At 39.1% G+C, this 54,680-nt stretch overlaps 4 protein-coding genes across 7 annotated transcripts in view; all 4 read left to right on the plus strand.

Annotated features, from left to right (window-relative positions):
- LOC131966691 (zinc finger protein 157-like) overlaps positions 1–4,454 on the plus strand; it is a 7,596-nt gene extending 3,142 nt beyond the window's left edge. Inside the window, exon 2 of one of the 2 annotated variants that reach the window (XM_059328595.1) lies at positions 3,024–4,454. In XM_059328595.1, coding sequence (XP_059184578.1) covers positions 3,024–3,814 — 791 coding nt within the window. In that variant the 3' untranslated portion in view covers positions 3,815–4,454. Of the gene's footprint in view, positions 1–208; positions 1,807–3,023 lie in introns of those variants that run through there. The other variant, XM_059328594.1, reaches the window with a different exon arrangement.
- A 5,613-nt stretch (positions 4,455–10,067) lies between these two features.
- synpra (synaptoporin a) lies at positions 10,068–35,517 on the plus strand. 3 transcript variants are annotated; one of them, XM_059328598.1, is made up of 6 exons: positions 10,068–10,190; positions 10,313–10,378; positions 31,369–31,493; positions 32,430–32,628; positions 32,808–32,999; positions 34,122–35,517. In XM_059328598.1, exons 1-6 carry the CDS (start codon positions 10,173–10,175, stop codon positions 34,371–34,373), a joined length of 852 nt encoding a protein of 283 aa, XP_059184581.1. In that variant the 5' UTR covers positions 10,068–10,172; the 3' UTR covers positions 34,374–35,517. The 3 variants fall into 3 exon arrangements, with proteins under 3 accessions (XP_059184581.1, XP_059184583.1, XP_059184582.1); XM_059328600.1 differs by lacking the exons at positions 10,068–10,190; positions 10,313–10,378 and adding an exon at positions 11,215–11,286; XM_059328599.1 differs by lacking the exons at positions 10,068–10,190; positions 10,313–10,378 and adding an exon at positions 29,430–29,555.
- A 1,793-nt stretch (positions 35,518–37,310) lies between these two features.
- On the plus strand, positions 37,311–41,414 carry LOC131962571 (histone-lysine N-methyltransferase PRDM9-like). The gene is made up of 3 exons (XM_059327518.1): positions 37,311–37,494; positions 37,793–38,170; positions 39,634–41,414. The coding sequence occupies exons 1-3, from the start codon at positions 37,311–37,313 to the stop codon at positions 40,392–40,394; spliced, it is 1,323 nt and encodes a 440-aa protein (XP_059183501.1). The 3' UTR covers positions 40,395–41,414.
- Positions 41,415–43,153: 1,739 nt separating this feature from the next.
- Positions 43,154–51,151, plus strand: LOC131966420 (interferon-induced GTP-binding protein Mx-like). The gene is made up of 12 exons (XM_059328574.1): positions 43,154–43,490; positions 45,049–45,186; positions 45,306–45,460; positions 47,657–47,795; positions 47,881–48,079; positions 48,174–48,252; positions 48,337–48,459; positions 48,551–48,692; positions 48,812–48,970; positions 49,075–49,151; positions 49,232–49,486; positions 50,623–51,151. Exons 1-12 carry the CDS (start codon positions 43,304–43,306, stop codon positions 50,893–50,895), a joined length of 1,926 nt encoding a protein of 641 aa, XP_059184557.1. The 5' UTR covers positions 43,154–43,303; the 3' UTR covers positions 50,896–51,151.
- The last annotated feature ends 3,529 nt before the right edge of the window (positions 51,152–54,680 follow it).

A 54,680-nucleotide genomic window follows, 5' to 3' on the forward strand; every position in this document is an offset into this window, starting at 1 on the left:
GAGCACTACCTCCCTGCTCATCATTTTTATGATATTTTCTGCTCGCTGTTTTTATAATAACTTTCTTAACTATTTCTCTGCTGCTGTTAGGACGAGCGTCACTGCTGGGGATTATTCAAGTTTCCCCACCTCTAGTTCATGTGTGCTCAGAGAAGTGATTTTTTTTTTCTAGCTGCTACCAAAAACATTTTCCTATCCACTGTTACAGATTCAAGGCAGATCGATTTGCCCACAGCCACACAGGAGGTTTGTGCTCAGGAGCAGCAGATACAAAAGGAATGTATTCCCAGTGAGGCCAAGGAGGAGCCAGGCATCTTGCCCATTAAAGAGGAACTGACTGACCTCTGGATCGAGTCTGTGGAGACACCTGTATGTCCGGCATACAGCAGCGTTACACACTCACTAACTCAAATTGTCACAGTTGGACAGCAAGAAGAACACGAGATGCCAGACAACCTTACTCAAGTTGTGACAGTTGGAGAGCATGGCGAATATGAAGCGCAAGACAGCCTGACTCGAGTTGTAAGAGTCGGGGAGCACATGGATTATGAGATACCTTTACAAGAGGACCACCCGTCACCATCATTTGAAGCATCTGCAGAATATACAGTGAAGCAAAATGTGTTTTTTTGCAACATTTGCTCTCAGTGTTTTCTGACAAGAGTCGAGTTAAAATTGCACCTTGCAGCTCACGCAGCAGGAAGTTTACCAAATCCCACCAACAATGCATTCACCTGCTCCGTCTGTGGTAAGATCACAGACACCCGGAGCCATATGATCTGCCACATGAGAACACACACCGGCGAGAAACCGTTCGCCTGTCCCATTTGTGGTAACAGATACAAGCTGAAAGGTCATATAAAAGAACACATGAGGACTCACACTGGAGAAAGGCCTTACACCTGCTACATCTGTGGGAAAAGCTTCAACAGATCTTCGACCATGAGTAAACACGCCAGGATCAAGCACAGGGAGAACATGCCGTTTAAGTGCATCCAGTGCAACCATCGCTTTCCTCTACTCGTTGTTCTCAAGCAGCACATGAGGATGGTCCACGACATCACCTTCTCTGTATGAAAACGTTGGAGAAACACTGATGCTGACGACTGTTTACAGTTCAGAAGTTACACTGAGTCTGATAGCATGTCTGATGGCGGTGGCTTCTTTGTAGGTTCACCATTTATGCTTGTATGTTTGTTGAAATTGCAGCTGACATGTTTCTCTTAGCACTTTCAATCCATTGCACTAATACAACTGCTCATGCTGTTCAGACGCTCCTGAGGATTTCATGTAATTGTAATCTGCTTTGAATCTAACGTAACACGTTCAGTAGATATTTACTGACACATTCAATGTACTCAGCAAATCGTTTTTTGAAAGCACATAAAGGAACACCTTCAGATAAAATGAATCTCAAGGGCTTTTGTATTTAACAAAATTAGCTTTACGCACTTTATTTAAACTTTGATTTTGACAGTTGTACTTCCTTAAAGTATCTATTTAATTTATGTGACTTTGTTGTTATTGGCTTCTAATATGTTGCCTGTAATGTGTTGTTTTTGAAAAGTGCAATAACAATAAAATGATAGAACTGCTCTAGTCTTTCATTCTATGTTTGTGAGCATTATATGTGGAGGTAGAAATCATGACTTTAGAAGAAGAAAAGCAAAACCATGCTGTCACTGCATTTTTTAAGATCCATACCAATATTTATACTTGAGATCCCACAAATTGAGTTATTAAAGAGCCGGGTTTTGCTGACCTCTGATAGAGACTATAAAAAAGTGGGATGTAGTCTCTGTGTCGGAAAATATTCAGTTAACGCAACCCCTGGTTGCGTTAACTGAATATTTTCCGACATGAAAAGATTTAATTTAATTTGCTTTGAAAGTATTTAAAAGCACAGTAATTGTTATGGCGCTGATGAACCAGGTGAAAAAAGAGATTGGTGTGGTGGACGATAAAGGACAAGCTTGTTTCACCTTTTTCTGTTTATTATTTTTAGGCATTGTGGTATTGACATTAAAAAAAAAGGATCACACGGTCACTATCTGTTTCTTTATATTCATTATTTTAAAGTGAAAATAAGATGCTATTAAATATGTCTTGATGGATAACAATAATAGATTATGACGGAATGTTTATTAATCTTTCCGTCAAAATGAAAGACAATGGAAAGTCTAACGCAACCTCTGCTCTGACGTCATTAAAATTAACCCTGTTTATAGTTTTAGTTATAGTCATGAATAAGGAAACTTGCTATAAAGACCAAAACAGGTTTTTTAACCAAGCTGCAAACATGCTTATTTCTCCTGTAAAGTTGGGCATTTTAACATGGGCTTCGTCTATGGCAATTAACTTGCTTTTGCAGCCAGCCTACAGCATTGGCTTTATTTTTCAGCCCCGGGAGGATGGTGCTTGAACTCTGGCAGTTTAACTTCTCACCTTAATGCAGTGATGTAGAAGTGTACTCCAGGCTGTGTTAGTTCACTGTGATCATCACAGATGTGTGTAGCTAAAGTTGCAACTTCTGACCAATCAGGGATGCTGATTCTCATCAAACGATGTATGGGTAAAAATTTGCTTTCAACCTCAAAAGATCTTATGCCTCTGGGACTTTGGAAAGAAAACTATTTTTTATTTTAACCTTTATATATAACATGTATAATGTGCAAGTTCGTAGGTGTTTAGAAGGCGAGATACCTTTATGTATCCAGATAGAGTACACACATCCTTTTCACTCATAAACATGTAATAGTATTGATGTTATTGATGTGTTTTTGGTATAACACACATACACAACAAAAAGTTTCCAAGTTTGAGGCTCTTCTGATTTGCGTAGACCAGTTTTCCACTCTTGACTGGTTTGTCCCTTCAGGAAGTTGATGTGGCTCTGAGGCGGCTGATCAAAACTATCTCAAAGGTAAAATTCCTGATGGGTGGATTTATGTGAGCACTATTTTGGCGCTGACGACCTTGACACATGCTACAAATGTAATGCATTTTTGTTTCCATCCTTGCAGATGCCAAACAGACAACTACACCTACATCCGTGCAGGAGGAGGAGATTCCCTCGAAACAGCCGGAGTGGAGCCCCGATGAGTGCCAGGAAGAGCCGGGACCCTCCGACGTTAAAGAGGAGCAGGAGGAGCGGAAGGAGGAACTTTGGATCAACGGGATTGACGAGCAACCTTCGGCAGAGGACAGTGACGACGGGGACGCCTTGACGAAAGAACTCATCAAAACAGTGCAGCAGTTAGAAGATTGTAGAGCAGCGGAGGAGAGCAGAGAGCAAATGCAAACTCCTGCAGAGGATCCGAATACTTCTGAGGAGAAGACGAGTACCACCTTATACCGCTGCCACATATGCAACTACATATTCACCAAAAAAACTGTGCTTACGTGGCACCTCAAGACTCACGAAAGCAAGTCACCTGACGGCAAGGGGAACTTTGACTGTCACATATGTGGGAAACACATACCCTGTCAGAGCAATCTGCAGAACCACATGAGAGTGCACACTGGAGAGAGACCCTACAGCTGTCATTTCTGTGGCAAGTGTTTTAAACTGAAAGGACACATGACAGAACATATAAGAACTCACACAGGAGAGAAGCCTTTCAGCTGTCACATCTGTGATAAATCCTTCAACAGGGGTTCAACTCTGAGGAAACATGTTCTAGCAAAACACAAGGAGGAGAGGCCATACAAATGCGGGGATTGTGACGAGTTATTTACTGAAAGGCTGCTGATGAAGAGGCACATGCGAAAAGTTCACGGAGTCAAAGTGTCCACGAGTCAAAGTCCTACCTAAAACTTCAGAGCAGCAATTTTCATGCATGTTGCATAGAGTCTAAAATCTGAGTAGAGAGTAGGACTAGGTTTATAGGTATAGTAACGCCAGTGAGTTTCGGTACCAATACAGCACCTTTTGGTAACACTTATAATTACCATCATTATTAAATAGTAAATTGATAACTAAACTTAAGTTAATTGTTTTTTACTGTTAAATAACAATACAATTATTGCTGATTAATAATGATTCATAGTAATGCTATAATGTATGGTGTTTAGTTTATTTTTGCACACTTTATAGCATTTTATGATATTATGATTACCAAACTATTTATAAAACCATATATGAAAATTATTATGTGGCTTTTATGAATTTCCAACTGATGATGATAATGACTAATAGTTAAGAAATGGTTAAAAAGAAAAAAATGCAAAGCATCAATGAACAATTTTGAGATAGATGTTATGAGTGTACAAATAATCACTCTGTTGTTTACAAAATAATTATAAACTATTGACAAAGTACTTAATATGTAAATAATGCTTTTAGATGATTTACAGGAGTAATAGCAGTTGTATTTGTAATACATTTTTAAAAAAGTTGTTATAATCATCAGTTGACAATTTATAATGGCCATTCAAATACTGTTTATAGACAGTTTACAAATAATTTGTTTTGTATTATTTGTATATTTTGTATTTTGTATTATAATATATATTATATATATATATATATATATATTTACTAATGATTAGTAAACATTATTAATTGTCATTTGTTTGTTTATGGTAAAATTACTATATTAAGTCTAATCAACTATCAATATTCTATGTTTTAATGATGGCTTTTATAAAGTGTTACGGTACCAAACTTTTTTTTTCAAAAATGTTGCTTTGAGTATTAGAATTACAGTATACTATATAATCTTTTTTTTTTTTTTTTTACAAATGAAGCCAAACTTTTCTAATGTTAAACATAAGAACTTTGCTTAGATACAATAATATTTACAATTGCCAAAATTAGTATTTAAAGGGAATAGTTTCACATTGTGGTAGAGTTCGATTATAAGATTGATCTCACTCTCATGACAGGAGCTGGGGCCAGGAGCGTAGTTTAGCTTAGCATAAAGACTGAGAGCAAGGAGGAAACAGCTGGACTAAATAATATATATTAGTACAATATATTGAACAGTTAGCTTTAGAAGTGCTGATAGATATCATATTGAATTTTGAAGAGAGCCAGGCTAGCTTTTTATTCTTTACGCTAAGCAAGGCTAACAGTTACCTGGCTCTAGCTCCACATTTACAATGCACAGATAATGAAATTGATTGTTGTCGTGTCAAACTATTCCTTTAAATGAGGAATTTTCTGACTAAGGAACAAGAAAAACAACACTCTGAATATAATTGGTTCCAGCCTACAACAGCTTTTATAGTCAGTACTGTAGACACAATAATTTATCAGAACAGCAAAATGTATTGAGGTGATGCCCATATATTGTACAATACCAGCCGTTGTGTTTACATGCGTGTTTGTTCACATAACAATGTTGCTAACATTTAAGCCAACAGAATGCCATGAAAACAGCACATATACGACTTTGGTTTAGTGCCTAAGCTGAATTAACAAACAAAAAAAAGACTATGCTTAAAAACTTTTGTTGTCATTGCTGGTCACATTACTTTTGTCCTCATATTCTCTTTTTGTTTCAAAAACGTTCAAAGTTCATTGCTCTTTGAGAGGGGTGTACTTGCATTATAATGTCATCATATTATCATTCTATCAGTGACATTAAATTGTCTTAAAATGACAAAAATATTGTTTTTCCCAAATATTTCTAGGACAATATACCATCCAACAAAATGTGGTTATCATGACAGGTTACAGTTTGGTCAGTAGTAAAAAGGTGTTCAGGTTCAGTTATCACTCCTTGTGGAGACGCAGTAGATAAAAAACCAATACAAAGTTGCATACAAATCGACAGACAATGGAATACTGTCCATACTCATGTTACAGAATACTGAGGATTTGTCAGACTCCTTCTCTGAAATTGTGGAGCACTTACTGAACTCCAGATGTGCTGGATGTTAAGGTTAATTTTGCATCATAAAAAAACAGTAAATAAAAATGTTAAAACAGATGTTCACGCAGCCTCTATCAACCCTTTAAATTCAATCTGCTTTAAGCATCTGAACACATCTCATTAATGCACCATAATAACATAAACACTGGTGTTACATTGTCAGTTAGTGAGGCCTATGTTGTACTGTTGTTTATATATTTATATTTGTTGTACATAGTTGTATTTTTTTTTTCTTTTGCCAAAGTTCAGTATTAATATGAACCTGTTGTGAGCCATCTGTGTAAACATGGAAATATAAAAAGCTAAAAAACAACAACAACACACATTCAGGTGTTAAAATGGATGGCAAGAATGCATCACTGTCATTATTTTTTTTCTGTATCACATACTGTATGTGTGTGATGTAGCAGTACAGGAGTAAACACAGTTTTTATGGATTAAGTCTAGACTTGACTGGTGTGGAAAATTAGGTCCAAACTTACTGAAGAGTGTCTTCTCAGCTGCAACAGCTGGAGAGATGATTTTTAGGCAATAGGGACAAAAGATGGAGAAAGAACAAGAGCTGTGGGGCATACCAATGTGATGACTGAGACCACAGGCCCTGTCTTACACCTGGTGCAATTGCTATTTTCAGACCAAGGCAGTTTTTGTTTAAACCCCCAGCACCTTCGTTGTGTAAGCAGCAAATGTACTACTGTTGGTGCACTGCTAAATGGGGGCAGCAGAAAGGGATTGTGCTATTGACCAACAAAAACTTGGTCAAAAGTCAATGGTGCAGTATTTTCCTGCTCTTTATAGGGCACAGGGTGTTTATACCCTTCTTGTTACACACTGACGCGACAGGGATTGTTATATCCATGGGCATCTGGGTCTGGTCATAAAAAATAGTATTCTAATTAATAACAGATAGCTTTTGGAGGTGATACAACACATCATTAATAAGGATATATTAATCCAAATGTGAAGATAGCAGTGCAGAGCTGCTGTCCTTTTGCTCTGCAGAAGCAGGAGAGAAGCTGTGTGGATATATGCAAGATGCAAATATAACTTAATTAATTATTTGAGAAGCTCAAGGTTTAGTTCTTTTCCCCTGTCAAGTTTATAACTACAGTTCTCTTAATTATTTTGAAACCCCTTATACATCAATACAATACATCATTTAAAATGCAACATAGCCTACCAGGACTGGTAGAGTGAAATGTGTGCAGCTTTCTAAATCGTTGAAAATAATTAAGTTCTGTGGATAATTTATGCATACTTGCGGATTCAGATGTCAGAGCCGATCAGCACATTATTATTACACACAGAGAGAAGAGCAGCAGCACTTATTTAACTGTGCAGCAGCACAGTTAAATAAGTTTTGCTCATATGCAGTCAAATGGAGTTGTATATGGCACAGACTGGGAGGCAGAGGGTGCACTCTCTTTTACAATTTGCAGAATCTACCATGTAAATAGCAATGTGCAAGGTGCAGGCATTTAAATTGAATAGGATGGCAATCTGATTGGATTAATTCGTATTGTGCACAAAACACATCTATAAATAATTAAGAGGTTAAATACAATCTATTCATCCCTTGTGCCTTACTGTGCACCCAGATTATGCATGGTTTAACAAAGTGAGCAAAAGTGAGTTGGACCCACCCATAATGCACTTGCCACATGCACTTTAGACCGGGCACTATAGATCGTCTAAATGGGGCCAAAAGAGTTTAACCAAATAAGATTCACTCATTATTCCTACCAGACTTTATGAAGCCATTGCTGCAAACACAAAATGTTGCTTTTAATTTGCTCCTCACAGTGACACATGCAGGCCGTCCAATCACACAACATAGAAATAAATTAGACAGGACAGCTATGAGCCTGCAGAGGGCGTCATATCAGCTGCTAATGCTTGAGTTAATTCAATCATACTGAAACTAAGATAAATCAACATTACAGCAAGGACTGAATGTGTTTTTCTTACAATATACTTCTAAGTTTAAAATGAGAAAAAGTTCTCACTGTGAGAGAGATGTGAATGCGTCAATGGCAGCCATCATTTGGCCAACAAGTTCCACTGTTTACATAATTTGGTTACAATTACTGTTACCAAAGGTCAACTATTAAGTGCTATGTTCAAAACACATGAGAATAGTATAAATTCTATGGAGGTATTGCTTCTCTGTACTGACAACAACACTCAACTCCGCATTACATCTCAAAGGTCAATAGTGTTATACTATGAGAAAGCTCAACACAATTCATTCATTTCAAATGAAGTCAAACCTCAGGAGCAAGTCTCCACCAAAAACTAATATTTTTCTCATGGTTCAAAACACACAATGTCTTATTTCTTCAGTTGACAGTGATTAACATTATCTAATTATTAACACAAGATGAGACATTTTCTAGACTCTCTGCAGAACTATTTGAACTTAATTTAAACTGCTGTTTCCTCAGTGTTTGCATCACGGAGCGTGTGTGTGTGTGTGTGTGTGTGTGAGCAAGAGAGAGAGAGAGACAGAGACAGTGGAAGGAGAAAATGAAAGAGTAAAGGCGAAGGAACGATGGGAGAGATGTTGTAAAATTAGCCACGCTGTCAGAGCAGTTTGCACTTGGTTTTAAAGGAATTGTCAACAGTGTAGCAGGCTCAGAGAAGCCCTCCTCACTCTCTATCATCTTGAGTGCAGTGAGATTCAGGCTGTGTGTGTTTGTGTGTGTGTGTGTCTCTCTCTCTCTGTCTCTGCCTGGGTAAACTCATTAGATGACAAAGTGCCCCATCTCTTCCAGTAGTCCAGGAGAAAAGCAACATTCATACAGTCAAGGATCATCACACACAGTCACCTGTATGTGTGTACGTGTGAGCATGCATGAATAGAGTCTGGCTCGTTCCTGGCTGTCACAGATTGCATAATACAAGTCTCCACCATGGTTTCTACAAAGTGAGTCACATTTCCAGTGAGGTCACGGTGTAACTGGTTTGGTTGGACTGCTGTTTTTGAGCCATTAATCTAAAGTTTTGGAGGTAGTAAGTGGACCTGTCAGCTCAGTAAATAAACTTCTATTCATTTTCGTGTCAGGGATTTCTTTAATATGAATTAAGCCATTTATATGTTTGCACACAGCTAGAAGCAAGAAACAGGCAGCCTATTAAAAATAAGCCTATTAACACTTCTAAAATGTACTATTTACATATATAATCTTACTTGTTTTAATTTCTACACAAGCAGAAATGTAAAAACATTAACGTGTGGTTCACAAACTTTTTCTTACTGTGGTTTCGCAGAAGTGGTTGTTAAGAAATAGTTAGCAAAAGCAAAAAACTCCTAAACTCAGATATTGCTGTTTCTACATTTGCATATGGACTAAAGAAATATCACAAAACATGTTATAGACTGAGTGTTAGAGGTTTTGGTAGCTCTATTTCTTTGACAGAGCCTGGCAAGCTGTTTCCTCTGTTCTTCCACTAGCCTATATGCTAATCAAAGCTAGTCACTTGGCTCCAGTACAGAACCACACAGAGATAACAGTGGTATTTTATCATCAAAAAGCAAACACCCTACAGTAAACAGTATGCATATTAGTATGAACATTGTTTTGGCCTGCAGATTTATAAATATTTGGGCCTTTTCAGAAAGAGAAGGTGTTCTGCATGCATCATTTTTTTTTTCATTTGGGCAGAAAAGTTTGATGAAGCTTTTCAGGATCATATATGTACTATTATATAATACATATATGTAGGTACATTCAACGTGCTCTATAAAAATGTATTTTCATAATACATTGCTGCCCTCTAGCTGCAGCTATAGTAGCCTACAAGTAATTATAGCAATTAATAATGAAAAATATTGCATTTAAATGAGTTCTGATTAAATTTGAGCTCCTTTTGGCTTCAACACAAATAAATATTTCAAAATGATTTTTTTTAAATATTTGGACCTGGAGACCATCGCCTTTTAGATTATATGGCATCTAATTAAAAATGAAAGATGTATATGATCAGTGAATGTGCATTGGAAATCAAAAAGTCAATATACGACCCAGATTGATAAAATAATAAATCAGTAATCTCCAATGATAAAAAACGAAGGTGTCGCTCCTGTTTTGAGAAGACCAATCCTCGCTTGTCTCCATGGCAAAAAAAAACAACAACGAAAAAGGACTCGGGTGTCTCCGGTCATATTCGGAATCAGAGCCGAGAGCCACTGGCTGTTACGCGCGACAGACGCATCAATCGGGTCCTGACTTGCGGTTTGAGATTGTTTACATCCAATCAAACAAGTAAGAAAGAAAGTCTCCTGCTGCTGCGATGGACACCGCTGATCAGGTGAGTTAATCAGCGAAATACGAGAATATTTTCACTCAGATGTGTGTGATTACCTGCTGAACTGGCCAATGTGTGTTGTTAATTGGTGACAGAATGCTTTTATCTTCTGTGTCCTTTTGCAGCTCGCATCTGCGGGGACGTTTCAAGTGCTAAAATTACCTCTGGGATTTATCCGTGTTTTGGAATGGGTGAGTTTGAACTTTGATGTCTATTTTTTTTTTCTTTTTTGCATTGTAATAACTTAATCGTACAGCGTAAATACATCAGTGAATTACATAATGTAGGATGTGATGAGTGTCCGTGTGTGATGTTATTCCTAAACATCTGCTTCTGACTTGGTACATTCCTGCATCTCTCTGGTGCAACTTCAACTTTATCACATCTGTTGGCTTTTTGGTGCCTGCAAAATGGTGTTTTGTGTGACTTCCACACGGTGAGGGAACCTTACCCGCAATCATCTCGGCTATGATCCGTTTCACCGTGACTAAATGGCTCAAGTTTATGTAAGGATTTATAGCTCCGTGAGAACTACAAGCCAGGGGAAACCGCTATGTCGCTTTTCAATTATGCGTATTTTGGATGCCTTGTGCCAACCCTGCGCGTTTTGCGCCATTCCACAAAAAATGCCCCATTTTACTCCAAGTGAAATGATATAACAGGAATCAACAATGAGAACGGGGTGTCCTAGCTCTGACTGAATCAAAGCTTTACTACCTCTTTCTGTCTGGATGCCGTTTGTGGTGCTCGTGTTTATTGTACAGTGCAGAGAAGCCTAAAGGCAAAAAGAGATAAGTGATTTCCTTTGATGTGAGTTTAGAGAAATTACTGTAGCCACGGGGGTATTCAGCTAGTGCACAGATATGTGTGTGTGTGTGTGTGTGTGTGTGTGTGTGTGTGTGTGTGTGCCTGTCTTTCCCACTTTTATAAATGCCATCAAATGTGCAGAGGATCCTCAAGCAGCAGAGCACGTTCATATAAATGAAAAAAAAAAGAAAAAGAAAAGAATTTTGTGCAAAGGGGGGTGATCCTTGCTCGCACTCACTTCCATCAGACACGTGACATTTTAGCTGAGATGAGGCAGATGTCTATCAGTGAGGTGAGTTCCCCAGTGCATCCCTTTCGGCTGTTTGCGTGTGACCAGATACGCTGTGATATTTGTGGGCCAGAGCCAAAGAACAAGCAGATGATCCAAAGCACCATCTGTGTGATTAAGATAACACTCTGTCATAGCTCCCTCTGTGTGTCTTATTGTTGCTCTATGTGTGTGTGTGTGTGTGTGTGTGTGTGTGAGGTGGAGGGCAGAATGTGTAACTCTGTGAACATGACTGCACACAGTGTGCACACAAATGTAGTTATATGCGTTCCTATGCAAGCTACAATTAATTTGACATTTCACCCTTCTGCATTCGCACAAACACAAACCTGAGGAGACCATTATGAAAGTGACCTTTTACTTGCAGCCCCTCACCCGCAACTAAAGAAAGTTTTTCCAACTTCTCTGCTGGCCAGTGGGCTTATAAAAATGCAAACAATTCAAATTATGACCCAGGTATTCTGATTTATTCTGCAGCAGCAGCAGCAGCGGTGGTGTAGCTGTGTTGTGAAGCTGTTTCTCTAATACCAGAGAGAAAAGGGATCTCCATGAAGCCTCAGTTGGTCTCACAACACTTTTTCAGCCTCCATCTGTAGTGAAAATGACGTAACTGGACCATTTGCCCTCATTTGGCCTATGATTACTCTCTGACTGCAGCCTAAGGAGACTCTGACAGGTAGAGATGTAGCATCTGGAGTGGGTTTTCAGAGTACACTGGAGAATAAATGAATGAGAATTTGTGTTATAAATAGAATATTGATACTGAATTATTCTGCAAAACCCCTCATTATAGCTTTTTACATTGCACAACAACTAAAGTTGTGTTTAGATGCAGTTTAACTATGATTATGGTATGGTAGGGTAAGGCAACTATAAAACAAACTCTATTCATCGGGCCTCGTCATTGCGGGAATCGATATACAGTGAGAGATCCCGAGTGAAAGGGGGAGACAGAGGGGAAGAAGACCTGCAGGAAAGCGCTCTGAGCTGGATTCAGACCTGGTGTAGCAGCCCACATTAACCTCCTGCATAAATATACCCAGGATTAAAGTACGCTATCCCAGAATATACCCCAGATATTAAATTTTGATTGTATTTCTCATGCTGAGCAGCATTTCAACAATCGTATAAACTACACAATTTTATTTGCTTAAATGTCGTTGTAAATTAAACAAGTCCAGATTATAATGAAGCATGAGCTAACAAAACCTATATCAAAACACTGGTTACAGCATTTTAGTGCTGTTTCTCCAATTTCTAAATTTGTAATTGCATTTTATCTCTTACTTAATTGTAAATCCAGTATGTTATTCTCCCGAGTTACCTTATTTATGAAAAGCACAATAAGATATATTCTGGACAGGAGAGATATAGTCTGGTCTAGCCCAAAATATATAAATTATGATGGAAAAAAACTGTGGTCACTGAAATACAGAATCATTTATAAAAAACACAAGGGGGTTATAACCTGGACTAGAGAGGTATAGTCTGGGCTAGCCCAGAATATACCTTTTGATACCATTATCAAAAGGCCTGCAGTGAATTTCTTCTCACATTATGATCCTACTAAAAACACGTCTGTCAGTTTGGTTTGTTTATAAGCCATTGACATTTACTTTGCTAATGATAGTGAACCCATGACTGTATGGCTGACTGGTCATGTGGACAAACAGAACGTTGTTTAAAGGTTACGTTAACTTGAGTCAAGATAGTTAGAGCAGACTAGAAGGTTTCCTGCATCTTCAGTCAGTGCTGGGTCTGCACACAGACAAGGCAAATATATAATCAGCCATGTCTGGAGGACTTTCTAGAGGATGGTTTTACGGCTCTGTGTGTATGGGTGTGTGTGGTTGTTCATGCAGGCTCTTGGCCTGTTTGGCACATTGTCAGTGGCTGGCATATTCGGCTCCAAACAGCTGTAAGGTCCCCTCCTCTCCACCATGGACCAACTCATGCAGAAGCTGTCCTTTGAGATGTGCCCAAACTCTTCACTGCATGTGTGAGCGTGTGTGTGTGTGTGTGTGTGTGTGTGTGTGTGTGTGTGTGTGTGAGAAAGAGAGAGATGGAAGCAGAAAGAGAGCAAAATTGTACAGTTGATTGAGCACATGATGCAAATGATATACATGGCTTTTTATGCACTGGTGCATCATCATGGCTGTTGTATCATCTCACACAGGGCGATTTTACAAGTACTGTATCAACTCTGTGGCTTCCTGTACTACAACAAAACTCAGGCTGATGAGTCACACAGAATGAGTCCATCATGACTATGATTAATGAGTAAGGGTCCTTCCCTCATCCAAAACCCGGGACTCACCCACTGTCCCATGATGTCATCCTCACTACTTTACTGTATGCCATTTTAGTTTGCCTCCTGGTGGTCAGAGCGTGAGTGTGTGTTAGTGTGTGTGCAGGATAAAGCCACAATAGATTAGTTGTCACAAGGGTTTTTTATTGCTTTGTCCTGGCCATGGTATTCAATTATCTGTAAAAATCTAGAAAATGTCCAGAAAGCATCTTTAATGCCACCACTAAGTCCCGCCCCCTTAGTTCATGTTTCTATGCCAGTCGGTTTTTCCTTTCTTACTCAGCATATAAACAGTTTACACCAGCAGATTAATACGCCCCAATCTGAATATAAGAGAAACGAGGCAAGGTTAAAACCTCATATATGGCTGACTGTGTTTGGTCAGTGGGATTTTGCGATTTTGTGGGTGTTACAGGAATAGTTAATAGTAGTGTGTTGTGAATGTTTTAGATATTAGTAGTTGAAAATGCTTTAGTCCCAGTAATACTAACAAGTAATAATTATATAATAAACCTGAGAGGAACAACATCACTTTTGCACCACTCGGTGCTTGGGCCCTAATAATAACCTTTGAAATGAAATGAGTAAACTAAAAAGCAACGTCCTTATGAGGCCAATGACAATGTATTTGAAAACAGGTGGCGCTGCACAGGACAGAGGACGAGCAGCCCTGACCCACAAACAAAGTGTCATCACTCTTCAGCCAATAAATGAAACTTAATCAAGTATATAATAAATGTCAGCACATAGAAAGAGACATTTAGTCCTGAATGCCATTTAATTGTAGCTGATTCATCAATTAGTTGAGTAACAAAAAATGTAAACCGTTGCCCATAAAGTTGGAATAAATTTGCTTTCAGACACAATTCTCTGTTAATTGTGGTTTAATTTTCATTGTGATATGTTTGGAAGAGATTGATTAATACAGTTTTGAGAAGAATCTGTCAAGAATTAATCACATTATCACAATCATTTCATGGAAAGAGGTAAAAAAAAAAGAAGTTTATTCCAACTTTATGGGCGACCGTGTAGTTGCAGCTTCTTAAATGTGGATGAGTGCTTTTGTCACACTGTAAAATTAATGTCTTTGGTTTTAGATTTAAATTTTACATTTACATTTTATAGATGACGTTATTAATGGCTGTCTGTCTTGAGATAGAAAATGTGTGTCTCCTGCCATTTTTGGAAATGAGAGTCAATCTAGTGCTACATACGGTGGCCGACAAGGGTCAAACGGACGGCAACGGCCCAATACGTCTCAGTTTGAGAAAACAGCTTCTTGTACAGAAACGATGCAAAATCACAAACTCAAACACAAGTCTAAACGAGGTACAAAACGAGGAACGTGGTGCAAATTAAAAAACGTGCTGCAAAAAACAAAGACAAATGCATCATCATCATCAAACGCGCTGCAAATGGAGAAACGATCTGCAAACTGAGAAACGATCTGCAAACGAAAAACCGTACAAAGCTCAGAGCCGGACAATAACTGGAAAATAAGACCAGTTAACTCCGACCGGGACAAAAGGTTTTGTTGAGCCGGAACATGAACACAGAGCCTCCGATCTACTGTTCATGTAATAACTGCGCCAGCCTGTGGCTAAACATCAGCACTGAAGCGATCACTTCACAAGTTCTCATTTTCAATTAATATTAACAGTAACACTATTATTATGATTTGAAGCCGTGTCAGTTTTGACTGTGCGTGATGGGGACCTCTGCTTGTGACTTTATAGATGCTCTTTATTTAGGCAGGGAACGTAATTCAAGTGGAAGTTTATTTTAATCAAGTGAAACTATAAGAGCTGGTTCTTTGGGAGAACGTGATACATAATTAGGCTATTATTATTTTAGTGTGTGAATGCACATTGTGCTAGTGACAACGCGTTGCCATGGTGATGAGATAAACAACGTAAAAGTACTTCAGAAGCGTTCAGCAGCACCGGCGACCCGTTGCTCTGTATAATATGTGGTCAGATAGCTTTCCCAAACGTCAGGCTCACCCGCCGCCTATTGCTGTAATTAAATGATATGACAATGTTCTGAGTGTGCTATAGCCTATCTAATCAAAGGGAATCTTTTGATGTCCTACTTCATTTATATTGAAAAAAAAGTTAAGTAAACAAACTCTTTCATAGCGATAGCTTCCATGGCTATGATTATAATCAATAACAAGCAGACACTAGCAGAGGTCCCCATCACGCACAGTAGGTTGACTGTGCGTGATGGGGACCTCTGCCGGTGCTGCTGAACGCTTCTGAAGTACTTTTACGTTGTTTATCTCATCACCATGGCAACGCGTTGTCACTAGCACAATGTGCATTCACACACTAAAATAATAATAGCCTAATTATGTATCACGTTCTCCCAAAGAACCAGCTCTTATAGTTTCACTTGATTAAAATAAACTTCCACTTGAATTACGTTCCCTGCCTAAATAAAGAGCATCTATAAAGTCACAAGCAGAGGTCCCCATCACGCACAGTCAAAACTGACACGGCTTCAAATCATAATAATAGTGTTACTGTTAATATTAATTGAAAATGAGAACTTGTGAAGTGATCGCTTCAGTGCTGATGTTTAGCCACAGGCTGGCGCAGTTATTACATGAACAGTAGATCGGAGGCTCTGTGTTCATGTTCCGGCTCAACAAAACCTTTTGTCCCGGTCGGAGTTAACTGGTCTTATTTTCCAGTTATTGTCCGGCTCTGAGCTTTGTACGGTTTTTCGTTTGCAGATCGTTTCTCGGTTTGCAGATCGTTTCTCCATTTGCAGCGCGTTTGATGATGATGATGCATTTGTCTTTGTTTTTTGCAGCACGTTTTTTAATTTGCACCACGTTCCTCGTTTTGTACCTCGTTTAGACTTGTGTTTGAGTTTGTGATTTTGCATCGTTTCTGTACAAGAAGCTGTTTTCTCAAACTGAGACGTATTGGGCCGTTGCCGTCCGTTTGACCCTTGTCGGCCACCGTAGCTACATGTTTAGTGTGTGTGTTGTTATATCACAGCCCAAATCTACACCAAAAACCTTTTCTTATGCTTTTTGTAGTCAAAGCTGTAATTCTTATACGTATGTTTGTTATTGTTAAAGTAAATAGGTGAAGCCTATTATTAGGTTCATCTCAAGACAGCATGAAATCAAATTCCTCCTCTGATTAATGCAGACACATTTTGTTTTGTAAAGAAATTACATATTGGGAGTGAAACCCTAATCTCCAATTACAAGGCTGAATGAATACTGTTTATTTTCACAGGGAACTTGAGTGAGATGGGCCAGAATTACTCTGTAGTTATGCAAAGCTGCACATGAGTAAAATACACCACCGATTTAACAGATTTTGAAAGCAGCAGGATTGGCAAAATTAGATGCATGGTTTCTCTGGAAAAGCAATCTGAGTTCTTTCCCTCACACTTTCTTTATCTCTCTCTGTTTGTCTGTCACATTTTGTGTTATTTCTTAGTGCTAGTTTTGACCAATTGCTGCGCAATGTTCATGATAAATGCTTGTGCAGGAGCATAAGCACACACACACAAACACACACACACACACACACACACACACACACACACACACACACACACACACACACACACACACACACACACACACACCAAAGGAAACAAGTGAGAGGCAGCGGGATGCAGATAGTTTGGCGACAGCTGCTGACAGATATCACAAGAGACTTGACAGGTCAGAGATCTGTTTTTCAGCACTGAAATCACTTGTTCCCTTTGACGAGGGGACATGAGGAGCAAATGATAACTCTGTTAAATGCTTCAAGAAATGATGTGAGCATGGAGTACTCATTTAAACAGACAGCTCAGTGTCAGGACATTGTTTGTATTTTAGTATTTGGGTTAGGAAGGTGAATTAGAGCACCAATGAAACTTGCAAAATTACATGTTTAATAACAACCATCAGACAGTGCAGCCGGTGATATCTGTCAGTCAATGTAATCTACAAAAGTCTTATATTTAAAATGGCTCGTATCATTAAAAAAAAAATTCATGTGTGATGGTTCCTCTTCACTCAGTTCTGAGAAAAATTGTAGAATATTATGCTTATTTATGCAATGACTCATTTCCAGTTCAAACTAGTCCAACAAAATAAAATAAAAAATGAAAACAATTAAATCTTGTACCTTCTACATCTTATATTTCAGGTCATTGTTTTGGTTTTACACCCAGCAACTTTACTGTGTTGGTTTTAAGCAACAACAACAACAAAAACCTGTCCAGCACCCAGTGATTGGGAGACAAAGTTAGATACTAGCTGGTGGACATAGTGGATCACTTAGCTGCTAAATCGTCTTAGGAGTTTGTGTAGACCAAAACAGAGCTAAAAGGAGAGGGAATATTGGACTTGTATTTATTGTGTTGTCTGTAACATGACTCCAAAATTAGTACTAATGTTGCTCTATGACCACAAATCAAAAAATGCGGGGGTAAAAATCCATCTTGGATCATAGATTATGGATTGATATACAAGTTAGTTAATAAGTTAAATGCAATACGTTCCTCATACCTAAATGAGAGAAAAGGTGGTTTGTCAGTAACTCAGAACAACATATATTATTATAGAGATATAGATATTACTGACATGAGCAGAATTTTGGTTCTTTTTTTGTTGAGAAGACAGAAAACAAATTCTTGTGACTCCCTGTCCTATCGTTCAGCACCAGTAAGAGGTCATAGTTTATGTCCCTTCTTGAAGTCGTATCTAAATTCCAGTAATGATGTGACCATTACATAAGCTGGGGGTGAAGGTAGTAGTAGCTGATGATCTCCCTGGTAGGACCTTTGTGAACCATCAGGTCATAGCTGGACCTCTGTCTCCCCCTCGACCCTGAGATGATGGGCCGCCATCTGTGACTCAGGCAGGGAAAGGTTAACCTGTCTTCTCCTGTAGGTGGATATGTCTACTCGAAGAAGACATCCCACACACACACACACACAACCCACACACACACTACACTGAATAGCACAGGTGTTGAGACAGTTTGTACCTGGACAAGAACATGAAGAAATAGAAATGTCAAAACTCATACTTCTGCACTCACTAATTTGGACCCCAATCCAAACGCGTTCCTTTACCTGGACATCTGGTATTCTCTTTCAGCTGTGACACACAGGGACTGACATGAATTTGGATGATCTAGGTCCTGTTCACACCTGGCATGTGTCTTGACTGATCCCATCACAAAAGGACAGCTCAAACATTGGGTTCACCCCAGACACACAGAAAATTTAAGTGATAATCTTCATCCGAGTTGAATTTTTTCAACTCAGGTGAGAAATTTGTGTGATGCTATGTCGTAGAAGCCAGAAAGAAACCAGTGTTGAGATTCTCCTGAATCACACAGCCTTGAGCAATTCAAACTCCATTCAAAACAGACATTTTAAAAGGCAGACCTCACAAAGCATGGCTTCAGACTTTATACCAATCTGCATCATGATGTAGCTATTTCGGCATACCTTCTATTCGTCTATTGCAATTACATCACAGCACAATCTGTTTTTTTGTGTACATACCACTGTAGTAGAACGATGGCAGTAATCTGGACGCAGTTCCTTGACAAGGTGCTGAAATTCACCGAGCTGCATGCACCTCCAATTGATGTTATGGACCCAGACATGATGGCATTTATGGAACTTCAACAACAGGTACAGAGCAGCATTAGTGTTTACACTGGCACATCTCACACAAGTGATCCAACATGCATGAGTTACGTGAGTCGGAAATTGACTTCATGTCTGGTGTAAACACACATTATCAGTTCACACTTGGCATTAGAATCACACTTTATTTTTTACATCTGTTTATGCAGAGGTGTCAGTTCTTCATTGTGGCCCTGGATTGACAATTTTGTACACTGCGATAAGAGTGTCCCCATATTTGGTGGTCAGATTTCAATGCATCTTGGGCTCATTCACACCTGGACTTCGGCCTGTCCACTTGTAATTGGATCACCCAAGACACAGATAGTTAATGCAGGGCGTGAACAGATTTTTGTGAGGACATATATAAACCATATTCAAATTCACACACACACACACTGGGATTGTATTACATTTCATAAAGCCCCCAGTTTAATAAGTGCAGTGACTTTCCCCGCAGGGCACAGGGGCTGGGTTCCAGCTAGGTCACCTGACTAAGTAGCCATGGAAACCTCATGGGGAGAAGAGGAGCACCAAGAAGGGACGGTGTTACAAAAATAAATGGAGAATCTCTGCCTGCTTGTGGTCAGTCAAGCTTACAGAGAGGAAGAGAGAGAGCAGAGAGATAGTGGGAAAGATGAATCTGGGCTATGCAGGGCACAAAGCGCTCCCCGTGCAGGAAGGGATTAGCTGCTGCTAAATGAGCTACTGATTTTGTTCTGTAGTGCTGTCACTGAAGCGAAGATCAGACAGCTTTCACATGAAGGCTTGTGGTTATTGCTTCTTTGTGTTACTTCTGTAGTCAGTCAAGTGGTTGGGTTTTCCACACTAATGTAGAAGATCAATATCATTGATGCTTAAACTCGTCTTGTTGATGAGTAGGAAAAACCTTTTGTCTCAGGTGTGGAAGTAAGGATGTAAGAGTAAATTAATAAGGTGTCTGCTACTCTTATGCATTTTTTAATCTTACTTTAGAGCAAAGTATCATCACTGTTAATTGAAGTGCTTTCTTTTCACAATTTTAGTGAATTTAAGTCAATAAAATCACAGTACAGTTATATCCCATCATCACTCTTATGTCAAAGTTCAATTCAAATGTGCATCTGTTTGCTCACCTCACTGTGCTTTCATTCCTGATCTGCGTTTGCCCTTTTGTTTTGTACTCAACTAGCTGGCGTAAAATTGCTCATGTTTGCACACTGGTGAACTGCAGCAGTGAATGCAAGTGAGAATGTGTGTGTGTGTGTGTGTGTGTGTGTGTGTGTGTGTGTGTGTGTGTGTGACTGTGGCTAATGCTTCTGCCTGACTGGAGAGAGGGAGATATTTTTACTCTACATTCTACATAGACATTGCATACTCACATCTAGGTCCTTAAACACTCAGATAAGCACACATGCACTGAGAGGTTACAATGCAGCCATGCACACACAAACATAGACACACAGGATACTGTAAGTTTATGTAAATGCTGAAGGAATGCACATGACCCAGTCTACTACATCCACAGCGGCATGCTATGTGAATTAAGATCAAACACCAAAGTGCTATAAAGCAGAAGAGAAACAATAACATGAGGCACATAAAGGAAATTATTATCTCACTTGTTCTTGTGGTTGTGGTTGTGTGGTTGTTTCTCAGCATGTTTTAGAGAATGTTGAACATGGTTTAGAAATAACTGCCAGAAGTACAACAGGTTAAGATCAAAGTTCGCATTAACAAACCTGATTTCAAAAAAGCTGGGATGCTGTGTAAAACCTAGATAAAAACAGAATGCATCAAATGCAGAATAGTTGTATGTGTTTACAAAGTTTCCCAGCATGAGCATTAGGTATCTTGTCGTACTGTATCCAATTAAATCTAAGTCACAAAGCATTTGGAAATCAGTGCATTCTGTTTTTATTTTGTTTTTCACTGTGTTTCAGGGTTATAATTCAGTGGAAAGGCCAGCAAGTAACAGAACCACGTTGTCAGGCAAACTTATCCAGATTGGCCAAGAATCATTAATCCATGAATCAGGCAGGTAGGCCTACAGGGTTCAGGTTTAAGGGGCTGGAAAGCGAGGGCACAAAGCGATATTGACAATCTGATCGATAATGATTAAAAAAGGGTTGGAAATAAACTGTGAGGCTGAAAGTGGAAACAGGGGCAAACGAGATTTAGAAGTCCCTTTGAAAATAGTTATTTGAAAAAGAGGTTTGTTCCTACCTTCTTCTTTAGCTTGTTGTTTAGCCTCTTGGCACACAGCCTGACACATGTAAACAAACCGGCATGTGCAGGTATATGAGGCTAGTTTTGCTAGCCAGGAACTTTCCCCTGGAAGTAGACCCCTATGCACTAAGTAGGCTTGGGCAGTATCATCATATATCGGTATACACGTACATTTTCAGTTCTGACAAAAATGCAGGCGCTCCTCTTTGATGATGAGATTCTGTATTGACGCAATGTATTGTGGTACATATTTGAACAGACAGTGTGTGTTGTTTTTCCAACCAACTTTAGATGAAACCATGCCCACTGTCGTAACAAAGAGTCGGTTGAGCTGATTTTCCTAGCTAGCTTGCTTGTCAACATCTGGGGTTGCCAGTTGGTCTCCACCCAGTGGCCCAATTTCCTACCAGTGGAGGGAGAAAGGGACCATTAAGCCCAGATGTGCCACTAGCCACCAGCCTGCAGTTGGGCTCATTTTCTGTAACCAGTGTAGCATGAAAGATGAAAAGAAATAAAGATAAAATGCAAGCAAGTAACAAATAAAGGATATATATATATATATATATATATATATAGGTCAACAAAGTTGTTACTCATCCAACAATGTGCTTTCCTACACTGTGGCAAGAGTATAGAATGAAGCATTACCTGTTACATCTTACTAATTTAGCAGCTGTCTGGTTAGCTAGCTAGCTTGCTAATTCCACCATTCCACCATAGTATAATGTGCAGAGCTCTGGAAGCGAGCTCAAGGCATGGAGGGAGGACAGGGGCCATTAATTGGCATGTAGGCTACTGCCCAAAATCTGCAAAGTTTACACAGCAAAGGGCCAAATGCATATCTGGTACACAGCAATATAGGCTAGACATACATGCTAAAATGACATAACTTACTGTAAATAACCAACAGCTTAGCCTTTATTCTTTGCTTGTTGTTCAGCCTAACAGTTAGCGTGTCTACCTAATCTTATCCATGGGGAGTGGATCCAAATCATGAGGGATACACAAATGACAGAGGTCAGTGCCCTCAGGTGCCCCTCTAGTTTGAAAAGCTTTTGGAGCTTTTTTTAGTGCAAATTTAGCATTACCTTCAGTTAAAAAAGCTCAAGTATATATGAAGATGATCCAGACTTTATGCATTCGTGCATCTTTAATATCACACAAGAAGATAATTTTCCATACTGCATATGCACGTCTGCTTCCTATTCAAACCCCAAACTCCATTTTGATTTTAAATTATGGTGGAGGGTAAGCAATTTGAAAGACATATGCTTCTCTCAATCTCTGTCCCACTCTGTTTCATCTCTCTCTTTCTTTCTGTCTTCATAAAGAGTGTCCTAGATATTTTCCCCCTCAGTCAGGCAGAGAGAGGGGCAGAACATCTGAGGCGATTTTCTCCTCCGAAGCAGCACTTGACACCGCAACGATTCCTATCCAATTGAATGGAGCAGGTGGATGGTGTTTGTGTGGCTTTGTCTCGTTTGAGAAAATGTCAAGTGCAGCTCATCAACGAATGCACCTTTTAGCTTGTGTGCCACTTAAGATGATCTTCACCTCCCCGCTTAGCTTCCTCTGCCACTCTTATTATGTCCTCTTTCCTGTTTGACCAGCTCCTCTGTTGTCTGTTGTCCTCACGCTTGTTTATATTTGTTTTACAGTCAAATGTTCTCCATTATACCAAGCCTGTAAATACTCTATCTTGCTGCCCACTTCGTGTTCCCTACTGCCACCCTGTCTGGTTTATCCTTTTCCTACACCCCGTTTGTTTTCCTGTTGTTGTTTTTTTACAATGGAGGGCTGTTTGTATTGGACAGTATAGGTCTGATTGCTGGTGGTTAAGCCCTGAAGCTTGTGGATCAGTCTTATAATCCTCAGCCAGCCTCTTCACTTCCCCGGTGTTCATTCATGTCTTCATTTGAGCCTCCAACCCTGCTCCAGCTACATTAAAAGTATATTATGTAACATTGCCACACTAAATGTATAAAATGACTAGACCTATATAATATATTTTGAGACGTGTACTTATACTGTCCCAAATGTTTCAAACAACTTGGTGGTAATTTATGACAGCTTCTGGGAAACAAACACAAGTCTCACAGAAGCTGTCATAAACTGACTTTTCATACATTTTTAAGCCAAATATTTACAATATATCTTTTAGATCTCGTTAGACCAAATATTTTAACCAGGTGAAGGATTTTAGTCACTAGACTTCTGGATTCTAAGTTATCAAAGAAAAAAGCTGTGCAAACGTTAGCGGCAGCTCGGCTTGTGCCAAACAACATTGAAAAACACAGATTTTTAACAAGAAGTTGGTTTATTCAGTATTTTTATCGGTTTTAATCACCGGATCAATTCGTTTTGGAGAGGAAGAGACCTCTGAAGATAATTCAGCTCCTGGTAAAAACCTCCTGAATGCCTGGATCGTAAGTTATCAGAGAAACAAGCTGAGCGAACGTTAGCGGCAGCCCTGCCAGCAACCTTTCTGCTGACATGCCAAACAGCATTGGAGAAACACATCATAAAGATGAAACTGCTTTAAATTGAGTTTTTGTTGTATGAATCATTTGGTCCATTTTTGTTTTAAAGAAGAGAAAACCTCTGCAGATAATTCGGCTCCTGGTAAAAACCTCCTTAACAATGAACGCTGAACAAATCCAAACAGCAAGAAACTGACTGCCATTTCTCCATCTTTTGTTATTTTTTTGACTGAGAGACCCCTAGCAGCATAAATTACATTGCATGTTTAAGTCTCCTCAGATGGATTCATTGCACTCTTATCCACATCCACTTTCCAGAAGCTATAGATAATTGCACAGTTGATTTTTACCTTGTAATGGTTAAAAAGCAAATTATGGTCTTAACATTAGCTCTGCCTATCGTCAATGCCATGTAGGTCAGTGGAGAAGAGGGCAAACAGGGAGATGTTTTAAAGCTTTGTTTGCACTGGAGAGGGTTTTCATTCCTGTACCCTGGTTTCTCTTTCTTCTTCTTCTTCTTCTTCTCTCTCTCTCTCTCTCTCTCTCTCTCTCTCTCTCTCTCTCTCTCTCTCTCTCTCTCTCTCTATCTCTTGTTCCCCGAGGAGCCCAGCTGGGAGAGGCAGATAAACACACGGGGGCGCGGGCTTAGCACCCACCCTCCTTTCACAATGCCACGCTCTCCTGTTCAAAGGCCCCAGCCAGAAATGAGAGGGGCTAAACCCGAGCCGAAAATCACAGGGAGAATAGGCAGCTGCAGGAGACAGCGAGAGACTACATATACACGCAGAGACAGAGAGAGGGATGTTTATCTGGGTGTGATAATTAGGTGGGAGTATTTATTCTCATGCTCTTCTGGTCACTTTTCTTCAACCCTTTGTTTGCTCAGATAAACACATGCCCTGGTCTGCACGTACAGTATTTATCAGTTCTTTTAGCTGCATGTGTGAATTTGTTAGTGTGCTGACACATGAGCACATTTCTTTGTGTTTGTTTGTGGCCTCATCTTGCCTCAAAACCAACCAAAGCTAAAGAGAGTTAATCACTTAAAAACACTTCAGTAGAGGAATTCCCTGCAGAGCTTCCAGCTGTGCACCGTGACAGCCAGGTAAAGCAGCATTCAGACTCCACCTGAGGCCTGAAGCTGCAAGAAACAAGGGGAGATTCAAGTCATCGGATTATCATGCATCACTCTATGATTTGTATTCCCCCTTAAGGTGGCATTCATTACAAATGAACAAGTAGTCAATGCATTTATATCTACTCCACATGGAGATTTGATGCAGGATTTGTCATAAGATCAGTGCATGCTTTTAGCCACAAGGTGGCAGAAACCACCTGATAATATATTGTAGACAGTGCACCATCAGTTCAATGAGATGAAGAGATGGGTTTTTATAGCTAAAATGTTTCTACCTTTTCAAAAATACATCACATTATTACTAGTAGGGGCTGTTTTTTCCCTCTGTATGTTGTATTTCTTTATTTGATTTCACTGGTTTCCCACAAAAAGGGTCTTTACCATCAGTATGAGCAGGCCTGATCTGAGGTCAATACATCTGTTTGTTAAGAAGCAGTTGATGATACAAACAGGCCAATGAGCAGACAAAAGTGAGAGTACTTAGAAGGTCAATAGAAAAAGGATATCGAGTTGATCCCATTAAAGTAGCTTGAGAAGAAAGCGGTTTTGAGACATAAACCAAACCAATCTTTCTTGCTGAATCCTCTATTATCTTATTGCTTTGCCAGTAAACATGTGCTACAGAAGAAGACTTGATGCAGTTGTGGTTTCTATGTAATAAATTATATCATTGCTACCAGAAATAGGCACACATATATTTTCCACTGCAGTTAGTTTAATCGAGAAGCCAGAGGTGAAGTGAGCCCATCATTTTTGTATGGCTCATAAAACTTTTATTAGCATGGAATTAAACCTATGTGCAGTTACAATGACTAATTAGTTTGAATATTTCTGTGATGGTATCTCTTTAAACTAGAAACTGCAAAAAGATGATGGCAGCCAGACATATATTTAAGAGAACTGGAATAATCTATATTTAAGTTGCACTTTTGTGTGTCTTTTATTTATTTTATTTATTTTACTACTTTTAACTGCGTCTTTTATTTTACTATGTTTATCTGTTTGATTGTATTGTTTTATTTATTTATGGCATCATATTAGATTTATACACTTATTTATTGCTGATTGGTATATGGAATTGTTTGTTTTATTGTTGATTTTATGTACAGCACTTTGGAGACGTTTGTGTTGTTTAAATGTGCTATACAAATAAAGTGGATTGATTGATAATCAATATGAAACATTTATGTATTTATGTACATACAATTAACAGCAGGACAACAGAAATAAGAAAGAATCAAGCTAGAAAAACTAAATATGACAAGTAGGTGATCCATTTATCATTTTTGTTATTGTGTACAGATTTCACCTCTCAGATTTGTTACTCTCCCCTAAGTCATACATTATAACAGAAACGTGCGGTGACTAATGTAAAAGCTCTCAGTCTCTGTCTGTGCGCTGAAGGGCATCCTTTTCTGCCTGATGGTGGTATGTGTGTAATGTAATGCGTTTGAAATTTTCCTGGTTGTCTCTGATGGGTTGACATTGCACAATGAAAATAACAGGATCAGGGACTAAATTTTATGCCAGGTAAATGTTGCCAGATTTGGTGATTTTCCGCCCAATTTGCTTGGTTGGTTTGACAAAAAAATTGCCTGCTGACATTTTTCTTATTTTTGTCAGTATTCATATTTTTTTCTGTTGAAGAATGCCATTTTAGAATCAATCTGGCAACACTGATGGCTACTTGACCAGGCTTGCTAATTTCGGTTTGGTCCGACCAGATAACTTTGGTATTGGCAACAGTAGAGCGAGTAGAGAATCTCCATAGAAATATCCATATTTTTAAATTCAGGTACATTTTTGGAACCTAAAAATATAGGGGTATTGTCTACTGGTGGGCCCTGGTGACCTCTGTGTCACCAAAACAGCATAACACAGAGCTTCAGAGAGCCAGGGATGAGAGCATGCAGGCAGCTGTCAGATCTTTGCAGAGTACCAAAAGAGAAACACAGACACATCACAGAAAATATAATGTTAAGATTCACTCTCAGTGGTTTTTGTGACATAAGAAATACTTTCAAAACACTAATGTTTAAAAATACAATGGCCAAAAGACACAGAGCTACCTCCAGGGCTGTAGCTCTACCTAGTGGAAAAGTGACATCAAGCCACTCAATGAAACCAAGCCAAAATAAAATTATGAAAATGTGAAAACAATAAACAATATATACCATTAATACTACCATTAAAATGACAAGTAGAACTCTGTGCTGACATGTTACATGTATGTGTATGTTGACATCTGACACATTCAGTTGAGCTTCACAAATTATATGTACACAGTGGAAATACTGTATCCTCACATTGATGGCACATATTTTGTAAGCTATTATGTTTAGTTTATATTTGAAAATTGTTAATGAAAAACACTTGTTTGAGACAGACATGCACACACTAACAAGCTCAAATATATTGCCAGGATGAGTGTGCAATGATCTAATGCTTCTGATCCTTGATTACTATAGCGCCCCCCAGAGGCTGATGGCCATTCAAACTGAAGAGATATTTCCTCACCAGCTGCTGGCAAGCTGCACATCCAGCTGCCTGTAATATGGGAGAGGGGAGGCTCGTGCTAACCAGGCGTCAGGTCTGATTATGGTGATCATGGTTGTGAGAAGTCTTGAGGCTACTGGAGCTTTATATGGAAGACTGGGCTGCAAGAGAGAGAGGGGGCATATTAAGGGAAGAGGACGTGTGTGTGTTCGAAGATTGGATGTGTTTGTCTGTGATTATGTGTTTGCTGCATGTTCATGTTTGTTGATTATAAGGAGAAGCCTGTTTATCTGGCTGACCCTGACTTCATGGTTCCAGTCCTTCAGTTTTAACTCATAAAAGGCAGTATTCTCACTGAATTTTGGTGGTTCTCATTTGTGAATCAAAAAGTGCATTCCATAAAAGCCGATGTTGTGTCAACTTCCCATTCCCCATCAATTTATGTTTCCTTGAACACACATCTTTAGCAGAACTGGTAGACATTTTCAGCCCTGGAGCCACTATTCACAATGCATTTTCACGTTTATTCACTGGCTTTAGGGTGGACTAATTAAACACACTGAAATTGTAACTAGCTGGAATAGGCTTTCTCTTGTCTTTTTTCATATCAATTTTACAGATTGCTCAAGCAAAACGGCTATAATTTTATTCTATAAACTGCGATAGTAATAAACAGATTTTATTATTATTATTATTATTGTATCTTTTTGGGCCAGAGTTTTGTTAGAGAGGGCAGCGGAGGCAACAAGTCAATTTAATCACAGCAGTGGGAGTGGATCATAAGTGTAGGAAGAAAGAGAATGAACATGTATTTTATAATGAACCCAATTAACTCACTGAATCTTAATTGCAGTGTCACTATAACAGAGGGGATCATATTGGAAATTAAGATACACAGTAGAGGCAAAACCATTTCAGTCAATTTTTAGTTTGTGGGCCTTTTTGATTACATAGCATGACCTTTTTTTTATATACTAGTGGAAAGAAACATCCAAAAATACACATTTAGGTGTTTATTTTTCTACACTGTCTATTTTTCCTAAATTCACCAAAAGTAAGCATAAGATAATGCTTCATTTACATATGTGAACATAAAACTTCACAAAACTTGTGCTATGTGACATGCTCTAATAAAATACATGGGAGACTGAAACTTACTCTTCAATAGAAACCTAGTGATACACTATTCTAATCAAACACTGTTGTCCAAACACACTCCTCTTATCATCTGACATCAGCATGAAACTTACCCAGTTCATTACTGACATTAAGACTCGGCAAAAGGCATTATTTTTCTACAGATTTGCTTTCTATGTACAAGCTGCAAAAGCTTTCCAATTTCCAACTGCAACTTTAGATGGATCTGCTGCTGTTTGTATAATGTGTCCATAATTAATTTACTGACCACTTCCTGTTTTCCAATCAGTTATCTCAACCATGTTTTCCATCAGCAGTAGAGCTGAGAGGCTAATTAATCATCCATGTTGTTTTAACAGGCTGCCTGACATTAGTGCATTAGTGTAGAATTAGCAGGAGAGGAATACTAACAGAGATTAACTAAGTAAACAGCAGCGTGCAGTGTGTCCAGTACCACCTTCAGAAATTGAATCTTAACTATTCTTACATAAAAATATGGGACCATAGCCTCATTAGTGTTTTTAATTAGAACTTTGATTATCCTACTGAATGTTCAGGTTCAACTTGAGCAAACAGATGCTTAATTAATCTACCTCTGCAATAGAGAAGGAAATTGTGAACTTTCACTTACTTTAGAGGGCAGAATTGTAGTGGAACAAAGAGACAATTGATAGGTTGTAGTAGCCACACACACACACACACACAAACACAAATACATTGCCGTGATTTCCTCAGGCAGCCTCTTCCTGCTTCTGTTTCGGTGTCAGGATGCTTCTGGGAGTCCTGTAGTTTAACAAAGCTGGATTAGATCTTCCCTTCTTCAATGTGTATGGTTATATTTGCTCCGGTAAGTTCAAGGATTTTTTTTCATAGTGGATATTGCTTTTCAACAAACAGCATTGGTAGTATTTCAATATGTGATCATTCTGCCTTATCTTTGTGTCATCAAACTGTTGTTATGATCAAATTGTGAACGAATAATAAGAGGGTTTTTTTTTAAAATACATTTTACAGCCTGTAATGCAACATAAGCTGTAAGTTCCTGTCTTTGTTTAAGTGTAATCACCTGTGTGTTTCTCTAACTTGTTGCTAAGTTATATCTATCAGATTACATTTTTTATTATATACTTTAAGATTTTATCTGGTAATATACTTTCTTTTTAGTTGTTTTATTCTGTTCAGAGTTGGGGTTCTTTGTGGAGAATACTTTATTGTGTTGAAGGTCTTATCTAAAACAAGGTAAATGCTCAAGGAAGAAGATGAACATCATTAAAAAAAATGTAACAAAAAAAAAGCACTTTGTGGCGAAGTCATGGAGGGAGCACAAACAGTGATCTTGTCGTCCAGACTCGGAGACTCTGTCCTAATTCAGCTCATCCCACGCACTCACTGCAGCTATTGTAGTCCGTGTGCTGATGTGGCCAAAACGCTATCAGCTGCTGTTAAATTGGCTTCACGGCAGAGAAATTGTTGAGATGTCCGTAAGCAAAATGTTTAAATGGTTGGACTGCTGATCCTCACTATTCCCTGTACTTGTTACTAGAAATTCAGTCCAGTTACAGTTTTAATGTTTCCTGTGGCTCCGTTTTCAGCTGGAAAACTCAGTTGATATGTTGTTAAAGCTGCACTTATCGATTTTTTATATTGTCACTGGGTCAAACTGCTCATAGTGACGAACCCAGAGAATTATCACCCGACTCTGCAGTTCCCCGCAGCGATATGAAGTGTTCTTTAAACTCACTGTTTTAGGGGTTTTTTTGGGACCCACAACATAACATCTTTATGGTTTCCAACAGTAACAGGCAGCTGTTTTTTCGTCTGGCAGGCTCTAATAAATCCAACCTGTCCAAATCCCCAAACAGCAGACAGACAGAGTCAGCGACTAGCAGATTAACTTTGTAAAACATTTAGCAGCTAGATGCAGATATCTCCCTTTGAAATTGGTGGAGACCAAACAGAGCTAAAAGAAGAGTAAATACTAGACTTACTGTCCCCAGTTCACCAGAGACACGACTACAAATAGACGCTAATATTGCTCTGCATCTATAAAGTCAGAGCCACAAAAGGCTTGTCTGGCCACAGAGCCAGCCCACTGCAGGTGACTAAAGCCATTTTTCCACTGCATGCACGGCTCAACTCGATGCTACTTCAATCGCAAAAGTTGTGGATAGTACCTGGTACTTTTTTTCCATGCTCGCACCATCATCTGGTGGTAATTTAATTAAATATATGTTCACAGGAGACAAACATAGTGTGTAGACCATTTTCCATCTTTAACAAACCTTACTTATCTAGTAAAGCCTGTATGAACAAACGAAAATGTGGCATTGGGAAAAAACTAGGGTCAATGTCAGCAGGGCATTCAATTCATGGAGGGACCTTGTTTTGGTTTTGGCTATAGATCTAAATTAAAAAACAACAACATTACATCAGTCTGATTTTAATAACTGTGTAATGTATCTCTGAACATGATGTTAGAATGTATATGTCACATCACACTTTTCAGGTCCTGGATCCTCAGTGGCACCTACAGAGTGCCAGAACACCAGGATGCTGACTGCACATGAAGACCACCTGTGTCATTAATAACGTTGAGTTTCTGGTATCTAATAAACAGCATCTGATTTTTCAGTTTGAATTTTTCCTTTTTCTTTTTTCAGCTCTTTGCCATCTTTGCATTTGCGACATGTGGGGGTTACTCTGGACAGCTGAGGGTTAGCGTGGACTGCATGGAGAAGGCCAGCAGCAACCTCAGCATTGGCATCGACTTTGGTTATCCTTTCAGGTGAGAGGGCTTCACTCATTCATTGCTTTAAAGCTTGATGGCAGGAGTATGAAACATGAGTCAATGCTTTTAATATTTTCTGTCAAAGTTTATTGTCCTTTCACACACATGACCGTCCTCTCCGTTCCTGAGTGTGTAGATGTAATCTGTGCAGAGTAGGTGCAGATTTTAAAACCTACGAAAATGATTTAAGTGCCACTGGGACCTTTGTGCCCTCTGAGGTGAGGAACCCCATTTTCGTTCTGCTCATGGAGAAATAATGTTTAATGTGACTTCAACAGCAATTTTTAAGCAGACTTTAAAAATAAATGTTCTAATAGCCTCACATTAAATGTTGGGTAATGTAATGTTAACGATTTATTGATTTGGCTTTAATGTAAAAACAATGCTTCAGCCAACATAGTAATTATGTTTAATAGCAAAGTGGTTACTGTCAGGTTGGAAACACTGTAGCCTGATTTCTGCAGGTCTCTGTGACATAATGTGGGAGGTTAGTGAATTCAAAAATAACATGTGTGGGTGTACACAAGTAGGTGGGACTATTCTTTAAAAACAGCAGATAAAACTGAAACTATCTGTATTGCAAGATACCACCTGGGGTGAAGAAGAGAATATGCTTTTTTCTGACTTGTGTAACTGATTTTGACATTTGGGTTAGACTGGATATAATTCCTTTCACACATAATCTGTAATGAAACAAATAACTTACTGGTATCATCTGCTAACATACAGTCATAATAATGGCTTCCAGTGTTAACCAACTACTAGAAGTACTATGCCAAAAGTCAGAGGATGTCTGACAAAGCTTAAGACAGGACAAGCCAATCATTTATAAGGACCTACCTGAGGGAATATATCCTGTCAGAATAGTACAAAAGACACCATGTTATGCGCCAAGTATGATTTGACCCCTGTGCCTCCCTCTGTGTGTATCAGGTTGCACCAGGTGTCCTTTGAAGCGCCGGTGTGTGAGGGCATTAGGAGGGAGCGTGTGTTCCTCATTGGAGACTATTCATCATCTGCAGAGTTCTTTGTCACCATTGCGGTCTTTGCCTTCCTGTATTCCCTCATGGCCACCATCGTCTACATCTTCTTTCAGAACAAGTACCGTGAAAACAACCGAGGACCACTCATTGTGAGTACAGCGAACTCCGACAGAGCATTTCAGCTTTAAGTGGGTAATTACTGAACATTATGTAATCTTACCCTTAAATTCTAGATTCACTCTATTCCTCTGTTTTCATCCCACACCGAGTCCCATCCTCCAACCACCACTAGTCACTAACCTGTCTCTTTTGTCTTACACGCCATCAGGACTTTGTAGTGACGGTGGTGTTCTCCTTCATGTGGCTGGTCAGTTCCTCTGCTTGGGCCAAGGCTTTGTCTGATGTCAAAGTGGCAACAGATCCAGATGAGGTGCAGCTCCTCATCTCTGCCTGCAAAGTCCAGAGCAACAAGTGTGGCTCTGTGCACGGACCACGCTGGTCCGGACTCAACACCTCAGTGGTAGGTTTACAGCATATCGGTCCCAAATGCTGGAGACCAGTAAATAAATAAACTAGAAAAAGGTACATTAGTGTTCCTGCTGCTGAAATGTAGCCATTGAAACATTTTAAATAGTTGAAATGGTGAAACCATTGAAGTGTCTTAAAAACACTGAAGAAAGCTTAAATGTATGTTAAAATGAAAGCGCTAACAGAACTTGTAGTTATAAAGTGTCAGTGCTGACTGAATTTAGAGATAATGTGGAAATCCTCCGAGAAATTAGCAGCAGTTCAAGTGTAAAAACTAAAAGATGTTATCAGCAGAAGTGTAAACACTGAAAGCATTTGGTGGGAAATGTGTTGGCAGAAGAAGTTTTTTTTTGTTTTTGTATAAAGGTGAAGATCTGAGACCTGGCAGGGTTTGAAGTGTCAGTGAAAGTATAAGCACTGAAAGTAGTTCAATTGTCAGGTGAAGCTGAAGTTAAGCGGGGATGAAGAGGAGTTGAAACATCTGTTTTGGGTAGGAGGGGGCCTACCTGGTTTAGGTGCTGAGACTGTCATGGTTAGTTTTAGGTTTAGTGGAAAGATCATATTTTGGATCAAATACTTACTGATGAATGCACATCTGAATATTTTACAGGATATAAAAATGACTTATGAAGTGACTTCATTTCACTAATTTAGTTATACACAGAAACCAAACCTCCAGCCTCCTGGGTGAAAGTTCTGTGCACGAGGAGTCAACCACCAGCCCAACCTCCCTCCTTCCGTCTCTTAATACTGTTATAACCACTCCAGACACTAGAGGTCGACACCTAACAATAAACAATATAGCAGGTAATAAAATGTGCTGATAATGGTATTCTGAATAGTGGAGCAGATCCCTTCTAACCAAGATCTATAGGCTAACCACCAATAACATCCATTCAGTGTTGCTGCACCAGGTGGTTCAAAGATGGTTTTGAATGAAAAATAAATTGGGATTTTTTTTTAAAAGTAGGAATAGTTTGAAAAGAGGCACACATCTTATTTGTGTTAATTAACTTACAATGTTGAGGTAGAATATAAAAAATAAAGGTGTGCATCACTGACAAGAACGTCTCATTTGCTTAATTTTGCTTTGTCTTGTTCTTCTCCTGTTCAGGTTTTTGGGTTTCTCAACTTTGTTCTGTGGGCTGGGAACATCTGGTTTGTCTTTAAGGAGACCGGATGGCACAAGGGTGCTGCAAGGTTAGCAGGCGGAGCATCTGAGAAACAGGCCGGCACCTTTAACCAGCAGCCCTACAACCAGGGAAGCTTTGACCAGTCAGGGAGCTATAACGCCCAGGGAAACTTCGACCAGCCGTCTGAGTACAGCCAGGTGGGAGGGCCCACCTCCTACTCCAATCAAATGTAGCCGTACCTTTTTGATTCATGAGTGGCACTTCTGCATTATAAACCAGGGCAATCAGCCAGTCATGGAAGAGAAGAATTTTCCAAAACAAAAAAAGATGGTCATAAAAAAGGCATTAAAGGTGTAAAAATACACCGATTGTAGATACAAGTGTTGTTGGGTATTGTACAAAAATATTAGACATAGTCTTTTACGCATTCTCTGTCAGAAGTGTTGTTCACTGAATGTTGTATTTCTTGTTGTTTGAGAATCATACGTGATGGTCTCTCTCTGTGCTCGGTAATTGAATTCACAGTAAACTGGATGTCTTTTTTTAAACTGGTTTGCACTGTTGTGGAAGGAAAAAGTGCTCTATGTTTGTACAAAATGGTGTTGACTCAGTGCATGATAATATGTGTGCTAATATGCTCTCTGTAAAAAAAAAAAAGAGATCTCTGAAAGTTTACAAAACTCATACTGCCCTAACTCATTACTGAAAGTTTTTTTATTATTATTTATTCGTTTTTTCTAATCTAACTGGAACTATATTTTGATAATGGGTATTTATAATGCAGGTGCATATTTAAAATATAATTTAATAAAATGTGTTATATTTGTCTGAACAAATACATTAAAGCTCATTTCTGATATAGATCACGTCAAAAAGTAAAATCAGCAATGACTGTAAACTGAAAAATACACTATACAGGGTTTCTGCAAGACAAAATCACAGTCTGCAACCATTGCAGCATGTTGTTTCTGTTTCCATGGTTTTCATTCTGCATGGACATAATCACACTCATTTCATGTGAATAATGTAAAGAGGGAGATTGTCTCCTTCATTGTTTACAAGCGGCCGCTCCTGCTACAAATTACTGTGACTGTTTTCTATGCTATCCTCAGACTACTGGGAAGTTCTAAACATAATGTGTTATACCTCTCTAAAGCATGTCCAGAGTATCCATTTGCACTGCTAAAGCCCAGCAAAAAAGCACATCAGTACCACAGTGATAATAGACGAATAGTGATTAGTGGGCTCATCTGTACATAACCAACATTGAGCTTTTGTTGATGTTTAAATCACAATTCAAGTTTGTACAAATTTTTAAAAATCTGTGCAATTCATTTATAGTAATATTCAAAAGATAATGCTCGGTTGCTGTTTATTTACATTTATATGAATTGTGCGATCCTGTTTCTTTACCTCCTAAGCATGTGGCTTGCATCCACGTATGTATAGTCTGACATCCATGATTAATGTGTACGGGTCCGTGTACTGGCACTTGCAATCAGTTCATGAGTGGATATTTTACAAGCATTCGTGTTAATAAAGAAGAAATTTGCCCATAAAAATGTTTGTGTGCGTATGTTTGCTCAGATCTCTTTGTGATTTGTGTGAAAATGTCCTTTTTCCATTAGATTACACATGATCTTTTGCAATCTGAAAAATGGTTGACCCCTGACCTTTGACCTGTTCCCTTGGTTTCCACAGAAACAGGACTGCTCTATGAGTCTCTCTCGGGTACAATAAGGAGTAGTCTAGACAAGTTCTCTCTGTTGGTCATCAGAAACACTGACATGCTTTTCCCCCCCAGACAAGCCTTTGTTCACAACGCCAACATGCTCTCTTCACTGCCAGATAAACTGAACTACACTGTACACTGATAAACATGGTGCATGCAGAGACATAGATGGTATTTTCCAGATGCAGAATGAATTTAAGTTACAACAGTATACAGTACAAAATCTCAGCCTATAGAAAAAATGTAAACTGTAATAATGAGGCCACCTTGTGGCTGCAGTGCATCTACTCCATGGGACTGGTCTGTAGCTGTGCTCTTTAGCGCATCGCATCCAAATATAATGTGTACTAATAACTGAGAGGATTGAGAAGAATGACTGTTAATAATTGGAAGTTGGCCATGATGATACCATTGCCACATGGCTTATTGCAAGATGAGAACTTGTCGGTAGGAACATCTGTGATGATTTTGACTATCTGAATTTAGAAAGGTGACATTTGACTCCTGCAGATTGGTAAAACCTCCTATCTCGTCTGTTTTTATATATATATATATATATATATATATATATATATATATATATATATATATATATATATATATAGTGAACGAGGGATGGACCATGCCATCAAACTGTTTCATTTCAGTTAAAGTATCTGTGAATCGTAACATTAGAAGCTGCCACATTACCCTATGCTTTAAACAACATTTAGTTTGTTTTAAAGTAAAAAAATTTAATTTCATGCTTGAACTGGTGAATGTTAGGTTTCCCTTCTGACCATGTGTATTATAAAACTTGCATGCAAAATGAGAAGATTTAAAATAAATATAATTTGCCAGAATAAAAAGTAGCATCTGTTTTCTGTAAAAAAATGTAACATGTCAAATACACAACATAAATCAGGAAGGATTTAACATAAATCCATTCATAAAACACATGTAAAATTGTTTGTGGGCCACTATTACAGAAGACACAGGATTCATGAATAATTCCTATATCTTTTTTAAAAAGTGAAATGTATCATTTTAAAATGCACTTCACATACTTTATGTTGAGAATATGCTCTCAAAGTGATTATTATTAGTGTTTGCTTCGATTAATTGCAGGGAAGTGTATCATATGTCTTAAAATGTATTGTTATTTATTTCTATATATTAATGCCATTCAGTGAAATAGACACATGCTGCCTTGCAACATGCATATATTGCATGAGATGCTATGCTATATTCTCCTGCAGGTAGATAGCCCACCAGATGTCTTTAAGAATTCAAAACATTGTTTTTTATTATAGACGGACGTTTGTTTGATGGGCACCTGAAGTGAAACCACAGTGTGCAGTCTCCTGAGTGGCCAGCAGGAGGCGACAGCAGTCTGTCAGTCTGAGTACTGAAGCCGTGGACAACAAGGAAGTCACACACTGAAAGCATCCGGGCAGACATGTCCACTCTCCAGCATCTAAACTCGTTTATTTCTGAGCGGTTGTCAGCAGCGGCTGTGGAGATCTTCGGGGCGGTGGAGAAAACGCTGACACAGTGCCAGGGAGAAATCAGCCGGTCCAAGCAGGAGATAGATCACCTGAGAACACTGGTGCTCTGGCCTCAAGTCAAATTAAACAGATCAGGTGTGTGGATAGTGATTAAGACTCAGCATTCTTTAAATTTAGAGTTTTATGAGATGAGGTGTTGTGGATGAGTCTTCTGTTTTTGAGATATTGATATCAAATTATGGCTCAGTGCGAAATTGTGTCATTCATCATGATGGGCATGTTCTATAAATCCATAAAGTGTGGTTCAGATGATTTTGCATGGATTAAAACTAAGAATTAATTATACATTTTAGACCTAAATGTGACCTTAAGTTATGGATTTTTTTTGTTTGATCACCAGCTCCCTAATGCTCTCTCTTGTCCTGTCATTCAGCAGCTCATCAGGTCAGTCCTCTCCGCTGTGATAATGAGGTGTCTCCTGAGTGGTGCCATGTGGAGGAGTGGACCCCAGATGTGAGCCCGGACCACTCGAGCCCCCTGCATATTAAAGAGGAGCACGACCAGAGGGCTGATGAGCGAGGGCCGTCCTGTAGGCAGCAGTGTGATCCCACTGTGTCCCCTCAGTTTGTGAGAAGAGAAGGTCACGAGGAGCCGCCCTTACGCCTCTACGAAATATTAACTGCTGAAAAAACAGCTGATATCAAAGCTGAGCCTGCTGATGAGTTAATAACATCTCCATCGACCAGAGAGGCTGAGATCTCCTGTGGAATAGACCCAGAGGCTTCGGGACTTAAGCGAGAAACCCTGAAAGGTGAGGAGAGGACTGGATTAAAACACAGACTAGCAAAACTAAAGCTGCATTTGATTATTTTGATTCAGATAACATCTAATTTACATATTTACATACATTTAAGGTAATAAAAAACAGCTTGGTATTAATTGAATTTAATTGACTGTTTTACAGCTTCTACCCTTTTCAAATGACTGTACAAATTAAATGACTAGTGTGTAATTCACATACACTGTAAGTAGACGTATTGTGTATATATAAAGTATAACTTTACTGTAGTTAAAATCATTATAGACTATAGTCTAAAATAGTATTGTGCTGTTTATAAAATAGACATAAAAACCAACCACAAGTTTTAAAAACACAGACTATGAGGCAAAGTATCATTGGAGTAAAGTAAAAAAAAAAAAAATCAGCTTTGTTTTAACAAACATTTGTTGTCTTGCACAAAAAGACCCTAAATGAACAACTTATGCAGACTACTTGATTAGTCCAACCGAAATATTTAAAGCCAATTTGCAAGGAAAAGATTCTGTCCAAAGCTTTTTGATTCATAAAAGTGGTTGATGACTGTAACAGTGATCATTATAATTTAAAAAAAAGTACATTCTGAAAACATCACAACAGGGTTTTCAAACATACTGAAATTGATCCGAAATCCTTTCTGTCTTTAACATGACTGCTGTTTCCTCAAACCTGACAACAATTTGTTTATCTTCTTTGTTGTCAGTTGTCCTTGCAAGTCCTTTTATTTTTCAGCATGAAGAGTGTCTTTGTGGCACCGAATGCTATATTATTTGAGTGCTGAAAGGTGCAGTGAAAACACGTAGCACACTGGTTTCCCAGAAAAATAGAGACTGGTTCTTCTTTCTTGGAAAATCCATCACTCAATCTGCTTATCAGCTTTTGGACAAAGACATTTTCCAACTGAGGCTTTTGCATTAACAGCCTAGTTTGAAGGTGTTGTGTCACGTAGCCTGTACATAAGCACACAGGAATTGTAACAGTGTATCCAGCATAGGACCTATTACTCTAGGACAGCACACCCCCCAGTGGAGAAATGGGAGTACTCCATTCATTGAATTTCACACTTCATTCATTTTCACACTTTGCAGTCATCCTGCGGGCCAGGTTTGACACTTTGGTGGGCCAGTTCTGGCCCGCAGTTCATATTTTTTAACCGACTCTATTAGCGGTTTCCACTGTATATCCATGTGTGTGCTGGAGTGTAGTAAAACACTGAAAATGGTCTCTACACAGAGAAATTTGATTGTGTTTGTTGGGTAGCATGTCCATTTGGCAATGCAAAAAACTAAACTGCTTCATATTAAGTTATTGTCATGAATGTTGTTCTCATTGCATGCAATTAACCACAAGATAACACTAACAAAGGGTGAAATGAGACATAGTTATTGGTATGTTTGTGTATTAAACAAAAGGTTTTTTGTAAAATGTAGTATACTTTCACATCTTTGTCCTTGTAGATCCACTTGAGACCACTCACCATGAGCAGGAAGGGTTTGATGAGCAGCCGTACCCTGAACAAGACGAGAGCCCCTGTCCCCCTGACCATAATGACCCAGGTCCTCCTCAGATCAAAACATTTTACACCACAGAGGAAAATATAAGAGAAGCTGAAGAAGAAGGCTGCAAACTGTCTGGACTGACTAGAGTTACTCAGCCTTTCTACTCTGTCAATCCAGACAATCCTGCAGCTCAAAGTGACAATAGAGAGAATACAGAGGGTGTGACGAGTGGAGAAAGGACTAAGGAGCTCACACCAACAGGGATGCGGCAAAAGAAAAGGCGCAATTCTACCTTCCACAATGAGGAAAGGGATGGCATTGGAGTTGAAGAGGACGTAAATGATTTGATCAAGGAGAGAAGACACACTTGTCCCATCTGTGGTAAACGCTTTAAAGAGTCGGGCCATTTGAAGGATCATGTGAGAATCCACACCGGAGAGAAACCGTACCAGTGTAGGGAATGTGGCGTGAACTTCAGACAGAGTGGAGCGCTGACTTTGCACATGAGAATCCACACGGGGGAAAGGCCGTACCAGTGCACCGACTGTGGCCGGCGCTTCAATCGAAAAGGCGACATGGAGACTCACAGGGTGACACACACGGGGGAAAGACCCCATTTGTGTGTGGTGTGTGGGAAAAGCTTTAAAAGGAAGAGCAACTTAAACACACATCTGAAGATCCATGCAGAGGACCGAATGGGTTACAAGTCGTCCTTGTGATCGTTTGAAATACTGTATACACCATCCAGATAGTGACAGTATCATATAAGACAGTAATTTTTTTTATTATCTCCACAGCAAATACAGATTTGATATTTGTTTATGTTTGTTTTACATTGATGGGCCTCTAAAGTTGTTTACATTAAACTACATGCGAGACAATGTAAACAATAATTTTGCACTTACATTTTTTTCACGACTTTTGCCCTGACAAGCTGTTATGGAATCTCGGCTCATTTGATTGTTTTTTGGGAGTGCTGGCTTTCCATATTTTATTTATTTTGAGTGAGGTTGATGACTAGCATCAGGTTATGGCCCGCACGTATGACACGTCTACATGTCCAGTGAAAAAACTACAATAAACTTTTAAAAAATAAATATCTATTTTTTGAGATACCTTTACGCCTTTGGATTTCATCAGGAAATATTTTCTGTTCCACTAATCTATCTGACAGCTGTGCTGAGCAGATGAATATTTTCACATTACAAATATGAATGTGATGAACTGTTTAAATTGTCAAGCGTTGCATATTATGATAGATTTTAGCACCACAATAACAGCTACAACATTGCACATTGGTGTGTACATAATGCATCAGTAAATCAGAGGTTCACTGTGATACCAGCTATATCAAATATAAGTATATCATAGCTTTATGTTTGTGGTGCGCCTCCTCTTATAAGATTGGGTATGTGACTGAGAAGATGGTAATCACCACACCTTTAACAGGGTGTTATGACACGTATCCATAAACTTATCTGCCAAACGCCCAGCCTGACTAACTTGTTATATGTAAAACAGAAGCACACTGCTATGCACAAATACTTGTTGGTTGCCAGTGACTGCCAGCCTTAATAGTTCCAGTCTCATCACCACACCTTTAACAGGATGTCATGATGAATATCAATAAGTTTGTATAATAAATGAAAAAAACTATTCAATTAAACCTCTGTCCTTGATTTGGTCATTTAAGTACACATAGTAGATTACTACTACTGATCTAGCTGGATTACCTGCTAACATATTGTTCCTTTGTACCTCATACTGTTAATTACTCATGACTGTCACAGCTGAGCAAGTTTTTGAACATTACACAATCACAGTGAGTTGAACATATCATTTTCTAATGAGTCACATTTGACATATATATTTAAAAACAAAAATCAGTTTAAACTCAAGATGTATTGTCTTTGTACAATTTTCTTTAACTATTTGTCAAAAAGGATTAAGAGATGATCAGATTCTGTTTTATTCAGATTTTAGACGATGTCCCAATTTTGTGGGAATCTGGGTTGTATAATAAAGGCTAAATGAGTTACTAATGCTTTGTAGATCAGTTATAAGAAATCAATATAAATAACTGTTGGGTTGCCAGTTTGTGTCCTTTGGATATTTTTATCCTCCTGCAGCATTTGCTTTGTCTTTTTAGCTCCTTAGTTCATCAGGTTGACTCCTCCAATGGACCGTGACCTCTGATCTTCTGGGAACCGTATTCTCCACAGTATCTGGATCAAAATCCACCTCAGAACAACTGATAAAAATAGATTGATTGACAAAATATTTAAATTTATGTTTTATGCCTCGTGTCACTTATATTTTGCCACTATAATTTTCAAGTCATAATTATAGTGGGATTTGTTATCTATTTGACTTAAAAATCTGTTTACCTTAAATTAACAATAGATGACCTAAAGTATTGACCCTGGGCTGGCTTTAGGCTCATTCATAAAGGCTCAAAACTAAAGCTAAACTATCCACCAAATTTGTGACGAGAGGAACTGGTGTATTCATGAAATTTTGTACTAGAGAAATGAAAGACAGGGAAATGAAAAGCTGCAACCATCTTTGTGAAACGCCCATTAGCCTGACTAACCTGTTATGCTATGTTATGCGTAAAACAAAAGCACACTGCTCTCCATATATACACACATTTGTTGGGGTCCAATGACCGCCAGCCTTAATACTTCCAGACTCTGTTAACATATTGCTGAATTAAACAGATCTTGGTTCTCTTTTACACAGATCAGTCACAATAGTTTAGTTCAGTTCAAACTGAAACAAGGCACCGACTCACTGAGGGGTTGATCTGAAAATAAGGTGGGTTTTATTTGAGGAAATAAAAAACTTTTGGCTGCTGAGAAAGAAAAGCATGCAGATTAATGGTGAATATAGTTGTAAGCCAGATATAAATGATAATAGTCTTATATTAAAGGATAGGTTTTACACAATAAAAATATATTCAAATAATAACTGTCATGCTCAATGTTGTGGAAAATATATCAGTTTAAATTAAAATTGTTGGGATTGGTTTTACAATTAGTTTGCATGATTTTACGTTGTCATTTGGCTCATGAATGTTGTGTTTTTCTTACCTAAATTAAGGCCATTTTCACCATAAATTGATGCAAAAAGGCACAATTTAGAGCATAAAAATCCATTAGAATGCAGGAATAAAAGACTAACGCTCAAACCTACCTGGGGGGAGGACCACCAGACCTTAATATGTGTCCTCATCAATGTCGAATTTGAACCAGCACCCATGTTATGCATGTTTGTTTTAAATACATCTATTTTAATATCCCTTCGACAGAGTTTCAGAAGGTTTTTGTTCCAGGAATATATTTATTTGAATATCAGCAAAAATCACCTTTTATGAATTGGTACCCCTGCACATATAACATCCTCTGCACGTCCCCGGTTGGAAGAACATCGCTGGTTTGCTGTTTGTCCCATAAAAGAAAGGAACGAAACCTAACTTAACTTTCGTTTCCTCTCAGCGCTGCATCCCTGAACCATCCACTGCTGTCGCAGTCGCACTCAAGTTTCTCTCATCCGAGCAGCTGGTGGACTCGCTACGAACAAAACAAATTTAGCTTAATTAATTTACAGTAGACAATAAGTCGTCATCATGAGCACTCTGAACCAACAGTATGAGGAGAGGGTGCGTCCCTGCATTGACCTCATTGACTCTCTCCGCTCTCTGGGAGTAGAGAAGGACCTGGCGCTGCCTGCTATCGCCGTCATTGGAGACCAAAGCTCGGGGAAGAGCTCCGTGCTGGAGGCGCTGTCAGGGGTGGCTCTGCCAAGAGGAAGTGGTAAGCTACAGTCACTGAGACTATCAGCTAACTCCATAATGGCTACAATGACAGATGGACAACATTTAAGGTTGTGTGTTGACTTTACACAAAATATAGGATGGTGGTTAAGTCGAACAGTCGTAAGAATTTGAAACTCAATCTCAGTCCTATGATATAATCGTTTGCCATTCCGCTACCTTGGGACAACTACTGTAAGCTATTTTATTGAGTGTGAGCAATTTTGTTTAGTTCTAAGCTGTTTTGTGGTGTTGCTCTTTAGCGAAATGCTCTAAGATGAGCTCTTATTGTGAAAGAAGAGAACGGAAGTAGTGACGCTGTAACGCACTTGCGGACTATTATCTTATTACCTTCATAAGTATGGGCGCGGCTCATGTCCTGAGCTCATGTCCTGAACTCATATGCCACTCATATACTCTTACACTCTGTTGCCACATGATTGCCACACAAGTTAGTCAAGACGTTTTTTTTTTTTTTTTAAGGAAATGAAAGATAGGAAACAAGGGTTGACATTGTCAAAAGTTATATCCACAAACTCTTGGTCAAGCCTACATTATTCTTCCTCCTAACAAAATGATAATCATAGTAAACCATGTTCGAAATTAATCTGGAGTACAATGAATGAAGCCTAATTTCAATTATAGAATAAAGAGGGATAAGTGCCATACAGCTTAAAAAAAATCTGCTGGTGATCGCCCCATGTGGCCAATATTACAAAATTATTTTTGGAGATGTTTTGTCAGCACACCAACATCTACAGAATGACTAGAAGCTAATCAAGCAGATTTATTTTTAAAATATTAAAGAACTTAAAAAGATTTTAAAATATTTCTGATAGTACTAGAGATGTCGGTTGCAGTGGCTAACTTGTGTTAAGACTTGCGGTGAGGGCAGTAGTTTGGAGTTATTATGCTTCAATAATTTATTACAAAGAAGATAAAATACAGCAAAGCCTGCCGACTGCAGCACAGCATAAAAGTTCTGGTCCATATTAAAAGGTATTGGTATAATAATATAATCTAATATAATCTAAATCACAATATAATCTAAACAGTTTCCTTAAATGATTAAAGGTAATAAAGTAAATTTAAAAAAATGCCTTGACAGTATTCTGAAATCCTGTAAAAAATCTGTGTCGAATCACTTGTTCCTTAATCCATGGCATCTATCCACCAAATAACTAAGAAACACCTAAAACAGGTAAAAGAATTGACCATATTATTTTCAGATATACACTCACCAGCCAATTTATTAGCTACAAAGTGTATCTAGATAGAGAGATAGTCTTCTGCAGACCTTGGTTATCTGAGTTACTATTACCTTTTCTATCATCTTGAACCAATTTGGTCTTTCTTTTCTGACCTCTGGCGTCATTTGGCCCAGAGAACTGCCACTCACTGGATATTTTCTTTTTTTCCTTGACCATTCTCTGTTAACTAGTGTGAATAATTTAAAATCCAACATTTGAGACTGAGATATCTTGTTGCTTTTCACCATTTCACCAAGTATACCAGATTTCAATTTGACTTTTACTCTCTTTTTGTCTCTTACAATTCAGGCATTGTGACAAGATGTCCTCTGGAACTGAAGATGAAGAGAAATAAAGAAGGAGAGGAGTGGTACGGATATATAAGCTACGAGGGCCATGAGGAGGAGATAAAAGACCCTGCAGTTGTCGAGAAAAAGATTCACGATGGTACAGACAGCAATATCACTATCAGAAGCTTGAAAGGATGTTAAAAATATAGATTTTTTTCTTTTTGTGATCAAGACTTCCATTCTTTGTAATGAATATACATCATGTTATCTCTCTAGCTCAGAATAGAATAGCTGGGAAAGGTGCAGGGATCAGTGACAAACTCATCAGTCTGGAGATCGGTTCTCCTGATGTACCAGACCTGACCCTCATTGACCTGCCTGGCATCGCCAGAGTGGCTGTACATGGACAACCAGAGGACATTGGAGAGCAGGTATGCTAGTTCAGCACAGTAGTTTGTTTTAAAGTAAAATATCACACAGCATGTGTAGTTTGCTTGCTACATTATATCATCAATGTATCGTGTATAGACAGGTTTCTTGTGTACAAACCTATTTATACAGTCCAAACAAACAAACAAAGGTACAAACAGTACTGGGTGCGTGCAGCCAGGGGGCAAATGCATAGGAAAAGAGAGAGTTTCTGCTGCCTGAAAAATTTAAAACTGCTTTACCCTTCTGACTGGCAGGTGACGCTCCACTATGTGCGCACTGATGACAGTAAGTTTGGCGCATCAAGACTTTTAACGGAGTTTAACAGTTATGGACAGGCTGGCTAATTGTCATAGTCAATTGATTGGCACAGCAACGCATTAGGCTTGCTCTTGTTACTGTTCAGTTATTTTTACCAGTTCAACACATTCAGCACATTCCTGTGCCTTCTCATAATTACATGTTGGTCCGTCCATGTTAGTGTTTTGAAGCTGGTTTGCTGTTATCTGTGTCAGCATGATAAGTTGTTGGTAGATTTGGAGGTGATATGCGCACTAGATGTTACAGTGAGGGATATGACATCAGTGAGGACCAAGGTTATTATAGTTAACGAAAACTAACGAAATAACGAAAACTAGAATTGAAAAAACATTTTCGTTAACTGAAATAAAAATTAAAACGAGAGTTTTTAAAAAAACGATAACTAACTGAAACTGTATTTTGTGATTACAAAACTAACGGAAATTATAGTGAAAATGTCCTTCGTTTTCGTCTTTGTCAACTTTTTTCATACGTAAACCTTTTTGGTTGATATGAAATCTATTTAATCTATTTGGTTTTATGACTTAATAAACGTATTGGGGCTGAGATGGATCAGACAAAGGAAATAAAGGAAACATTTATTGTGACCTTATTGAATCTGGCACCCAACATATACCCCATTACAAAAAAAACTAAAACTGACACTAAAACTAATAAAAACTAAACTAAAACTAAGCATTTTCAAAAAATAAAAACTAATTAAAACTAGCAAACTCACTCTAAAAACGAATTAAAACTAACTGAATTTGAAAACTAAAATTGAAAACAAAATTAAAACTAAAATTAATGAAATATCCAAAACTATTATAACCTTGGTGAGGACAGTGTTAAATGTGCTGGTAGGAAATTTCTGTCTTTGTGGGGTAATGTGCCAAAATCTTTTTTTTGGATTTGTACACATTTGTTTCCTGAGCATTAGTAGAACACCATTTTACAGTGAGCAGTGGTGTTTCCATTGGACTGTTAATGTGTGTGTGTTCTGCAGGCCTATGGGCATGTTTTGTTGTACTGTATGTTATTGCATTTATATTAAACACAAATAGTTCTTCTTCACTCCTTGGTGTTTCTCTATTACACTGGCCTTTAGTGCTTGTTTTCTGTTCCTGGCCAACCACCACAATGTCTGGTTGATTAACCTGCTTGTCAGTCCAGAACTTGAGGTTCCACAGGATTTTAGCTCTGCTTTTCTCAACCACCTTTTGTTGTGTCTCCTATTTGGAAATGGGAAACTCCTGTCTGTATTCAGTACAGATGTTTCTGTTCTATGGCAACCACTTGGTTGGCCACTTGGCCAGCTAGGGTCTAACACCCTGCTATGATGATCAGAACCTCTGTGTCTGCCTGCTCATTTAGCTTTTTCTAGCCACTGGTAAGATTTTTGCCTCATTCAGCAGCTCATCCAGCCTTCTTGCGCATGTACATGTAGATGATCCTGTTTCATCCTGGATAGTGCTGTACTTCTGATGGCCAGTTTCATGTTCCAGCTGGGTATCTGATGACTTTTCCCATGGAGCTGTCTCCTCAGGGCCGGCCTCACTCTCTGTGGGTATAGGCTGTAGCTGACTTTGTTTCTTCCTTTTCATGGTTTCCATTCACCTGTGGGATACCCAGGTACTTGTGATGTCCTGTATGTCTGTTATCCTGCCATATGGTAATACCTCTTTTTGCCACCATTTGACTGCACTTGTACTGTTCAAATAACGTCCCAATGTCTTCACTTTAGATGCTGGTGAGGTGGATTAATAAGTCGGTGCCCTGCTCATTCCTGGCATTGACGTTGCTAGCTCGTTGTCATCCATGTATAGGGGGTGGCTGATAGTATTTTCAGTTTATATTTTTATAATTATTTTTCATATAATGTGATTGAATTCTTTCAGATAAAGGGACTGATCCAGAAGTTCATCAAAAAGCAGGAAACCATCAGCTTGGTGGTTGTTCCATGCAACGTGGACATAGCAACCACTGAGGCTTTGAAGATGGCACAGGAGGTGGATCCTGGTGGAGAGAGGACTCTGGGTAAATAGATTGAATTCTTAAGAAAGGTTACCAGCTCTCTGGTCACTCAAACTTTAATTTACTAAGTGGACTCTCTCTTTCTCAGGTATCTTGACCAAGCCTGACCTGGTGGACAAAGGAACAGAAGAGACAGTGGTTGCAGTTGTCCATAATGAAATCATTCCCCTGAAGAAGGGCTACATGATCGTCAGGTGCAGGGGTCAGAAGGAGATCAAAGACAAGATGTCCCTTAGTGAAGCGATAGAACGAGAGAAAGTCTTCTTCAGGGATAATCTGCATTTCCAGTAAATTTATTCTTTTAATATAATTATGGAAACAATGATATTCAGTTTGACAGGTTGTGGAGCTCTGCTCTGTAACATTTTGTTTTTCCTGTAGGATTCTGTTCGAGGAAGGTTATGCCACCATTCCTAAACTGGCGGAAAATCTTACCCTTGAGCTGGTGCATCATATCAAGGTATACTTCTCAGTGCCTCACCTCAATGGTTCATCGCACTCTAACCACTTCTGTCGTTAAAGGTTTGCCACATTTAATTTGTAGGCATCTCTTCCTCGACTAGAAGAGCAGATAGAGAAGAAACTAGCACGTACTCAGGCAGAGCTGGACAAATATGGTGCAGGACCCCCTCCTGATGCAGCTGAACGTCTCAGCTTTCTCATTGACGTGAGTTTGCCAGCCTATACTTACAGAATTCTGCACGTTTGATTTGAGCTTCTTAACGTCTCTGTTTTTTTCTGAACCTGTAATGTTTTAGAGAGTGACAGCGTTTACACAGGATGCCATCAGCCTCACCACAGGGGAGGAGCTCAAATTTGGAGGCAGAGCAAACATCTTTGCCACACTCAGAAAAGAGTTTGCTGTCTGGAAAGAAATCATTGAGCGCTCTGGAGTAACATGTGAGTGCATTACCAGCTTTGTCATTACATAACTTTGAATGTGTTTAACTAATATGTAAAGGATTGAGCAAGATAGTCAAATATCGTTGTTGTTGACTATCTTACTTGTTGTTGACTAGTCAACTGGAATATTGAGAAAGAGGTGGCTCAGTATGAGCGAAAGTACCGTGGAAGAGAACTACCGGGCTTCATCAACTACAAGACCTTTGAAGGCATGGTCAAGGAGCAGATCAAACAGCTGGAAGAACCAGCTGTCATGAAACTCAGGGAAGTGGCAGGCAAGTCTTACACTATCGTGATGCTGCAGTGATTGCAGGCCACTGGAACATGTACATTCTTATTCGATCTTGTTTTGTCTGTATTGATTTGTTTTCTTCTTTAGAAATCGTGAAGAAAGAGCTGTTTATGTTGGCAAAGAGCAGCCTTGTTGGACTTCCTAACCTCATCAGAACAGCTCAGGTATCATTTTCATTGGCCATTGCTACTGCAAGCATGTATACATTGTAGAATATTAACCGCTGAATGTTTATGTCCTTTAGATGAAGATTGAAGCCATCAGAAAGGAGAAGGAGATTGAAGCGGAGTCCATGCTGAGGACTCAGTTTAAGATGGAGTTGATCGTTTACACTCAGGACAGCACATACAGCAAGAAGTTAGGGAAGAGGAAGAGGGAAGCTGAAGCTGCATTTTTGAATTCTACACTAGTGAAGACAAGCACCAGCAGCACTGCGAGCAATAATGACACTGGGGCCACCCTGAAAGAGATGATTAAGCACCTTAAATCATATTACCAAGTAAGTGCAATTTACATGGTGTAGATTTTAATTTTGTGCCTTTCTTACAGCAGGCACATTTTACATTCTGTATTGACCTCAGTATTTACCAACAAGTCACAAACTTCCTTTAAGCTCCATTATCCAGAATACAACAGTGAATACATCTCAGGGCAGGGTTCTCTCTGCATAATAACGGTGGAAAATGATGTATAAAGGTCCACTTGGGAGAGAGTAGTGAGTGAGAAAGTATTGTTTTCTAACAGCAGTTTACAGGATTTTTATTCATTTATTCAGCTTTATTGGTAATACCCCAGTGTAGTTAAATCAATCTATTCTATTTTTGCCTTTTAAATCCACTTGAAACTGTTGCTCAGTACTCTTGAGACTTCTCAGTACTTTTCATTTTTCAAAATTTGATTCACTCAGAAGTCTACAAAAACGGGCTTTACCATTTAGTTACTTTATTTATTGACTATTTATTTAATTACCATAAAACATGCGAAATCATGATATATATGGTTATGAAGATATGAAATGACCTGTATGGGGAGAAAAGATTTTGGCCATATTGCTCAATCCTATTACGAAGTAATTAAAATGCCCTCATATGTAAAAATATATATATATATATATAAATAAATAAATAAAATAATAAAGTCAGATTATTCCATGCTGAATGTTGCACTATACAAGAAGAGCTAACACGGTTGCATTAGATGTGCAAGAGAGAAATGGGTGTAATCAGGTAAATAAAGGTTGGAAATCAAAGGAGGGTTGAATCAATTGGTTGTAGATACTTGAAGGGGCTTCTTTGGTTCATACTGACTGGTCGGGAGTCCTAGGTATTTAACCTCTGTTGGGTCATTGACTTGTTTTTTTCGTGAACTTGCTCACTGTTATAACCAATGAATGCAATTTAGATACATTCAGCAGCTAATGTTACACTGCAGTGATCAGATGGTTTTCACATATGAGGACATTTGACTTAGTTTATCTCTTGGTGTATATGGTTCTCCAATAAGAAACTACAAAAGTACTGAAGCATATCAATTTCTCCAAGACACTGTCAACATGCGTTTTGTGTGCTGACTGGCTGCGCTCTCATGCTTTGTAACATAAACAGATTCAGCCCTTTCTCTCCCTCTGAACCACAGATTGCCGGCCAGCGTCTGGCTGACCAGGTCCCGATGGTGATCCGCTACCAGATGTTGCAGGAGTCTGCCATCGAGCTGCAGAGGGAGATGCTGAAGATGCTTCAGGAGAAGGAGAAAACAGAGGCCCTGCTTGAAGAGGACTCTAGCATAAAAACCAAGAGAGTCGAACTTCAGAAACGCCACAAGCGCCTTTCGAGGGCACGGATTCTGTTGACCGACTTTAGTATGAACATATACAACTTCAGCGCAACACAACAGAAGTGCAAACCATAAAACCAACCAGGTTATGGATAGAAGAAGAAGCTGCATATATATTCTATGCATTTATTTTGTTGGGGGAGTAATAAGCTTATAAATATGAAGTTAAACTGGTTGATTAGTTAGGTGCCAATGATGTTAGCTGCTGGGCAAAATACCATTTTAGTCCAGAACTGTTAAACCATGTGTCATAGATTGAAATGTATACATAATATGTACTTTGATGTGAATCTAAAAACTGTAAACCTCTCTTGTATTAAATATAAATTGTTTTACAGAGTGTTTGGGTACATACTCTCTCCCTAGGCCACCTCTCCCATTGACAGCAGCACCAGAAGCTGCTGCTGGCGGAAATATGTACACTTAAGGAGCCACACTAGCTATGTGCCTCTATTCGTTCTGAATGTTATTAGCCTTTTTTTCTTTAAAAAAAAAAAAATTGAGTTTACCTCTCTATACATGCAGTCAGCACACTATGAACATTTGAAGGCAGGAGGTCTCTGTTTTTTGGCTCTCGAGTTCCTTTTTCTATTTTCATTGTACATGGCAGGTTGGACAATGGAACAAGCTGACTAATGAAATGAATGAAAAACAAAAATCACAAAACTGACTTATATACGGAGCCCCAGACATGACATGGATAAAAAAAAAAAAATTAGATTGTGGCCACAATATAGCTATAAAGTGCGCACGAAATATTAATTCGTGGGAAGGAAATAAGTATAACGTGCGCACAAAATACTAATTTGTGGCCACGAAGTAGGTATAATGTGCGCACGAAATACTAATTAATAATAATAGCATTGTTGGACAGCTGGGTACGCAAATCGAGCGCACCTTCTCTACTCTAGGAACTGCAATAGCATACGTGATGTGCTTAAGGTGAGTGTCTTTTCTTATTCTGTTCAATATCTTGTTATCCCGCATTTAGGCAATTTAATTAGGCCTATGTTTGATACTTTGTTACAACGTCTAGCCTATCTGCTGACATCTCACCCGACTCACAGACGTGTTATCCTCATTCTGTTATTACACTTTGTTTTGAGAGTTTCAGCTTGAAATCAGCTAAAACAGTGCCTTTCACTGATCATCTCCTTTGAAAGTAGCATCGTGTGTCAGACTCTCAGCTGAGGGAACACACAGGCAATATGAGCCGCAGCGTTTAATGATGCCACCGAACGAAGCCGTGCAGTTACAGTAGCGCTTACTGTATGTATCGCGTTGCCGAGGGAACCCATAGCCTATCAGTGACCAGAATCTAGTTTGTATTGATTTGCAGGTTGTTGTTGCTCAGCTGATTCAAACATTATGTGGCGGGAGCGGGTGTGAGTGTGTTTGTGTATGCGTGTATGTGTAATGTGAGTTGCCAACAACGCCACCTGGGATTCTAACCCAGGAAATTGCCCTACAAAGGCCAACACAGGTCCGGAATCATACACGGGCCAGAGGTTGTGGTTTCAAAGTAAATCAATTTTATTTAACAAAATTATTAAAATAACTAAAATAAGCATGTTGCAAGGTGGAACAAGTGCACCCAGATGGGGCAACCACAATGGCGGGGGAAAACAAAAGATACCAATCAGGGCTGGGCTTACCACGGCGGCAGGGAACTCAAAAGGGGATAAATGCAAACTAAACCACCAGTGCACTGCAACCAAACTGTGTCAAACACCACCACCAGGGGAAGGCTGCCGCTCGCTTGGACCCAGCACCTATAGTAAAATAAGGAAAACACAAATTAATATCAGGCACAGTGTAGGGACATCTGGGGCATCTCAGTTAAAAGAGCCAAAGGGGTAACACAATTAACAGAATAGAAATATAAAAGGCTCTAAACAAATTAACAAAAGAACACAATCCTAATATAACCCAACTTAGGCTAAATAGAAACAAATCAAAAATGAAACAAATATACTTATCAACGTAATATGAGAAAAATAACCCAAACTATTATTAATCAAACCCTAAACAGAAACACAGCTAATTAAACAAACGAAATATTTACTCTTTGAAATTAATATTGACTTATGAAAAATTAAAAAGACAGGCGACAGGCGAGCCAAACTTGGCTTTAACTTGTCTGAAGCTCGTCCACAAAGGACCGAAACTGTGAACACGTGGAGTGACCCGAGACAGTGGAGCTTCTCAGTCCACACTTAGAGCCAGGACAGCAGCAGACCTCGTCGTGGTGGCCGATGACCGGATACACACCAGGACGCCAAACGGATAAGTGCAGAACTAGGAGAGTGGGAGACGCTGGTTACAGCGCCCCGCTGTACAGCGACAAAGAGAGAGAGTGTCACAACTAGCGCACTGAGAGACAAACTGCAACAGCAGACAGTTAAGAGCAGCCTACCTCTGAGCTCTACTGCACCCAAGCACGCGCTCCGACCGAACTGCTTCCCCCCTCCGGCTCACCGTCGCTCCATGCCTCTGCAACGGAGCGGGAGGATGAAGCCCCAGGGCCAAATAAAAGTAACAATACGGCAGTTAGGACGGGATGCCTACCTTAATGTTGCGCCGAGGAGACACGGACATGCACACACACCAGACGCGCCGCAGTGTAGAATCAGAAAAGGGAGAGTGGTGACCAACACACCTGTTTTAATCACACCCACACACCGCGCCCCGCCCCAATTAACCTGCACACAGCTGGCACAGCGTCATGCAGTGACCAGGAGGGAAATGGCTCACCCGGTCACAATTATATTCAAGAACTGACTTTAGCTCTGACACTGTCCCAGATATTATCTGTGGTAAAAATAGATTGAGCAATTGTCTAATCAGTTTTCTATGAGCTGTCATATTGGACTTCAGCAAATCAGGACCAAGCATAAAAACATCATCAAAGTGTTGACATAATGGTTTAAAGCAATTATAGCACATTTCATATGCAGGTAAGCGTCAGACTGATCAATAATATAGTGAACTTTTAATCTTCTGTGATTTTATTGAAGGACAAATGTCCAGAGAACACTACAGACACCTTCAGTAGTTCAGTCAGAGTTAATTCGTGGCCACAAAATACTAATACAATTTAATTTTTTTTTTACTATGTCATGTCTGGGGCTCCGTACTTATATCATCTGATCTGTCGTGGAAACAAACCATTTACACCTGCCACAGTCGAGGGCAAATTGAGGAAGTCGTCTCTGAGCTGCCGGCTGATGTCCACTGTGGTGCCATTCAGCTTGGCGTCTCTTATGTCGGCTGCTGATGCCACTTGCTTGGCACTGTCCTCACACCTGCCTGGCACTTGCTAATGTGTTGCCACTCATTTTCCACTCTCTTTCTTTCAGCTTTCTTATCAATAAATGCAGCAGCAGATGTTAAATGTGTCCTCTGTCTTCCTAGTGGTGGTGGATCTTACTGAGCATGTGCAGCATGTTTCTGATTGGAGGAATGAGACTGTCACAATTGTCCCCAGTCTCCCCTACTGTCTAACTTAATGCATGTCTGCAGCACACCGGCCACCTGCCAGGCATAATGCTAACCTATCCACCCTATAACTTTCATGTTTAATGTGTATGACAATGGGGCCATGTAAGGCCTGAATAGGAGCAGCCACGATGTCTTGTCTAGCTGGTCGTTTAATTGTTCACCAGTTGTACAAGTTAACTGTTTTCCTGATCAGTGTCGTACACACTGCTGTGGCTGCAAGTTGAGTGGAGTTTAGAAGCTTTATGATGCATAAATGATATGAGTATATTCAAACCCTATTTTAGCATGTGCAAACTGTCTTTAAGGCTGAAGTCAGGTCTTGATTACCAAGTGAGCAAAGTATTGTGGCCCTGAACCTT

Source organism: Centropristis striata, chromosome 3 (assembly GCF_030273125.1).
Source record: "Centropristis striata isolate RG_2023a ecotype Rhode Island chromosome 3, C.striata_1.0, whole genome shotgun sequence".
Classification (NCBI taxonomy): domain Eukaryota; kingdom Metazoa; phylum Chordata; class Actinopteri; order Perciformes; family Serranidae; genus Centropristis; species Centropristis striata.

Bases quoted from the DNA above. Each gene is read 5' to 3' on its own strand.
- synpra (XM_059328598.1), top strand. The intron at 32,629-32,807 runs GTGAGTACAGCG...ACACGCCATCAG, and splicing joins ACAACCGAGGACCACTCATT to GACTTTGTAGTGACGGTGGT. The intron at 33,000-34,121 runs GTAGGTTTACAG...TCTCCTGTTCAG, and splicing joins CCGGACTCAACACCTCAGTG to GTTTTTGGGTTTCTCAACTT.
- LOC131962571 (XM_059327518.1), top strand. From the start codon at position 37,311: ATGTCCACTCTCCAGCATCTAAACTCGTTTATTTCTGAGCGGTTGTCA. The intron at 37,495-37,792 runs GTGTGTGGATAG...CCTGTCATTCAG, and splicing joins AGTCAAATTAAACAGATCAG to CAGCTCATCAGGTCAGTCCT. The intron at 38,171-39,633 runs GTGAGGAGAGGA...TTGTCCTTGTAG, and splicing joins TAAGCGAGAAACCCTGAAAG to ATCCACTTGAGACCACTCAC.
- LOC131966420 (XM_059328574.1), top strand. From the start codon at position 43,304: ATGAGCACTCTGAACCAACAGTATGAGGAGAGGGTGCGTCCCTGCATT. The intron at 48,253-48,336 runs GTATACTTCTCA...TTTAATTTGTAG, and splicing joins AGCTGGTGCATCATATCAAG to GCATCTCTTCCTCGACTAGA. The intron at 48,693-48,811 runs GTGAGTGCATTA...GTTGTTGACTAG, and splicing joins TGAGCGCTCTGGAGTAACAT to TCAACTGGAATATTGAGAAA.